General features: G+C 40.7%; 1 protein-coding gene across 1 annotated transcript; it reads right to left on the reverse strand.

Annotated features, from left to right (window-relative positions):
- Positions 1-10030: 10030 nt before the first annotated feature.
- Positions 10031-49444, reverse strand: LOC126356179 (reticulophagy regulator 3-like). Its single transcript, XM_050006944.1, has 6 exons — positions 48873-49444; positions 48628-48789; positions 46933-47038; positions 45016-45205; positions 13360-13521; positions 10031-11656 (listed from the first exon to the last, which is right to left on the reverse strand). The coding sequence occupies exons 1-6, from the start codon at positions 49097-49099 to the stop codon at positions 11064-11066; spliced, it is 1440 nt and encodes a 479-aa protein (XP_049862901.1). The 5' UTR covers positions 49100-49444; the 3' UTR covers positions 10031-11063.
- Between the last annotated feature and the right edge of the window lie 22645 nt (positions 49445-72089).

Consider the following 72089-nt stretch of genomic DNA (forward strand, 5'->3'; position numbering starts at 1 on the left):
CAGGAATGTACAGCAGCACAGTCAATTGCCCACAGCACATGCGCGGAAGGCCTTTGTTCAGCTCCCACTAAGGGGTACTGTTTGTACCACTTCCATAAAACTGTGAACATTTCCCCATGTACATGTAATCTGTGCTCCTGCACCATAAATTTCAATCCTGCAGCAAAATTGTCACCAGTGACATCTTGCACCAGTGACGACAGAAACTACCATCACTTGCTGAAGAGTTGTGTCAATGAAATACACAGGGTGTATACGACATGGGAGATCTGGGAAAAACCCAGTAATTTTTTGATCTGGGGGAAAACTGGCAAAAACCCGGGAACTTTTTAGAATTCCAGGAATTCTTCATTGTTTTAGTTTTCAATTAAATTTTTTAACTTTGACTGATATGAACCAATTCTCTAACAAAGGATATTACTGTATCTCGCTACTGCAGAATAATAATGGAGCAATAAAACATGAACGAGAGAAAAAAAAGAAAATAAAACTTAAGTGGCAAAGGAAATGGACCATATACAACAAAAATACACAGTGCTCTTACAAGCGTCTGCCAACAGCAAAATGTGTCAAAGGCTTTAGGCAGACTATGCAATGCTTCGTAACAACAAATTGCCTTTGATGAATGTGACGTCACAACTGTTTACATTAATCATAGTTTACATGATGACACTAGGTTGCAGGCAACTGTGCGGCCGGCCACTGCGTATGCGCGCCGCACATTTGCACAACTCGTCAGTGAAACCAAAGCCTAGTTTACATGATAATATTGGGTTGCGCCACTCGTTGCGTGGAATGAGCTGCTCGCAAGTGGTTTCATATATGACTGTCGACACGGTGACACCAGCGTACACTTCAGTTTCGTCAATTTGTGGGTCCCTAAGTCATGTCTGAAATGAAAGTTTTGGCAGCTGCAGGTAGCACGAGTTGTGATGGAGTTAAAGCTTGTTGCATGGAATCGCTGCATACCGAAAAAAATATGAAACATGTTTCGATTCGTGAGTGGATGAAGAAAAGACGTCACCTCGGTTGCTCAGCATCCTCGCTGAAATAATTTATAATGAAAGATCCGAGAAGTTATTTTAGTTATCTTAGAATGTAACCAGAACTGTTCAGGTTTCTTCTAAATAGAGTTAATTATGTGATAAGGAATAAAGGTACTGTAATGCATGAAGCACTATCGCCAGAACTGACATTACATACCATATTATGTGCATTACAATTGAGAACACTAGGCATGCTACAATATACAGTTTAAGTTGATGATGACGCTATTTCATTAACACCAATTGTTATTAACATTAACAGTAAACATTATTAACAGTTGTTGTTGTTGTGATCTTCAGTCCTGAGACTGGTCTGATGCAGCTCTCCATGCTACTCTATCCTGTGCAAGCTTCTTCATCTCCCAATACCTACTGCAACCTACATCCTTCTGAATCTGCTTGGTGTATTCATCTCTTGGTCTCCCTCTACAATTTTTACCCTCAACACTGCCCTCCAATGCTAACTTTGTGATCCCTTGATGCCTCAGAACATGTCCTATCAACCGATCCCTTCTTCTGACCAAGTTGTGCCACAAACTTCTCTTTTCCCCATTCCTATTCAATACTGCCTCATTAGTTATGTGATCTACCCATCTAATCTTCGGCATTCTTCTGTAGCACCACATTTCGAAAGCTTCTATTCTCTTCTTGTCCAAACTATTTATCGTCCATGTTTCACTTCCATACATGGCTACACTCCATACAAATACTTTTAGAAAAGACTTCCTGACACTTAAATCTTTACTCGATGTTAACAAATTTCTCTTCTTCAGAAAGACTTTCCTTGCCATTGCCAGTCTACATTTTATATCCTCTCTACTTCGACCATCATCAGTTATTTTGCTCCCCAAATAGCAAAACTCCTTTAAGTGTCTCATTTCCTAATCTAATTCCCTCAGCATTACCCGACTTAATTCTGCTACATTCCATTATCCTCGTTTTGCTTTTGTTGATGTTCATCTTATATTCTCCTCTCAAGACACTGTCCATTCCATTCAACTGCTCTTCCAAGTCCTTTGCTGTCTCTGACAGAATTACAATGTCATCAGCGAACCTCAGAGTTTTTATTTCTTCTCCGTGGATTTTAATACCTATTCCGAATTTTTCTTTTGTTTCCTTTACTGCTTGCTCAAATAGACTGAATAACATCGGTGAGAGGCTACAACCCTGTCTTATTCCCTTCCCGACCACTGCTTCCCTTTCATACCCTCGACTCTTATAACTGCCATCTGGTTTCTGTACAAATTGTAAATAGCCTTTTGCTCCCTGTATTTTACCCCTGCCACCTTTAGAATTTGAAAGAGAGTATTCCAGTCAACATTGTCAAAAGCTTTCTCTAAGTCTACAAATGCTAGAAACGTAGGTTTGCCTTTCCTTAATCTTTCTTCTAAGATAAGTCGTAGGGCCAGTATTGCCTCACGTGTTCCAGTATTTCTACAGAATCCAAACTGATCATCCCCGAGGTGGGCTTCTACTAGTTTTTCCATTCGTCTGTAAAGAATTCGTGTTAGTATTTTGCAGCTGTGGCTTATTAAACTGATAGTTCGGTAATTTTCACACGTGTCAATACCTGCTTTCTTTGGGATTGGAATTATTATATTCTTCTTGAAGTCTGAGGGTCTTTCGCATGTTTCATACATCTTGCTCACCAGATGGTAGAGTTTTGTCAGGACTGGCTGTCCCAAGGCCGTCAGTAGTTCCAATGGAATGTTGTCTACTCCGGGGGCCTTGTTTGACTCAGGTGTTTCAGTGCTCTGTCAAACTCTTCACGCAGTATCATATCTCCCATTTCATCTTCATCTACATCCTCTTCCATAATATTGTCGTCAAGTACATCGCCCTTGTATAGACCCTCTATATACTCCTTTCACCTCTCTGCTTACCCTTCTTTGCTTAGAACTGGGTTCCCATCTGAGCTCTTGATGTTCATACAAGTGGCTCTCTTTTCCCCAAAGGTCTCTTTAAGTTCCCTGTACGTAGTATCTATCTTACCCCTAGTGAGATAAGCTGCTACATCCTTATATTTGTCCTCTAGCCATCCCTGCTTAGCCATTATGCATTTCCTGTCGATCTTGTTTTTGAGACGTTTGTATTCCTTTTTGCCTGCTTCATTTATTGCATTTTTATATTTTCTCCTTTCATCAATTAAATTCAACATTTCTTCTGTTACCCAAGGATATCTATTAGCCCTCGTCTTTTTACCTACTTTATCCTCTGCTGCCTTCACTACTTCATCCCTCAAAGCTACCCATTCTTCTTCTACTGTATTTCTTTCCCCCATTCCTCTCAATTGTTCCCTTATGCTCTCCCTGAAACTCTGTACAATGTCTGGTTCTTTCAGTTTATCCAGGTCCCATCTCCTTAAATTCCCACCTTTTTGCAGTTTCTACAGGTCATAACCAATAGATTGTGGTCAGAGTCTACACATGCCCCTGGAAATGTCTTACAATTTAAAACCTGGTTCCTAAATCTCTGTCTTACCATTATATAATCTATCTGATACCTTTTAGTATTTCCAGGGTTCTTCCATGTATACAACCTTCTTTCAAGATTCTTAAACCAAGTGTTAGCTATGATTAAGTTGTGCTCTGTGCAAAATTCTACAAAGCGGCTTTATCTTTAATTTCTTAGCCCCAATCCATATCCACCTACTATGTTTCCTTCTCTCCCTTTTCCTACACTCTAATTCGAGTCACCCATGACTATTAAATTTTCATCTCCCTTCACTGTCTGAATAATTTCTTTTTGTTTCATCATACATTTCTTCAATTTCTTCGTCATCTGCAGAGCTAGTTGGCATATAAACTTGTACTACTGTAATAGGTATGGACTTCGTATCTATCTTGGCCACAATAATGCGTTCACTATGCTGTTTGTAGTAGCTTACCCGCAGTCCTATTTTCCTACTCCTGCATTACCCCTATTTGATTTTGTGTTTATAACCCTGTAGTCACCTGAGCAAAAGTCTTGTTCCTCCTGCCACTGAACTTCACTAATTCCCACTATATCTAACTTTAACATATCCATTTCCCTTTTTAAATTTTCTAACCTACCTGGCCGATTAAGGGATCTGACATTCCACGCTCCGATTCGTAGAACTCCAGTTTTCTTTCTCCTGATAACGACATCCTCTTGAGTAGTCTCCGCCCGGAGATCCGAATGGCGGACTATTTTACCTCCGGAATATTTTACCCAAGAGGATGCCATCATCATTTAATCATACAGTAAAGCTGCATGCCCTCGGAAAAAATTACGGCCATAGTTTCCCCTTGCTTTCAGCCGTTGGCAGTACCAGCACAGCAAGGCCATTTTGGTTATTGTTACAAGGCCAGATCAGTCAGTCATCCAGACTGTTGCCCTTGCAACTACTGAAAAGGCTGCTGCCCCTTTTCAGGAACCACACGTTTGTCTGGCCTCTCAACAGATACCCCTCCGTTGTGGTTGTACCTACGGTACGGCTATCTGTATCGCTCAGGCACGTAAGCCTCCCCACCAACGGCAACGTCCATGGTCCATGGGTTCAGGGAGGGGGGTGGGGTGGGGGGGGGGGCACAGTAGCAACAATAATTATTCAAAGCAGGCCGCATTAAGAAGAGAGTGGTCTGCAAACTACTCTCTTGAAGATAGATCTGTACCGCGGCAATATTTCAAAATTTTAACATACATGAATGGGGAGCACTGCAGCGACATTTTAAATAGATGCATACTGGATAAAGAACGTAGCTTCTTGAATTGGTATAGTCTTCTCTCCTGTCAACAATATTACTTAACAAAGAGATAGCCAACTTGCCATCTTGTAGACGAGAGCATTGCCACAGCTAGAAATACACTTGTTTGTATTTTTCTTAATTCAGTTGTTCATGTGCTGCTAACTCAAAAAAATGTTCCCTGCACAGCAGATATTGTCAAAGCATCTATATTATGATCACACATGACGGTCTCGGCGGCACGTGCTATTTTTGTAATCGGCATCACTGAAATACTACAAAGGCCCATGTAAAGCTTAAATATCCAAAAAGCAAACATTTTTCTCTGTTCCCCACTGCATATTTCAATAACTATGGTACCTTCACACAAATACAAAACAGAGAAACTTCTGGTACAAATTGATATTGCATAGTAAATTTAGCCAATTACAGACTCACTCATATATAGAAGCATATAAAAACTGATCACAAAGTGTAGTCATACCTTATTCTTTGCCTCCCTTAAAAATTCATCAGTTTCATAAATGCTGAACACTAGATCGCGTGTTTTTACTTTTTTTTTTTTAATTGTTGAATTGGAAGATCCCTGACATGTTGGGGTATGGTATTAAAATTTTTAATGGACTTTTATAAGAAGCACTTTCCATAAAATGTAGGTGTTTGTAGGATTTCAGTGAGGCTGATTACAAAAATAAGTAATATATTGTTGCTCATGAGTCCTCCAAGTGCAATCAAAACATTTCTGAGCTGCAGGGCCAAATTTATTGAATTAGAAGCACATATACAACTAAATTGTGAAAAATACAAGCAAATGTAATGTGGAAATGGTCTTGTCTACAAGACTTAAAATCCCATCGTTAGAGTTGGCCGAATCTTCTTCTTCTCCTCTTTTAAGGAATATTGTTGACAAGAGGGAAGGCTACACAAATCAAGAAGCTACATTCTTTATTCAATACTCAACTATTTGAAACGTCACAGCAGTGCTCCCCATTCACATATGTTTGAATTTTGCAATATCACTGCTGTACAGATCTATCTTCAAGAGAGTAGTTTGCAAACCATTCTCTTCTTAATGCAGCCTGTTTGAATAATTACTGCTGTTAATGTTAATAATTATTACTCTTAATGTTAATAATTATTGGTATTAATGGAAAAAAGTCATCGCCAACTACATCCGCATCTTATAGAATGTCGAGCGTTCTCGATTGTAATGCATGCAATTTGATATGTGATTTCAGTTCTGACAAATTGCTTCATGCATCTTTATTCCTTATCGCAAAATTAACTCTATTTAGCAGAAACCTGAACAGTTCTGATGACATTCTAAGATAATTAAAAGAACTTCTTGGGTCTTCCATTACAAATTATTTCATTCTTACGCAGCGATTCCACGCAACAAGTTTTAACTCCATCCCAACGTTTCATTTCAGACATGACTCAGGAACCCACAAAACTAGTAAACTGAAGTGTATACTGGTTTTGCCGTGTCAACATCAAACATGAAACCATTTGCATGCAACTCATTCCACGCAATGAGTGGCGCAATCCAATGTTGCTGTGTAAACTAGGCTTTAAAAATTCGTTTGAGCAATTCCGAGCGAGCTCATGCGCAGTAGAGTCGCATATGAGTTCCTTCTCCCATTTCTAGCTACAGAAATATGGCAGTAGAAGCAATAGCAGCAAGCAGCCAGATGCTATACACAAAAATTTTACTGGTGCGCCTAAGCTGTGAGATTCACGTATGCGCAACAGGCCCGGAACTAGGGAACAGGGATAAACGATGGTATCTGTCTGGGCAGCTATTTCAGGGAGGAAAAAGACCGTGTTTCAGAAAGCACCTAGTATCCAGTGCACGCTGGTCTATCGATTACTCATATAATTTTGAAACGCATCCCTGTTGGTTTTTGAACAAATTCTAAGTTGATTTCTGAATGAATCATCATAAGTTGATTCTTGAAAACACGCATACCGGTAGTGTACGTCATGTCTCTGCCAGGGGAATCCTTATCACATCTAGAAATAAACTTTCCGGCAGACAAAAGGGAATTGGGCTATACGAGCTGAGCGGAATAATACCGGACGGGTGAATGCCAATCGCTGTTTATGTGGTTGACTGGGTTTGCAAATTATCACCGTTGTTATAATTACTAGCGAAATCCACAGATTTAGACTACCAGAGTGGAAATAAACGACTAACAGGAATAACAGGTAACGAAGATTACGTATTATCTTCTCCGTATATCCAAGAAGATGAAATTTTGATAGAAAATTTTTAATCATACTGTTACAATAGTAAGGGTCAGTTATATGGTCCCCGGCTAGCAGCTGCGAAAGTTCTGTTCTGGGAGCAGTGCGCAAAACGCGTCCTACGAACACACAGAATAAATGTGGGATAACTAAAATGCTGAATATGGCAGGGCTAGTGAAGCTAACTGGAGAATATTCCTGCCAGTATCAAAAACTTAGTTACAAATGGTTCAAATGGGTCTGAGCACTATGGGACTTAACATCTGAGGTCATCATTCCCCTAGAACTTAGAACTACTTAAACCTAACTAACCTAAGGACATCACATACATAAATGCCAGAGGCAGGATTCGAACCTGCGACCGTAGTGGCCGCGCAGTTCCCGACTGTAGAATAGTTAGAGAATTATTTATGACAAGATGGTTTGTTGGAATGAGGAAGAAGAAGAAATGGGGACTCTCACAAATTATGGAAGAATGTGATGATTCCAAATTTATATAAAAATTCCGTACCACCACTTTTCTATCTCATGCTCCAGAAGCTAGAGCGTATGAATGAAATGTGAAACTGTTTCCTAACATAAAACTTTTTGTTTGTAGTAGGCCCAATAGGCATTTGATATTGGTACTTTGTGAATTATATTCTGTCACACTATAAAAATGGCCATCTGTCTCAAAATAGTCTCATTTATTTGGTGTGTGTAACAATTGCTGCAATATCAGGCAGGCATGTTCCATTTTATCTAGCAGACGATGACAAAATATACGTAATTAGATCGATAAACCACACCAGTCTTGGATACTAATTGTATTAACAGCTTTTCTAGTATTACATAACATTTCGTTTTTCATGCAGCAAAACGTTGACGAACTTTGATGAGGTAATAATTCTTTCCCAGAACGCAAAGTACGCCATATAAGTTAGTGGCAAGATAAGAGAGAAAAAAATGATTGGGCTTAAGGATTGAAGAAATATGTACTGTCTTGCTTGTCTTTACTGATTTTATGTATCCTATATTTAATTTTATGTCACACAAAACAGCAAGTTATTAGCTAATAGGCAATAAAGGCTGCAAATTTTCTGAAGAGTTCCTGTTCTGCTGGTTACAAATAACCCCATACACTATTAATTGCGAGTTTTTTTTTTTTATGTCAAAACGGCCGACTGGGGGTGGGAGAGGCACTACAGGACATTTTAATTTCCTTTGGCCTGAATATAGTTTGATGGCACCTATTACAAAATATTACACGTTTGAATTCCACAGACCGAAATACAGAGACGTGCGACTGAAGAATGCTGTGTGAAGAGGCCTGGCACTGCACTTTGGCACACTTACGACCAAATAACATGTCTTATGTTCCCTCGAACATATAGGTGTTATGTATCAGACTCTTAAGAAAAATGTGCACTACAAAATGAAGATATTTTTGAAAAGTCGATTTTTTTTTACATATTTGGTGTCTTTGCCTCAAACGCATGAGGGAGGGGGAGCGCCACTATGTAATATTGCCCCGGGTCGGGAATATTGTAGATCCGGATCCAATGCACAGAGCAGTCCGAGCTGTAGTGGGGAGGTGGCAGTCTGCAAGTGATCCATGTTCACGTTAAGTGATTTTGCTTTTTCCTCTTCGTTCATTGCTCTCAAGCCAAATGAAAACAAAACCGATTTCTGTGGCCAGTAGCTATCAAAGGAATTTAAATACATTCGTATAATTATGAAGGCTAAACTATGTTACTACTTCCAGATTTTATTTCCACCTTCCTGACAGTCAAGCATTAATCGCCTTGCAGAACAATGAAGTTATTTTTGTCAGTTTGTTAAAGAAATTTGACTTTTATTAATCTTTTTTGCTGAGGCAGAGTATTTAATTTCACACTATTGGCAAGTTTCAGCTGTTTGGTGCATTTCAAGTGCATGTTTTCATCTTCTAGCACGTATGGCATTATGCCATAATAAAAATCAAACATGAGATAACACATTAGGGGTACTCCAAGAAAATTTACATCTGAATCTGGACCTACGAATGTGAACTTTAAGTCGAATTATGCATTTTAGTGTGGTTCACCAAACTCCCATGCTCTTGGAGTATCCTCCAAGGTCTTGTTTCTTTTGTGACAATATAAGATCTTTTAATGATTTACATGTACGAATGTATGGGCTGCATCATTGTAGCTGTGCAAGCGCGGTGACGTGTGTCATCTGGTGCTCTCTGGCAACTGCTGAAGCGAACCTATTGCTAACAGGTCGCAGAAAAATATTCCAAATGGTTGTTTGAAAAGTGTTACTTTTAAAGTAAATTTCCTTTTACACAAGATTAACTCTGTGCTCGAATCTACGTTGAATTTCTTAAATCACAGCGAGTTTGACTCATTCAAAAATCAAGACTTTGAGGATGACCATTTAGAATAATTTCGAAGCCAGAAGACCAGAGATTTACGTCGTCATTGAAAATTTTACCACATTTGTGTGATGTATCTTAAACACATGCAAAAAATACCAACATTGATTTTCGAAAGCTTAGCTTCGCTGTCGTCAGCTGGCGAGATCGCTTCACACGAGCTAAGACTGGTTTTCACCCTAGTTCATGTTGATGCACATAACATCTTTCTAAAGTGCTGGGAAATTTTACGCCGGTGTATAAAACAGCAACCACTGAAAGGATTGATAAGTTTTACAGTTCCGAGGAAAAGTATACTGTTACTATACAGAAAAAATTATTTTCGTCTGGGAGAAAGTGTATTTTTAACTGGGATTTTTTTTTTCCTCTTCCAATTATACAACCTGAATACAGTAACATTTTCACAATGTTATACAGCTGCCAACTCGAAGTATATTTGCACCTTGGATATTATCTTTATGTATTTTTTTCTGTTTCGGATTAAAATAATGAGTGTACCACCTTGTTTGTTTAGTGCACTACATTTTTCAACAGAAATTGGGTGGAAGATGGGCAGGGGTGTGCGGAAGAGAACGATAGTTACAGGGTGTGTGTGAACAAAGTGGCAACTTAACTGATTATATATGTATATATACAATTCAATAAATTAGCTTTTATTTTCTTACAAATATTTCAATCACAGCAAATACTTACTCTGTATTACAACAAAATTACAGGTAACATTTTCACTTCACACTTATAATAAAAATACACAAATTACACTTTTTTAAAAATAAGTTACACACTGCTGGATATGGAGCCTGTACTTCAAATTCCAGAGAGAGTGATTCATTTTATTTTCTATGCCGGAACACTAATAAAATTCTCTGCAATGTATAAAGATTTTCTTCCAGTTTAGCAAGACTGATATACAATAGGACCAGTCATTTACTCTGTAACTATTCATAAAAAAGTGGAAACAACAATACTGCAGCTACACGTACACTCAACAGATCTAAAAGTTTTAAAAAAATAACAGAAATACTGCTACCCAAAACAGACTGTCATAATATAAATTACAGACAGACTTTTGGAGTGCTGCTGTATAAATTCATCTGATAAAAAGATATCACAATGACAGAAGCAATTCAGGAAAATACCTCACATTCATAAGGAACACTCAAAAATCATAACACTAAGTGCAGCAGCAATAACTATCAAGTATTTTTTCCACGAGTATTTACATATTTACAATATTTTTAAATATTCAATCTACTAAAACATTCAATCTTATACAAATTGGAAAAATACTAATTTCTATCTTTTTTTTTGCAACATCACATTCAGTTTATTATTAATATTGTCCAAATTTCACTGAAAGGGAAAAAGGTTTCTTCCTTATTTAAGCACAATTTGTTGCAGCATATAGGGCACAACAAATTTTTAAGTACTTTATTGGGTGCTAGGTTACAACTGCTGCAAGTTACAAAAATCATCATGTAATACAATTTGTATTCAGAATACTGAATTTTGTCAAAGTCCTGAAATAAAAAATAATTATTTTGGTATAAATATTTCTAGTTTTGTAAATTAATGGTCCCCACTTATACAATTAGTGGGCAAATATTACAAAATAAAGATCAGGTATTAAAAGGACACAACATACATATGAAAGAGCAGTAAGTGTTACGAGAGATCATCCTGTGAAATCATCTCGAAGTCATCACTGTCTGAAGATGAGGAGGAACACTGATCAGAGGGTTTCACAGAAGAAACATTAGACTGCTGCCGAGGAGTTTGGGCACTGGCTTCTTGAACTGAAGCTGCACCTGTGCCTATCACAGTAGAAATTAAGCTCTGTCCCATTGCAGTAATATCTGCAATGTTTCTCGCTACAGCCTGCACAGCAGTTGATGTCAAGATATCACTCAGGCCTCCACTCACAGTGGCCTTGCTTGGAGGACCTGCAGTCTTGTCTGCTTCGGCAGCATCAAAGCTAAGACCCTGCACGAAGTCCTTCTCTTCTTCTTCAGAGCTGTCACCATTGAAGTGTGAACTCTGAAAATGAATTTCTCCAATGTCATCCTCATCTGTGTCTGAATGTTCAATTTCTAGTTCTTGTTTTGTGCGCAGATCACCATCATTATTTCCATGCTGTGATGGCGGTGCTGACAAATCAAAGTCACTGATGTCAAGACCATCTGTACTGCCCTCCTCGTGAGATGGCATTGCATTCATTCCAGTTACAAAAGAAGTCTGTGTCACCAACGAATCTGGGGCTGCATAAATGAACAGTCAATTAAACACGATGAAAAAGTACTCAGTTTACATATAAATTACTAATTACACAGATAATATGCATACAACTTTAAAAGCACCTACTGTTAAAATAAGTATACAGAAATATATTTGCATAGTATGTCTGTAGAACTTTGCTTCCCATATAATTATTTTCCACCACAGATAATGTCATACTGTAAAATGACATGAGTGCCTATCAAGATAGTAAAGCAGCATTCCAATGTTGAAGCTGATGATGGCTACAAGACACCATTGTCTTGGCTGGAAACGGTAAAGCATATGGAACACATTGAGGTCACAAGGCTGTCCCACCATGTTCATCTATAAACACTTCCATTGAAGGAACATCTACTGACCTGTCCTAACTGGCACCGAATGTATTGAGAAACTTACTGCTTCACATAAAGCAGTTCCCTCCAGGTTCTTTGATGTGAGCCATTAAAATTAAATCTTAAATTACTATCAATGAAGAGCCTCAGCTCTCTTCCACTCAACTCTTGATATTCAATTATATGGAGAATGTTACATACATACATACATTTTAAGGAATTATATGGGCAGGTGTAAAGACAGTAAATTTGAGCTACAGTTACCTGCCCCAGTGGTAATAAGTAATCTTATGGTTGCTACCTACAATACTGACCAAAACATTGCTAAAATAAATAATAACTGACAAACATTTGTTTATCATTTTCCAATGTGATATGATCTACAAACTAGAAGAAATTTATGGGAGAAATTGCAGAGATTTCACACTGCACTGCATTTGAAAATGGTCTTTGCACAAACACAATGTCTTGAGAGAGAGAGAGAGAGAGAGAGAGAGAGAGAGAGAGGGGGGGGGGGGGGGGGAAGACATCAGGAGATGTTGGATATAAGAAATTACTTTAAGTGTAAATGAGTTTTGCATATCAACATAGTGGCTAGCACAAAATTCTGAGCATGGACAGAATCAATGGTACATGATGGAAAGCAGGGTGTATTTTGCGAGCAGAGGGACCAGAAAAGTCAAGTACAAGTATATCAAGATTATGAAAGTACTTGATAAGAATTCTATGATCAGTAGAACTAAAGGGCACTTCACACACTTCACCTGCATTCTTTGTTTCTGCTGTATAATGAAGTTTAAATGTCGGCTTAGTACCGAGCTATCATTTAGCAGACTGCTGTAAACATAAACATAGTAACCTACCATTTCTGTGATATTTTTACTGTATGCTCTGTTAATACTGGTCTTAACTGATAATGATTCGCAAGTATTATCATTCTGTAATTCAGGGCAGCATAGTGAATGTGTGCTATTTTATAAATTTGGATATGTTGCTTATGTGGTGCACAATGCTAGAAAGTCCTCCGACATTAACAGTAGCAATGTGTGTAAATTTTGTTTGGGATATGATGTAACTGACAGATGAAATACACACTACTGATATAAATAAGTGATTAAGACTTTGTCAATAAATCTTTTTTCACAGGTCTGTTACATTTCAGGTCAATCCCAGGAATAAGGTGAGGTAGTAAGCAGAAAGGAGGAGTGCACATTTTGTTATAATCAGCCAGTAACAGATGTTTTTCTTGAAACTATAATTTGATCCTGTTGTCCATGAGAAACACAGAGAGTAAGGGGGGCAATGTAAATGAAATAGTTCAACATTTCCTCAGAGAATATAATCATGCTGACCTGTTGGATCATTACCACTCATCTCTAGTTCAAGTCCAAACTCCTCTGGAATAACAGAATCATCCTGCTGTTCATCTTCAACTGGTTCTCCTGCTTGCTGTAGCAGTGCCAAATTTTCCCCCGTCTGCTCCGGCAAGTAATCTTCTACTTCACTGTCTGTATCTAAAAGTAGTAACATTTCACTTAAGTAGTAACATTTCACTTAAGTACAAATTTGATGAGTGCCAACATGATTCTGCCAGCACCGGTAATAATACAAATACAAGTATTCACATCTCTCTCTCGCACACACACACACACACACACACACACACACACACACACACACACACACACACACACACACACGCGCGCGCGCGCGCGCGCACGTACGTACGCCAAGTGAATAGTTATGTTTTATCAACATGCACGTCTATTCCCATATGCCTCAACTATGCAGTGTGCACACCTGTTCAGTGAAAATAATTCCCAGAAATTTAATGGAGGTAGGCATTCCTGTAGGAAACATGAGTTAAGTAAGAGAGAAACATTCACCTTGTGTGTGTGTGTGTGTGTGTGTGTGTGGACATGGGAGGGGGGAGGGGGGAGAAAACTAGTGGAAAAGTTCTCCTATCAGAGCACAAAAAAGGCAAACATGCCTCTTTATAACCTCCTCTGCATCTTTAAAAATTTCCCCAAATATTATGGCATGCAAACACATTGACATTCTCTTTAACATACAACTCACCTCTCATTCCCACAAGCTCCCGTAACTACAAGTTGTTTACAGCCACTAGATCATCCGTATAAGTCGCTCATACCCATCCACTCCCACTTGGCCTCTCTCTCACTCATTCATCCCAACTCACTGTCATTATATATATGTGTGTCACTCACTGTCACTGTCTCTTGCTCTCTTTTATTGCTACTATCATCTCATTCATTCCTTCCCATTGCTGCTGTCACTTCTCATGCCACTATCTCTCTCTTCCCCCTGTCATTGTCATGGACTCTGCCTCTCATTACTACTTGCTCTCACACACTTCCACTTCCTCCTCCTCTCCCATTAGCACTGTCTCCTTCACTCTCTTCCCAACACTGTTCCGTCTCTTATCAACTATGTTCCACTGCCACTGTGTCCCTTGCCATAGCCTCCTTCACTCTTTATATAACACAACTACTGTCCACTATTTTCCAGTATTTATTACTTTTCCATCTCATTCCCACTGCCACTGGTCCTCCTCTCTCAGCATACAAAATGTGTGATTTTTTGCACACCATAATTTAAAAATTTTTCCATAAAAGTGCTGGGAAGGTAGAACGAGGAAGCTGGTACTGCATTTTTCAGTCAGAGTCGTACCAGGAGTATATTCGCCCTTTTGTGCTCTGATAGGAGCATTTTTCCACTGGTTCTCTTCTTTTCCCTACTACAGTAGGGAAAGTCATTCATCTGTGAACAACTTTATGGCTTACTTATGTGAAACTGAAATAGCACACAACTAATTTTACACCTCTGCCTGGGCTTAACTGCACAAAAAGTTTGCATGTGCTTCAGTACTAGAAATGGGGTTCCCACGAGCCTTCAGTATTATCGAGACAGTTTACAGCTTATTTTTCTGTGCTATGTCACTGCATAAACTATGTTTCCACCCCAGACTGGATTCTACATGCACAAGTATGGTAATTCTAAAATCAGTAAAATTTTCAAGAAATCTGTGGTGGCAGAACACAGACACATAAAAGCTGTTGTGACTGACAAGCTTTCGGAGCCAGTGGCTCCTGCTTCAGGCAGAAGGGTTGAAGGGCAGGGAAGAGAAAGGTAAAGGAAAAGAACTGGAGAGGTAATAGTAAGTCTCCCCTGACCCACGGTTCTGGGTGACTTTCCCAAAATCTACCTCTTTTCCTACACCTCTCCAGTCATTTTCCTTTACCCTTCTTCTTTCCCCTTCAACCCTTCTGCCTGAAGAAGGAGCCAGTGGCTCCGAGAGCTTGCCAATCACAGCGGTCTTTTATGTGTGTGTGTTCTGTCACCACTTGGTGAAATGAGTGTTCAATAGTGTTCTCAGTGCTCTGCTGCGAATGTTGTAGCCAATGTGAGCATTAAACGGGATCGTAACAAGTTATTCTATGAATTTTTACTCTCTTTGTTGCGAACGTCACGGCTGCTGGTGGTGGTAAGTGACTTGGAACAGACAGAAGACGACAGAACTCAGTAGCCAAGTACCATGCTCTTCTGGTAAAGGATGTCAAAATCAGAGAGGAATTATTGAAGTGGCACCAGCAAATTTATGAAATGCAACAGAAAAGAGTTGGAAGAAAGAGGTATGACTGACTGCCGAATGTGGGCAATGTGACAGTTGAAAAAGACCATGATGAGCTTGCCTCTCTCAGACATCAGGTAGTTAAGGGGGGGGGGAGGAGAGAGAGAGAGAGAGAGAGAGAGAGAGAGAGAGAGAGAGAGAGAGAGAAGTGTTTGATGACGTCAACCACACAACAGTTCTATTCCGGCCAGTCAACTGCACACGTTTATAGTCTACCTGTAGCCCGTCACTGAATCTTGGACGAGGTTGCTCCTCAACACACTGTAGCTGAATTCAAGAAAGCTAAGCCAGGCGACCATCTACAGAAGTGAGACTGCCGCACATGAAAATCTTCCGTAGGCAAGTCACCAGGATGTCACAAAATCTCACCGACATCATCATCAATTGCCATCTTGTATGGGCACTAGTCATTTGAGAGGCTCCTTTCTCTGTAACTTCGGATGCTTATTGTCGTCAGCTAAGAAAACTGTTCTGCAATACAAAAGCAATCTTTCTGAAGGTTACTGATGGGGAAGGTTACTGATGGGAAATGGTTCAGCCAACAAGAACACGTAATTTAAGAGTAACTATCAAGACAATACAGCCTTTCAAATTTACCATTTTAGTGAAATGTGGTCATATCACTATTCTCGAATTGAACTTCTTGCAGGCATCACAAGCTGTCACACACAGACTGTGGAATGTCAGAGCTACCGGACTGACAAAACTATTCCAACAAGCAAATACCAAAGATCGCTCTGCATGTTGCTGCGGAAGACAACATTATCTAGCCATCATCAATGAGATGAGTTCCAGACTTCAACTGAGATACTCAATTAAAACTCTGAAGCTCATACAAGAAATGCCAGCGAATGATCATGGCCACTGTAGGAGGTCAAGAAGAACTCTGTCACTGTCATGAACATCCACAACTCCTCCCTAAAGGTATGTGCTTAAGACAGGAAGGGCAACTTAGTGCCTTTGACAAAGGATTAGGCTCTGCTATGACCAAAGACAACGAAGGAGGGAAGCTACTGTCGAAATGGCAATAGGATCTGGCCTGACTGAGAAACAACATCGGAGAGTGACAGCCGCCATTCTGCATCAACCTTTGGATGTTTTCAAATCTGGAGTTAAGAAAAGACAGACCAAACAGCCAATAATAAACCTTCATATCAACATTGGGGATCATGCACCAATTAGCAAGCGATCATATAGAATGTTACTGAGTGAGCAACAGAAAATCCAAGAGGAAGTAGAGAAGATACTGCAAAATGACATCGCCAAGCCTGCAGAGAATCCCTGGTTCTCTCCTTTGGTCCCCATGTGGAAGGACACCACCTGGCTTTTCCGTGTGTACTACTGACGACTGAACGAAATCGCAACCAAGTATTTCACAAATATAGACAAGCAGATAGGCTACTGGTACATCAAAATTCATGAGGCTGACTGGGTACGACTGCCAAATGGACGATGTCTTTGCTATATGGATGACACTGACATTTTTCAAAGACATTTGAACAGCATCTAAGCCAACTGACAACAATGTTGATGTGTGTTCAGACAGCAGATCTCCACCTAAATCCGAATCAGTGCCTCTTCATTGTCCAAGAAAGGAAAATCATGGGGCACCTAGTGAATAGCAGTGGAATCCATCCTGACTCTGAGAAAATGACAGCAGATTTTTCTGACTCCTTGACATATGTGTGATGTCCTTTGCCGAAACTACTGCTGACAGATGCCACATTTTCCAGGAATGAGATGCAAGTAGTATCTTACCTTGTTCTCAAGAAGACGCCAATATCTTCTCCAGTGCTAGCATCATATGACAAGAATGCCAAGACAGAACTTCATTCTTATGCTACTAATTTAGGAACATGGGCAGTTCTAGTAAAAATTCAGGAAGGTGCTAAAGAGGTGCTAGCTTATGCTTCCAGAGTATTTTCCAAACCAGAGATGAACACCTATAAAAAAGAGAGAGAGAGAGAGAGAGAGAGAGAGAGAGAGAGAGAGAGAGAGAGAGTCTTGCAGTTGTTTGGACCATCAACAAGTTCTAGCCACATTTATTTGGCAAACCACTCAGTTTTTTATGACAGACCACCATTCTCTCTGGGGAGTTCACTACCCTAAAGGATCCATCAGGTCATTTGAGGGTGATGGACATTGACCCTTCAGGTGTACACTGTCACAGTGGTATATAAAAGAGGTTGCAAACACAATGGTGGTGACAGTCTTTCAACGAATCCTTTGGTGGAACACAGCAGTGTGGATGAAATCAGACATCACTGCATTAAATGATTCTGCTGCTGAACAGAGGAAAGATCCAGCATTCCTGGAAACCAAAGAAGTCTTGCAGGAGAAGGGACAGACAAAAAGATAATAATGGAGCAATGCATAAGAAGAGCTATGATTAAAAGCAGCAGAAATCATTGGTCATCATCCCAGCTCATCTATGGTCAGCTACCCTGAAGTTTTTCCATCACACTCCAACATCTAGCCACCTGGGGTTCGTGAATACCCTATACAGAATCAGGTGCAGGTATTTATTGATCTGTAAACACTATGTGAGCCACTGTAAGGAATTCCACTGACGGAAGCACGTGCCATAGCTACCTATGGGGTATCTAGTACCAGTCACACCTGAAGCAACACCATTCCTGCAAATTTGAATTGACCTTTTGAGGAGGTTTCCGAAGTCAGCAAATGGGAAACTGTAGATAATAATGTGCAGTGAATATCTTATCTGCTATGCTGTCACTGAAGCTGTGCCAACTGACCACGATCCAGAAATTCCAAAGTTCATTCTAGAAGACATCATTTTGAAGTATAGAGCATCATGTCTGATTATCTCTGATTGTGATCAGATTTTCCTGACAAAACTAGTATCAGAGCTAATTCCATATTGTGACATTATCACATAGTGGCAACTACCTACCATGCACAGACGAATGGCATCACAGAACATTTTAATAACATGCTGGCAAATATGGACCCGACGTACAGTGATGGTGAACAGACAGATTGAGATACAATACTACCTGTCATTACATTCACATACAACACTGCAAAGCAAGACGCTACAGGCCTCCACACCATTTTTTTATGGTCCAAGACCGAAAGAACAATAGATGTACTGTTTTCGTTTTAGCTGGATGCTAGTCAGGAAGACTATGGAAACACTTCAACACCTAGCCTGAAGAAACAAGATAGCTGGCTTGCAGGACCCAGGATGGTGAAGGGCTAAGAGTGCTACAATGCAAAGCATTGGCCAGTGAGATACAGTCCAGGTCACTTCGTTTGGATTTTTAGGCTGTGCAGAGAATGGGTCTATTGCAAAAGTAAGTAAAGCACTACTTTGGGCTACATTATATCCTTTGCCACTCAAATGTTGCATATGAAGTCAAGGATTAAGACCCTTCATCAAGGGAGGGGGAGAAAAACCCACAGAGAAGTCATCCACAATCTCCATGACAACCTAAAATAGTCTAGAGGTGCATAATTAGTCAAGAGGTGTAAACTGATGATGGGAGGCTGAATGAAACTGAAGATCTACTTGACAATTGCCAAGGTTCAATGGGAAAAGCTACCTTCAGTTCTCACCACAGTTAAGAGGATAAAAAAATACAACTAGATTAAGGATCTGGGCAGCACCGCCATACAGAGGGCCACTGACATGGTCGAGATCCAGGCAGCTGTAGTCAGCTCCAAAGAGAACTTCTGAAACATCAGATGGCTGTTTCTCCAGGATTGGGAGCAATGCTGCAAACTGTGGTGTAGGTCACAAGTTCAAATGTGTTGTCGCCCCTTCCAGTATTTGTTATCATTTCTGGGATGTTCTTGAAATATATTTTGTTTTTATATTCTGGAATATTCAATGTCTGTATAAACATCTGCACTTTCTGTACAGGAGTTCAGTTCTGTTCTGGCTGTATGGTTGTGTGAGTAATAAACTTGCTTGTGGTACTAAGAATTGTACTTCACTGATGCCTTCAGATTTGGATCTGATTGTGGTTTCAATATGAGAATATTGAAAAGTAAGTATTATAAGTTAACCATGAAGTGACAGAGCTGCGTGGGATTAGCCGAGTGGTCTAAGGCGCTGCAGTCATGGACTGTGCGGCTGATCCCGGCGGAGGTTTGAGTCCTCCTTCGGGCATGGGTGTGTGTGTGTGTGTGTGTGTGTGTGTGTGTGTGTGTGTTTGTTCTTAGGATAATTTAGGTTAAGCAGTGTGTAAGCTTAGGGACTGATGACCTTATCAGTTAAGTCTCATAAGATTTCACATACATTTGAACATTTTCTTGAAGTGACAGAACCAGTGGTTGAGTGATTTGACTATAATATAATAATTTGGAATATGTTACCTACTTTAAAATAAAAGTTGTTCAAGAAATACTATAAAAAGGTCCTTAGCCACAGTATACAAATGTGTGTAATATGACAAATCTCCGTCAATTGCAATTATTCTAGTCTAGTAAGAAACTATTTGTGTTTTTCAATTATTCATGCATGATCTCCTCCCCCTTGCTCTGAATTACTGGGAGAATGCTTTATTATTAAGAAAACTCCCACATGTTGCAAGAAACTACCCTATCCACAATTTCACCACTGACATTACATAAAAAATTTGTGGGCCTATGAGAACCAGTGGAAATGCTTGCAGCCAGATTTGGAGCTGCCAGGAGATAATTTACAATTATTATTGTAATAACATTATATTCATTGCAAAATAACAAAGGCCTTTGGTTTGTAAAATGAACAGAATAATGCTTGAAAGTCTCTTCGGGTTTGCTGCCGGATCCTAAAATCAACTTGACCCGATATTTCAGCGATCCAACTGTTCGCCATCTTCAGGAAAAGCTATTTCTGCTGATGAGTCCCACTGAGAACTGACGCAAGATTGCAATTCAACGTCCTATATAGGCTACTGTGCAGTACACGGCGCATGCGCAGCCCATCACAGTTTCTGCCTTACGAAACAGGGAGGTGGCGCAACCCTTAGTGAAACACTGTTGGCAACGATATATCGCAATCAAGGCTGCACCGAATAACGTTCAGTTTGGATGCGAGATAATACAGAATTCCACGTTTTGCTAAGAGGAAACCCATTGTCTCTGTTGATTAAATTATCAGCCAACCTAATTTCAATCACTTCTAGACACTATTCCAAAAACCGGAAATGTTGGCAATCACAACAGTTTCCTCAAATTTCATTTTGTGTCCCTCATTTAGGCAGTGTTCCGCTACGGCCGATTTTTCCGGCTGTTGTAGCCTCGTGTGACGGCAATGTTCCACACACCTGTCATGCACTGTGCGAATAGAACGGCCAACGTAAGCTTTCCCACATTGACACAGGATTTTGTACACCCCGGGTTTCCTAAGTCCCAAATCATCCTTCACAGAGCCGAGAAGAGCCCTAACCTTAGAAGGTGGACGGAACACACTCTTAATGTTAAAATTCCTTAAAATTCGTCCAATCTTAAATGATAAGCCTCCAGCATAAGGAAGAAAGGCCACAGACCTATGTTCCGGAGGCGTACTAAGAGGGACTCATCAGCAGAAGTAGCATTTCCTGAAGATGGCGAACAGTTGGATCGCCAAAATATCGAGTCAAGTTGATTTTAGGATCCGGCAGCAAACCCGAAGAGACTTTCAAGACTTATTACGCCAGGAAAGCCTACGTAATCACATGAACAGAATAATGTATGTCACCAATAAATATTTGCTGCTGCACATCATAATCTATATTTGTTTATCATGTGCTCAACATTTTCTGTAAAAAGCTTGCACCATCTTATCTTAAATGTAACAATTGCCTTCTCTGAGCTACAGCATCTTACTGATACCTTCACTGTAAACCAAACTAGTGTAAATTACTGTAATACAAACCAGTGTAAATTCATTGTTAGTCATGTTATTTGTCCTAGAATACTAGGAAATGTGAAAGTAAACTGTACTTGCGGGTACTTTTCAAGAGCATTATTTACTTTTGCTTGATAGAAAGAAAAGTATTAACAAACAATCACAGGAAATGAGCATAGAAATTTACCTATCAGTGAAGTGACGAAGAACAACTACTTTACTACTTATTTCTTCAGATCAATCCTACGATTGTTTTTAAGGATATTAAGAAATACCTGAATGATTTTATTAATTCACTTTCGAGTCATTCGTTGAGTACTTTCGTGATCATATCTTTTCGTGTGAAGTTATTCTAGGAGCGCTCTCAACATACAACCTTGAGCAATTGGCTAGAAAACCAACTCAAGATGGGAACATATTAGGTATCTTGGCGACAAACAGACCTGATCGTTTTGAGGAAGTTAATCTAGAAGAAGGTATTACCAGCCATAATGTCGTTGTGGCTTCTATGTCAGTGGAAGTTGCAAAACAAACCAAAGAAACAGCATAGAGTTTTCTTGTTTGGGAAAGCAAATAAAAGTGTCATTAATGAATATCTTCATAGTCAGCTCCAAGCATTCACCACGGGACACAAAGATATTGAGCATCTTTGGTCAGAATTTAAAGGTATTGTCCACCATGTGCTAGAGAAGTATGAGCCTTGCAAAAATATAGGGGAGGGGAAAGGATCCACCTTGGTACAACAAACATATTAGGAAGTTGCTGAGAAAGCAGAGAAATTTGCACACTTGTTTTAAACGTAGTCACTGATCTGCTGACAAACAGAAATTATCCAAAATGAAAGCAACTGTCGGAAGGACAATGAGAGATTCTTTTAACAAATTTGAAAGCAATATCTTATCTAATCTGCCAGGAAGTTTCGTATCAGCGCACACTCCCTGCAGAGTGAAAATGTCTTTCTGGGAATATCTCATCTGCAGATTCTAAAAATAATCCCAAAAAATTTTGGTCGCACGTAAAACCTACGAACATTACAAATAATTCAATACCTTATCTTGCTGACAGTACGGGTAATGTAACTGAAGATGATGAACAGAAGGCCGAAATTCTAAGCCTAGCTTTCAAAAACTCGTTTACAGTAGACAGTATTCTTCATCAGTATGGGACCCTTACCAGTAGAGCTCATACTGAGGCATTGAGACAGAGAGGGGGGGGGGGGGGGGGAGGGGCAATATGACAATATGACTTTGGCGCGAATTGTGCCCTCCGCCACAAACCGCTTGGTGGATATTGGAGTATATATGTAGATGTATGCCAGTAGATTAGGCTTCCCATTCTTCCAACAAATCCTTTATACAGAATTCTTAATTGGCACAGTAATTCATAATTTTGTTCTACATAGAGAACTATATTTTCATTGCATGTTTCGAAGAGGTTTGCAGTTATTGTGGTTACTGAAAATTTCTGGAATGCTTGTTACTGAGACAACTTTTACCCTTTATGATGCTTGGTTCTTTTATTTTTATTTATTTTGTACAATGCAGAGTAACTCATGAAAAATGGGGAAGCTGTTGGTTGTTGCAATCTTTTGCAGATTTTTTCCTCTTCAGGTGCATTTTGATTCCTCCATTAACACAGCAACAAAACAAAATAATCTGACTTCTTATGAATGCCCCCCAACCTCAAGACAATACTGTGTGGGCACACACACACACACACACACACACACACACACACACACACACACAAAATTAATGTAAATGCAATATTAATAGAAGCTTAACAGAATGAGGAAGATGAGGAATCTTTAAAAGAAAAAGTTCCTGCATGACCATCACTGATTTTGCTGAAATTTTGTATGAACATTTGGACATGTTCCCAATGAACATTGATTTACGTTCGCCAATTTAATCCTTGCAGAGGTGTAGTCAGTTGTTTGACTTCACACTGCAGCTAACAACAGTGCACCCGTGAGTTTTCTGGAACTTTGAGAATAATATATTTAGCAATATTTTGTTGAAAGAAACAAAAAGGCCATCTTGTAGAACTTTTTGCGCTTTCTTAAGCAAAATATAAAATAGAAAGAAACTTCCACATGGGAAAAATGTCTGCTTGTGTCTGTGTGTGTGTGTGTGTGTGTGTGTGTGTGTGTGTGTGTGTGTGTGTGTGTGCGTGTGCGTGTGCGCGCGAGTGTACACCTGTCTTTTTTTTCCCCTAAGGGAAGTCTTTCCGCTCCCGGGATTGGAAAGACTCCTTACCCTCTCCCTTAAAACCCACATCCTTTCGTCTTTCCCTCTCCTTCCTGAAGAAGCAACCATCGGTTGCAAAAGCTAGTAATTCTGTTTGTGTGTTTTGTTCATTGTGCCTGTCTGCCGGCGCTTTCCCGCTTGGTAAGTCTTGGAATCTTTGTTTATATATATATATATATATATAAAATAGAAAGAAACTTCCACATGGGAAAAATATATTAAAAAGAAAGATTCCAAGACTTACCAAGCGGGAAAGCGCCGGTAGAATTCTGTGTGTGTGTTTGTGCGTTTTATTTATTGTGCCTATCTACCGGCGCTTTCCCGCTTGGAATCTTTGTTTTTATATATATACACCCTCTGGCTCCTACCCTTGCAACCGCTCCTGGTGTAAAACCTGTCCTATGCACCCTCCCACCACCACCTACTCCAGTCCTGTAACCCGGAAGGTGTACACGATCAAGAGCAGAGCCACGTGTGAGAGCACCCACGTGATTTAACAACTGACTGCCTACACTGTGACGCTTTCTATGTGGGAATGACCAGCAACAAACTGTCCATTCCCATGAATGGACACAGGCAGACAGTGTTTGTTGGTAATGAGGATCACCCTGTGGCTAAACATGCCTTGGTGCACAGCCAGCACATCTTGGCACAGTGTTACACCGTCCGAGTTATCTGGATACTTCCCACCAACACCAACCTATCCGAACTCCGGAGATGGGAACTCGCCCTTCAATATATCCTCTCTTCTCGTTATCCACCAGGCCTCAATCTCCGCTAGCTTCAAGTTGCCGCCACTCATACCTCACCTGTCATTCAACATCATCATTGCCTCCACACTTCCGCCTTGACTTATATCTCTGCCCATACTCTTTGCCTTTAAATATGTCTGTGTGTGTGTGTGTGTGTGTGTGTGTGTGTGTGTGTGTGTGTGTGTGTGTGTGTGTGTACGCGCGCGCGCGAGCAGATACGTATCCTTTTTCCCCCTAAGGTAAGTCTTTCCACTCCCGGGATTGGAATGACTCCTTACCATCTCCCTTAAAACCCACATCTTTCCTTTTCCTTCCCTCTTTCCTGACGAAGCAGCTGCCGGTTGCGAAAGCTCAAATTCTGTGTGTGTGTGTGTGTGTGTGTGTGTGTGTGTGTGTGTGTGTGTGTGTGTGTGTGTGTGTGTGTTTTATTCATTGTGCCTATCTACCGGCACTTTCCCGCTTGGTAAGTCTTGGAATCTAGAATGAGATTTTCACTCTGCAGCGGAGTGTGCACTGATATGAAACTTCCTGGCAGATTAAAACTGTGTGCCCGACCGAGACTCGAACTCGGGACCTTTGCCTTTCGCGGGCAAGTGCCCTACCAACTGAGCTACCGAAGCACGACTCACGCCCGGTACTCACAGCTTTACTTCTGCCAGCGAAAGGCAAAGGTCCCGAGTTCGAGTCTCGGTCGGGCACACAGTTTTAATCTGCCAGGAAGTTTCTTGGAATCTAATTTGACACTGAAGAAAAATGTGAAGTTTAATGTTTTATATCCCTGGACTAATTGCAGGATACACACGAAACTTTTCAGTTAGTAATTTACCAATACAAGGACTTAGAATATAAAATTTTATTTTATTACTTCCTTCCAATAGTTTACAAATTGAAGTCAAAGTTAACAACTTTTCTAAAAATGATAAAAATGGCTATTTTTTGGACCACTTTTACAAGACAGAGTCTTCTGTAAACTCTTTACACCATTTTCATTAGAAATACCACGTACTAAGCCAACCAAAAAACTATATTTGGTTTTGTCTTGTGAGCATATAAACCCTTACAAAACAGTGACTTTGGATGTGCATTGAAAATAGGCCCATTTTCTGGTGGTACTCAAATTAAATCTAATATATTTTATTATGTTCTACAATAAGTAGCATTTTTGTTTTTTTTTTTTTTTAGTTTTTGACATCTCTACAGCATTCAGCTCTTTAAAAATATGTTTATAAAAAATGAAATTGAACAAGGAATCCAATAAAAAGAATAGTTCTCTCCTTTTTGTGGCTCTAATAATTTTCAGTAATCACATTTGAAAAGGATAGTTTCTTGGATTCTGTTTTACCAAAACTTCCGCCCAAATAACCCTATCTGTGACATCATCTGGTCAGCAATATACACTCCTGGAAATGGAAAAAAGAACACATTGACACCGGTGTGTAAGACCCACCATACTTGCTCCGGACACTGCGAGAGGGCTGTACAAGCAATGATCACACGCACGGCACAGCGGACACACCAGGAACCGCGGTGTTGGCCGTCGAATGGCGCTAGCTGCGCAGCATTTGTGCACTGCCGCCGTCAGTGTCAGCCACTTTGCTGTGGCATACGGAGCTCCATAGCAGTCTTTAACACTGGTAGCATGCCGCGACAGCGTGAACGGACTTTGAGCGAGGGCGTATAGTGGGCATGCGGGAGGCTGGGTGGACGTACCGCCGAATTGCTCAACACGTGGGGCGTGAGGTCTCCACAGTACATCGATGTTGTCGCCAGTGGTCGGCAGAAGGTGCACGTGCCCGTCGACCTGGGACTGGACCGCAGCGACGCACGGATGCACGCCAAGACCGTAGGATCCTACGCAGTGCCGTAGGGGACCACACCGCCACTTCCCAGCAAATTAGGGACACTGTTGCTCCTGGGGTATCGGCGAGGACCATTCGCAACCGTCTCCATGAAGCTGGGCTACGGTCCCGCACACAGTTAGGCCGTCTTCCGCTCACGCCCCAACATCGTGCGGCCCGCCTGCAGTGGTGTCGCGACAGGCGTGAATGGAGGGACGAATGGAGACGTGTCGTCTTCAGCGATGAGAGTCGCTTCTGCCTTGGTGCCAATGATGGTCGTATGCGTATTTGGCGCCGTGCAGGTGAGCGCCACAATCAGGACTGCATACAACCGAGGCACACAGGGCCAACACCCGGCATCATGGTGTGGGGAGCGATCTCCTACACTGGCCGTACACCTCTGGTGATCGTCGAGGGGACACTGAATAGTGCACGGTACATCGAAACCGTCATCGAACCCATCGTTCTGCCATTCCTAGACCGGCAAGGAAACTTGCTGTTCCCACAGGACAATGCACGTCCGCATGTATCCCGTGCCACCCAACGTGCTCTAGAAGGTGTAAGTCAACTACCCTGGCCAGCAAGATTTCCGGATCTGTCCCCCATGGAGCATGTTTGGGACTGGATGAAGCGTCGTCTCACGCGGTCTGCACGTCCAGCACGAACGGTGGTCCAACTGAGGCGCCAGGTGGAAATGGCATGGCAAGCCGTTCCACAGGACTACATCCAGCATCTCTACGATCGTCTCCATGGGAGAATAGCAGCCTGCATTGCTGCGAAAGGTGGATATACACTGTACTAGTGCCGACATTGTGCATGCTCTGTTGCCTGTGTCTATGTGCCTGTGGTTCTGTCAGTGTGATCATGTGATGTATCTGACCCCAGGAATGTGTCAATAAAGTTTCCCCTTCCTGGGATAATGAATTCACGGTGTTCTTATTTCAATTTCCAGGAGTGTAGTTTTACTCATGACATGCTACACCAAATTAATGGAACATAAAAAACTTTCAATGGCCTCTGACATATATAGAATTGTATCATCAGCTTGGGTTCCTGTGGAAAGAAATCCTTATCAGGCTTGAGAACCTGTGGTAACAAAACCCAGCTATGGCTACTATCGCACAGGTATTGTGCGTGGCCACAATGACGGTGGCAATAGTAGTTTTCCCACTTTAAAAGGAACCAGCAGTGGTTGAGTCACCAAGGACCACAGCAAAACAGGTAAACAATCTTTCATCAGCACACTAATGTTCCAAATAAATTGCAAACTACGCTAAGACAAAGTACACTATGCCTTAAACCGAAATTAAACTAGCAACATCAATAACATCACACCATGAAAGAAATGCTAGTAATTCTCTGTAACATGAACACATTCCAAAAAATGTCAGGAAGATTGCTATGAACTTCAAAATTTTCACAATGCTGTAAAACCTGAATGGTATTTATACAATTGGGCTGCTATTATGCAACAATTTTACTACCACAACCTTCATGGTACTATACAATTAAACTGTGAAGTTTATAACCAATTTGATTCTTTAGTTATAGCAGAAAGACAAGACTGCAACATGTCGTGATGACTCATGACAAGAAGACAGCCCTTTTTTTTAAGTCATCAAGCCTTTCGATATTGCCTTCCCAAGCGAGTATAAACAATTGTAGAACACAATAAAAAATTGTTAGAAGGGGAAGGGGATGAGACAGGGTTGTATCGTGTCCCCAATGTTATTCAATCTGTATATTGAGCAAACAGTAAAGGACACAAAAGAAAAATTCGGATTAGGATTGAAAACCCACGAAGAAAAAATAAAAACTTTGAGGTTCGCTGATGACATTGTAATTCTGTCAGAGACAGCAAAGGACCTGGGAGAGCAGTTTAACAGAATGGACAGTGTCTTGAAAGGAGGATATAAGATTAACATCAACAAAAGCAAAACGAGGATAATGGAATGTAGACGAATTAAGTTGGGTGATGCTGAGGGTATTAGATTATGAAATGAGACACTTAAAGTAGTGAAGGAGTTTTGCAATTTGGGGAACAAAAAAAAACTGATGATGGTCGAAGTAGAGAGGATATAATATGTGGAATGGCAATGGCAAGGAAAGCATTTCTGAAGAAGAGAAATCTGTTAACATCGAGTATAGATTTAAGGGTCAAGAAGTTGTTTCTGAAAGTATTTGTATGGAGTGTAGCCATGTATGGAAGTGAAACATGGAGGATAAATAGTTTAGACAAGAAGAGAATAGAAGCTTTTGAAATGTGGTGCTACAGAAGAATGCTAAAGATTAGATGGGTAGATCACATAACTGATGAGGTATTGAATAGGATTGGGGAGATGAGAAGTTTGTGGCACATCTTGACTATAAGAAGGGGTCAGTGGTAGGGCTTATTCTGAGGCATCAAGGAATCACCAACTTAGTACTGGAGTGCAGCGTGTAGGGTAAAAATTGTAGAGGGAGACCAAGAGATGAATACACTAAGCAGATTCAGAAGGATGTAGGTTGCATTAGGTACTGGGAGATTAAGAATCTTGCACAGGATGGAGTAGCATGGAGAACTGCATCAAGCTAGTCTTTGGACTGACGACCACAACAACAACAACAACAACAACAACAACAACAACGATAGGTTTGGACCTGTTCCAGTTTGCCTTGCAACGGAACTGTCACTCCTATTAAAAGCACAATTTTAAAGCAGCACTAAGAAACAACTCATCAGCAGTTCCACAAAAAGTTTCCACCGAGTCGTGAAGTTCACTAAGAAAAATTCCAGACATATTCAGCATCTTAAAAATAGGGCCTTCCTAATTCGCTTGATAAGCAAGCAACGAAAATCTGCAGATGCAGCAATGGGTGCGTGTTGGACACTTAATAAACACCAGAAGCCATTTTCACTGTCTGAGATAGTAAAAAAGTGTTAGAAATGGCCATGGCACTTTTCGAAGAGAAGAAGGATGTTGTTGCCACAATTCAAGATATTCCATTGCTGGAAATAAGTAATACAAGAAGAACCAAAATATTGGCTGCTGACAATAAAAGTAGTTTGCTCGAACTTCTGCAGAAGGCACCTTGCTATGCCATAGCACTAGATGAATCATGCCACATTGTTGATTAAGAACACATATCCATTTTGTGCGATTTTTATACACTGAAAGTAAAGAATTTAGGGAAGAGTGGCTAACAATATTGCCACTGAAAAGTAAGACTTGCAGAGAAGATTTATTCAAGACTTTTGTTGACTTCATGACAAATGCCAACACTGATTATGGTAAAATGCTCTCTCTTTCAACGGACAGGGCCCCAGCAATGATTGGCAGAGAAAAACGGCTAGTAAATAGAATCAAAGATGAGATTGCCGGACTTCTATCTTGCCTGTGCATATTTCACCAGGTAGCCCTTGTGGACAACTTACTGTGGCTGAAAGAAGTACCGTATTTACTCGAATCTAAACCGCACCTGAAAAATGAGACTCAGATTCGGGAATTTTTTTCCCCTTGATTTTAAGCCACACATGAAATATGAGACTCGAAATTCAAGGGGAGAGGGAAGTTTTAGACCACACCACCAAATCGAAACAAAGTTGGTCCATTGTAACATGAGACACAATTTAGGTCGAATGGCTGAAGATACAGCTACAGTAGTTTGGTTTGAGTCATAAGCTTAGCAGTTAAAGCTTTACCAGGCAGCCATTGCTATGCATCAGGCGCTCCATCTGTATTTATACGGGTACCCTTCTTTTCTCACGTGCTTCATCTGGTTTGAATTGATTGCTTATTTTGCTTTGATCTAATAAGGGCCGTTCTCTTTGTTGTAGGTGTTTACATCACTCTAAGCTGAAAATGCATTACTGTACTGTGCCATGCATTGTTTGTCGCAGTCTGATAATGAGTGTTTACGACCTGTCACGGCTCGTGGAATGGCATGCTTTTGTGCACGGTACCGCTGCTTACAATAAAAAAAGAGAGGAATTGTCTCATTAGTGAAACAATGGCAAGAGAATGCTATTTGTTGTTACTTACACTATTGTTTTCTTTGATAATGATCAGCAAGAACCAAATAATAGACTGCGTATGATGGTAGATGTTCTGAATGAGAGTTTAGCGAAAAATTTTCTCCGTTTGAAAATCTTTGCAGACGCCTCTTTAGTTCATTTCATTTTGCACGGAAATTAGAGTCATCTTAGATTTAAAAATCTAGTCAGTTGCCGTGCTTCATTTCTGACTGTATCACTACTCAGCATAAGAATAATATGAATATAAACATGACATAATATGTATATTATTCTGCGTTTGCTGTTGTCTCATTCTAGTTTCGTAATTTATTAGGAAGACAGGATTTAAAAGAGATAGCAGCAAACACAAAAGAATACATGGCATAATGTTTACATTCATGTTATTTTTATGGTGAACAGAATACTGCATGTGATTCACGATTCATAAAAGTTTCTGTTAATAACCATCTCTTGTCACAGGTAGGAAAAAATTCCGAACAGAGAGTTGGCCGTATTGATATACATCCCAAACAGTCTTGCCAGTCAGATTTTCGTAGTAGATTTTTAGCGATGAGTTCAAATGCAGAGTGTGTTGTTGTTGTCTTCAGTTCATAGACTGGTTTGATGCAGCTCTTCACACTTTTCTATCCTGTGCAACACTTACAAAATAAGAATGAAAATAACTTAGAAATTAAACGCTGAAATTTAAAACAAAATTTTATTAGGTTTATAATACATTTTATATGAAATGTTTAAAATCTCAGTCACGATTCTGAATCACTACCACTTGATTCTTTGTTGCTCATTTCTTCATACAGAGCATCGTCCTCCGTACCATCTAGTGTATTGGATATCTAACATTTTTTAAATGCTTGTTGCACAGTCTCATTTGGAACACAATTGAATGCATCATAAATCCACTGACACACTTGCAAGTTTTACACATCCTGTTGGTGTCAGTCGTCGCTTTTCGAAAGCCAGTCTGTGTACAAGCGTATAAGCTTGTCCTTAAATGCTTTATTCAGACAGATATCAAGTGGTTGCAGAACTGAAGTCATCCTGCCTGGAATCACTGCCAAGTCCGTTTTGCTTTCCTCTAATTTTTGTTTTACTGCAGGTGTTGTATGGCCTGCATACGCATCTAATACCAACAGATTGCGTAAGCAAAGCATTCCGAGAACCACACAGTTTCGTTTGCTTGTACAATTACTGTTTTTAGAAACACTTCCGATTTCAGTAAAGTCTTTTGCTTGAAATCTATGAATGGAGGTAATTTATGTCCATCTGCTGTGCAAGCAAGCATGATGCACATCCGCCGTTTTTCACCCCCTGATATAAGAACACTTATGTCTTTATTTCCTTTGGCGTCAACTGTATAATTTGACGGTATGTCAAAATATACGAGAGTTTGGTCAGCATTTCCTATCTGACCAAGGAAGTATTGTTTTTCTGTGCACCGTGTAATTATGGAGCACTGAAATTCCAAAAGTTTTTCCTTTACAATTTTTCAGCAGCTTCTGTGCAACTGAAGTTCGTCTCTAGTGTAAACCCCAGCACGGATCAATCCAGCTGCAACTAGCCTTAAAATTTTCGATTTTTTACTCTCTAGCAGTTTCATGTGCCCTGATTTTTAAAATTTCGGTGTTCACAGCCAGGAGTTCTGACGCTGTTCCTTAACAAATTCATTTAAAATCACTTCTAGTGCATGAAATTGGCCAAACTTTGACCCACTAAAAGCTTTCCTGCTACATGAACATTCGAATAATTTATCTCTCTGCAGTCACCATCGCCTGATGTTGCTCTCATCAGTCCCGTATCGCAAACCTGCAGCACGATTAGAACTTTGTTCCACAAAAGAGATAACTCCCCTCTTGAATTTGGCACTATAATGAAAGTTTTTTCACAACATTCCACGAAGCAACGTGAAATCTTAATGAGCCCCAGCACATCAACTCGTGCAACAATCCTAAAGCCTTGTGCATTGTTGGTATTTTTGTGTAAAGAAATTTATTTTTGTTGCTCTGAATATTTGAAAGGCTGCTACACTCGACGAGGTAGAATACGGAATTTCTATTTACTTTGTTTGATAATGAATGAAAATGCAGTAGTCAAAACTCAGGGCGGTGAAGGAAAGCTCGTCTTCTAGCCTTTTTTCTTTCATTTTCTTTATTAATTATACTACCATAAAAGAAGGTTGTATACATGGAAGAAGCCTGGAGATACTGACAGGTTTCAGATAGATTATATAATGGTAAGACAGAGATTTAGGAACCAGGTTTTAAATTGTAAGACATTTCCAGGGGCAGATGTGGACTCTGACCACAATCTATTGGTTATGACCTGTAGATTAAAACTAAAGAAACTGCAAAAAGGTGGAAATTTAAGGAGATGGGACCTGGATAAACTAAAAGAACCAGAGGTTGTACAGAGTTTCAGGGAGAGCATAAGGGAACAATTGAGAGGAACAGGGGGAAGAAATACAGTAGAAGAAGAATGGGTAGCTTTGAGGGATGAAGTAGTGAAGGCAGCAGAGGATCAAGTAGGTAAAAAGACGAGGGCTAGTAGAAATCCTTGGGTAACAGAAGAAATATTGAATTTAATTGATGAAAGGAGAAAATATAAAAATGTAGTAAATGAAGCAGGCAAAAAAGAATACAAACGTCTCACAAATGAGATCGACAGGAAGTGCAAAATGGCTCAGCAAGGATGGCTAGAGGATAAATGTAAGGATGTAGAGGCTTATCTCACTAGGGATAAGATAGATACTGCCTACAGGAAAATTAAAGAGACATTTGGAGAAAAGAGAACCACTTTATGAATATCAAGAACTCAGATGGAAACCCAGTTCTAAGCAAAGAAGGGAAAGCAGAAAGGTGGAAGGAGTATATAGAGGGTCTATACAAGGGCGACGTACTTGAGGACAATATTATGGAAATGGAAAAAGATGTAGATGAAGACGAAATAGGAGATATGATTCTGGATGAAGAGTTTGACAGAGTACTGAAAGACATACGTTGAAACAAGGCCCTGGGAGTAAATAACATTCCATTAGAACTACTGACAGCCTTTGGAGAGCAGTCCTGACAAAACTCTACCGTCTTGTGGGCAAGATGTATGAGACAGGCGAAATACCTACAGACTTCAAGAAGAATATATTAATTCCAATCCCAAAGTAAGCAGGTGTTGACAGATGTGAAAATTACCGAACTATCAGTTTAATAAGTCACAGCTACAAAATACTAACGCGAATTCTTTACAGACGAATGGAAAAACTAGTAGAAGCCGACCTCGGGGAAGATCAGTTTGGATTCTGTAGAAATACTGGAACACGTGAGGCAATACTGACCCTACGACGTATCTTAGAAGCTAGGTTACGGAAAGGCAAACCTATGTTTCTAGCATTTGTAGACTTACAGAAAGCTTTTGACAATGTTGACTGGAATACTCTCTTTCAAATTCTGAAGGTGGCAGGGGTAAAATACAGGGAGCGAAAGGCTATTTACAATTTGTATAGAAACCAAATGGCAGTTATAAGAGTCAAGGGACATGAAAGGGAAGCAGTGGTTGGGAATGGAGTGAGACAGGGTTATAGCCTCTTCCCGATATTATTCAATCTCTATATTGAGCAAGCAGTGAAGGAAACAAAAGAAAAAGGAGGATATAAGGTGAACAACAACAAAAGCAAAACGAGGATAATGGAATGTAGACGAATTAAGTTGGGTGATGCTGAGAGTAGTAGATTAGGAAATGAGACACTTAAAGTAGTGAAGGAGTTTTGCAATTTGGGGAACAAAAAAAAACTGATGATGGTCAAAGTAGAGAGGATATAATATGTGGAATGGCAATGGCAAGGAAAGCATTTCTAAAGAAGAGAAATTTGTTAACACCGAGTATAGATTTAAGTGTCAAGAAGTTGTTTCTGAAAGTATTTGTATGGAGTGTAGCCATGTATGGAAGTGAAACATGGACAATAAATAGTTTGGACAAGAAGAGAATAGAAGCTTTCGAAATGTGGTGCTACAGTATAATGCTGGAGATTAAATGGGTAGATCACATAACTGATGAGGAGTTATTGAATAGAATTGGAGATAAGAGAAATTTGTTGCACAACTTGAGTAGAAGATGGGATCAGTTGGTAGGGCTTATTCTGAGGCATCACCAATTTAGTACCGGAGTGCAGCGTGAAGGGTAAAAATTGTAGAGGGAGACCAAGAGATGAATACACTAAACAGATTCAGAGGGATGTAGATTGCATAAGGTACTGGGAGATTTAGAAGCTTGCACAGGATGGAGTAGCACGGAGAACTGCATCAAACTAGTCTTTTGACTGCGACCACAACAACAACAACAACAACAACAACAACAACAAACAAAGAGGTTTTGGCGCCACTATTTATCTTTGTGCCTGCAAAGCATGCCTTTGTAGCACTACATATATTCGACGGCAGGAGTTAGTTGTCGCAGCAACATTTTACAGAACTTCCGCTTACTTTGCACTTGATTCTAAGCCGCAGCCGGTTTTTTGGATAGCAAAAAATCAGAAAAAGAAGTGTGGCTCAGATTCGAGTAAATACAGTAATGGGCAGGTTGATCAATTTGATTAACTCTATGAGATCTTATTATTCTCTTCAGCACAGACAGTTAAAGAGTTTCTTTCCGAGTGTGATTCAGCACATTCTGACTTATTACAGCGCAGCAATGTTTGCTGGCTAAGTAAAGGTCAAGTATTGAACATTATCAGCAAATAAGAGAAGTAATTTCCTTCTTAGAAAACTTGGATTCACAAGAAGCAAGAAACCATTTGGAGTTTCTAGCAAATCAATGCAGTATGCTAACTGTGGTTTTCTTGAAAGACATTCTGAAACATTTAAATGCACTCAATAGCCAGCTATGAGGAAATGGGAAATTACTATGTGATCTGATACAAAGTGTGTCTCCTTTCTGTCACAAGCAGGATATCTTTGAAAAAGGCATTGCAAGTCAAGAACTACTTCACTTTCCAACAAATTTTAAATATAAAAGTAATTCTGAAAGAGACATTTCAATATCACCAAATTTTATGTCAGATGTTAAGAATGGATTTTCAGTAATATTGAAGACTTTTGAGAGACAGAGAAGCTGTCAAGGGTCTTAAAATTGCCGTTTGAAGTTTCTCCGGCAGCAAAATGGGCAGAGCTGGCTGCACAGTTGTTCTGCCTTTCAAAGCCTTCACTCCACATGGAGTTAACAGACTTGCAGAAAGACGTTTTCTTGCAAATACATAAAACTGCATCTACTAAAGAATTTTAGAATAAACATCTCCCAGAAAAACATGAAAACTGCAAAAAATTAGCCAGATACATGGTTACTGTGTTTGGCTCCATATATATTTGTGAAATTTTATTTTAAAAAATGAATTTTTTGAATATAAAGTATTGCTCAGTATTAATGGCCGCCCACTTTGAAGATATTATTCGCATAAGCTGTGCATCACGTGAACCTATCTTTAAGAAAATGGTTCAAGACTGCAAATACACTGAAGAGCCAAAGAATCTGGTACATCTGCCTAATATCATGCAGGAGCCCCGCGAGCACACAGAAATGCTATAACACGACATGGCATGGACTCGATTAATGTCTGAAGTAGTGCAGGTGGGAACTGACAAAATGAATCTTGCAGTGCTGTCCATGAAAGTCCATAAGAGTAGAAGAGGCTCGATACCTCTTCTGAACACGTGGAGATCTCTTCTGAACAGCATGTTTCAAAGCATCCCAGATACCAGGTGTGCCGGTATGAAACGAGTGTTTTTTTGTGAAAATGAAACACAAATTCTGAATTGAAAATTAAAAACATTTTATTCAAAGTACTGGCCATTGCTTTCTATACATTTTGACCACCTTTCTGGCAATTTGTGGACATCATGCCAATAGAAATGTTCATCTTTTGAAGCAAACCAATCAGACACCCAATTTTCGACTTCTTCGTAGAAATTGAGGTGTTCCTCAGCCATTGCGTGTCCAATTGATGAAAGCAAGTGGTAGTCGGAAGGGACCAAGTCTGGTGTATACGGCAGGTGGGGTAGCAGCTCCCAGCCAGGTGTTTTGATTGTATCCTGAACCAGCTTTGCTTTTTGTGCAGGTGCATTGTCGTATAAAAAATTACTTTGCCATGTCTTCTGGCCCGTTATGGTCTTTTTTCTATCAATGCATAGTTCAAATTGATCATTTGTTGTCTGTAGCGATTATTATTCACAGTTTCACTGGGTTTTAGAAGCTCATGATACACCACACCTTTCTGATCCCACCAAACACAGAGCATTGTCTTCTTGCCGAATCAATCCGGTTTTGCAGTCGATGTTGATGGTTGTCCCGGATTAACTCACGAGTTTTCCCATTTAGGATTCTTAAAATAAATTCATTTTTCATCGCCAGTAACAATTCGGTGCAAAAATGATTTTCTTTCGTGTCTTTATGTCTTTGAAGCAAAATTTGACATGTGGTTTTTTGGTTTTCCACTTTTCTTTCATTCAATTCATGTGGCACCCATTTTCCACACTTCTGGATCTTTCCCATAGCTTTCAAATGGTCAGAAATTGTTTGTTGTGCAACATTTAGCATTGCTGCCATTTGCTTCTGACTCAAAGTATCATCTTCATCCAATATTGCTTACAATTCAGCGTCTTTGAACTTTTTTGGTGGTATTCCACGTTCTTCATTTCTTACATCAAAATCATTATTTCTGAACCATTGAAACCATCTTTTACATGTTACTTCTGATAGAGCATGATCACCATATGCCTCGACAAGCATTCAATGTGAATCCGCAGCACTTTTTTTCAAATGAAAATAAAAAATTGATGCTTTCCGCAAATCATCACTTTCCGGTACAAAATTCGACATTGTTAACACGATGAAAACATATGATGATGTTTGTTCCATGACTTTATGTATACTAAATATCTTTGACAGATGTCGTATCAACCAAACAAAAAACAAAATTAAGGCTCGTTCACAACAAATGTTCCCTATCGACACATGTATCTCAACGCTCGTTTTATACTGGTACACCTGGTATGTTCAATAATGTTCTTGTCTCGGGAGTTTGATGGCCAAGAGGTGTTTAAACTCAGAAGTGTGTTCCTGGAGCCATTCTGTAGTAATTCGGGACATGGTGAGTGTTGTATTGTCCCGCTGGAATTGCTCAAGTCAGCCAGGATGCACAATAGACATGAATGGATACAGGTGATCTGACAGGATGTTTTAAGTACGTGTCACCTGTCAGAGTAGTATCTAGACGTATCAGGGGCCCCATGTCACTCCAACTGCACATGCTCCACACCATTATGTTAAACGAGACTTGTCCGACCAGGCAACATGTTTCCACTCACCAACAGTCCAATTTTGGTGTTGACTGGCCCAGGCGAGGCATAAAGCTTTGTGTCGTGAAGTCATCGAGGGTACATGTGTAGGCCTTTGGCTCCAAAAGCCCATACCCATGACGTTTCATTGAATGGTTCGCATGCTGACACTTGTTGATGGCCCAGCAATGAAATCGGCAGCAATTTGCGGAAGGATTGCACGTCTGTCACACTGAACAATTCTCTTCAGTCCACATTGATCCCGTTCTTGCAGGATCTTTTTCCTGCATCAGCGATGCAAGAGATTAGATGTTTTACTGGATTCCTGGTATTTATGGTACACTCATGAAATGGTCGTACGAGTAAATCCTCACTTCATCACTACCTCAGAGATGCTGTGCCCCATGGCACTTGAGTGCCGACTAAAACACCACATTGACACTCACTTAAATTTTGGCAGCTTGCCACTGTAGCAACCGATCTAACTACGCCAGACACTTGTTTTCTTATACAGGCATTGCTGACCGCAGGACCGCATTCTGTCTGTTTACATACATCTATATTTGAATACGCATGCCTATACCAGTTTCTTTGGCGCTTCAGCTTATAATTTCTCCCACTGACTTTTCAATACAAATATGCCTATCTATTGTAATTCATATTTTTATGAGTAAAAATTAAATTAAAAAATTAGTAAGGAATATGATGATTTTTTTTATGGGCCTTGATAAAAGTTTCCGAAAGTATCCTTACCCTATCTAAAATTACTTCCTGACCCCTGCTCTACACCATTTGGCATGGAATGAGCCTAGAGGTAGTTTCTATGTTCATATAAGGATGTGAGACCTGGAAGGGCATAAGACAGACACCTTCAAATTGTTATGTCGGAGGAAACTCCTTAAGAGTTCTACAGAGTGCAAACAGAACAAACAGATTAGTATTACAGCAAATAAAATCAGATTGCTCCTTGGACGATCTGATACTGAAGCAATAACTGATCTACTTTGAGCACATTATGAGAAGACTTACGTTAACGCTGGGGGATAATCAAACATGCAAGAAGAGGGTGGGAGAGGATGTGATGTATTATGGCATCACAGAAGTAATGGACTCCAAACTGGAATGCCTGCAGGAGAAAGAGCAAGACAAAAGAAATTGGTATGTTTTAGTTCATACGATCACAAAGAGTTGGAACAAATGACACAATCTTTGCATCATTATAATAAGCACAATAAGAGAGATAGGAGTATCCAGCGATACTGAACATCTACAATACATACTACATTAAACAAAACACAGATAAATTTAAAATTATGCAATCAATTTAAATTTTTTTTCCTTACTCTGAAGCATAAATCTGATTTGGAATAACTATGTATCATTTGAAAATGGACATTATCACATTTTCAAATGGCACAACTTGTGTTCTGATTGAGTTTCAATTAGTAGAAACACATTTAGTGCACAACAGCTTCAACTGTGATAAAGATGGCAATATAAGCATAAGATCTTATGATATTCATGGGTTGAATAACATGAAATTGGCAAATATAGTGAAGAACACATTTTGTCGTCAATTCAAAATGTCACCTCAACTGTGAAAGAGTGTTTGAGATTGAACAAACAATACAATAAGATGATCTGTGCAACAGTGAAAGCACAAGTTGACTATGTTTACTGGCAGAGAATACCACACAAATTAAGGAGTCATTTGAGCCAAAAGAAAACAACCTGGAGACAAACAGAGAACTTCAACATAAAGAACGAAGTATGGTGTGTGCTGAGGGATTGCTTTTCCAATCACACCGACTACAACTGGAGCAGACTCTTAGCACGACTATGAAGACAGTAACAATTTCCTGCCAAGTGCAAATTTGAGTTATGAGGGAACTTCAATCATAATAGGAAAGTTTCTTTTAAGGCCTGCATGATCCCTAGCCAACTGTCGAGCACAAAAATAACTCCTTGAAAATGGACGAATTTTGTAAAAAAAACATCCACAAATGATAACATGGTTATGAATGCTGCATAGCTCACACTGGTGCAAGAATGGCTCCTTCCTCAAATTGATCAAGATTTACACAACACAATTTTCTAACATGAAATTAGACAGGATGTGCTAAGCAATTTCGTAATGAATGTCTGTCTGTGCGACCAATAGCACAGGTTACATACAGAGTACATTCCATACGTAATGGATCCATACATAATGGGACCAATTTTTTTCTGACACAACGGTACACCACAGTGTGTTGTAACCAGATGGGCTAAGTGGAGGGGGGGGGGGGTGTTAGCTTCAAAACGCTCTTTGTCTCATTTGACTGCGAGCTGCCAGAGAGTCAGGATGTGTGTTTCCGTCAACCCTGTTTTGAGTTTATGTAACATGGTTCATTCTGTAGAGCAATGGTACGCTATCAAATTTTGCTTTAAACTTGGGAAGTCTGCCACCGAAACGTTTCCATTACTTCAGCATGCCTTTGGGACTGACTGCTTGTCCAAATCACAAGTTTTCCGATAGCACAAGTTGTTCATGGAGGGCCAAGAGGAGATCACCGAAGAACCTCGCAGTGGATGGCCATCAGCTGCAAGAGTCGATGAATATGTGACATGTGTGCAAAATTGTTTGAACTCTGACAGACGACTGAGCCGTCAATTGGTAGGAAAAACTCCAAAGATGTCAAAAAAAAAAAACGTTTTTCCGCATTGTGACAGAAGATTTGAACATGAGAAAGGTGTGCGCCAAACTTGTCCCAAAAGTGTAGATCGACAAACACAAGAACACGTGAATGCTGCGATGCCGGGAAATGTTGGAAATGTGTGAAAATGATCCTCATTTTTTAAACTCATTTATCACTGGTGATGAGTCGTGGATTTCTGAGTACGACCCCGAGACAAAAAGGCAGAGTTCACCCCATCCCAAGAAGGCATGAATGAGCAAGTCCAGGATCAAAACCAGGCTCATTGTCTTCTTTGACGTCAGAGGCATAGTCCACCACGAATTCATAGCTACTGGGACTAAGTGAACTCGGCTTTCTACATGGAAGTGCTCAAAAGACTGAAAAGGAGGGTCTCGCACTGATGAAGCGACATCCAGGACACGTGGAAAGTTCACCACGACAACGCGCCGAGTCACAGCACCTTCATTGTCAATGACTTCCTGGCCAGAGTCAAGACCCCATTGGTTCCCCAGCCTCCCCACAGTTCTGACCTGGCTCCCGCTGACTTTCTTGTTTCCTCGTTTAAAAGGAGTCATGAAAAGAAAACATTGGGACAAGATTGAAAGCATCCAGGCACATGTTACATCAGCTCTAAAGAACATTCCGGAAAAGGCATTCCAGGATGCCTTCCAGGCATGGAAGTGTATTGATGCAAGAGGGTGCTATTTTGAAAATTTTTGATTATTTGTACGAATATATTCAATAAATGAGTTTTTTATGAATTTGGTCGCATTACTTATGGAACCTACCTTGTATGAAACACAGACACTGCACTTATGTTCTGGCTGAAAACATCATGATGTGTCTACAGATTTATTTCCTGTGCACATTCATAGAAGAAGTTGTTTCAGTATGACATGAACTAAGCTGTTAAATGAAAATCTATGAAGACGTTCATCAGCAGCTCATTTTGTATTATCGTGAAATAGGGGAGATTGTGACACTGACATGGTACGTGAATTGGAGTGGCAATCATTAAAACAAAGGCGTTTTTCATGTGACGTAATCTCATGACATTTCGATCACCAGTTTTCTCCTCTGATTGTGAAAACATTCTGTTGGCACCCACCTACATAGGGAGAAATGATCATCACGATAAAATAAGAGAAATCAAGGCTCACACAGAAAAATTTAAGTGCTTGTTTTTCCCGTGGGCCGTTCGAGAATGGAACGATAGAGAGACAGCTTGAAGGTAGTTCATTGAACCCTCTGCTAGGCACTTCATTGTGAATAACGGAGTAATCACATAGTATACTTACATTTAAGTTACATTATCCTGTACTGAGAATGTTGTCAAATGTGTGATATATTTACCGCAACATTTCAGAACAACATTACCCATTATCAAATGCTATAAAAGAGTCACACAAATCAATACATTGCAATACTACAAATACTGACAAAGTTTCTATGCCATTAGGAACTGTCAGGAGCAAAAAGCTGGCAGCAAATATGCACTGTCAAACAGAGAAGTCCCTTAAATATCTCATGTTGCCACATTATACTCTCATAAGGCTCAGAGGTAAATTGCTGGCAGCTACCTTCACGTACCAAAGATTCTACTACCCTGAAATGCAGATGTCACATATTCTTTATCAAGTTTACTAGAAAACACAACCTAAACCTCACTGCCTGACTAACATAAATACTCCCTTTCAATCTTGTAATTTATATCATTATTGAATATTTTAACATTTTATTAATCTTCTATTACAACACGTCGAAGACATTTCAATGAGGCATTAGGGGCAAACATATTTTTCCTAGCATTTGTGGATTTAGAGAAAGCTTTGACAAAGTTGACCGAAATGCACTCTATGAAATGCTGAAGGAAGCCGGGATAAAACACAGAACACAAAATGTTATTTATTACTTGTGCAGAAACTAGACTGCAGTTGAGTCAAAGGACTAAGGACACAATAGGGAAAATTTGATAAAGGAATGAGACTGGGTTGTGCTCTACAGATTAATGTTATTCTAACTGTACATTGAGAAAGCAGCAGAGGAAATCAAGGAGAAATTCTGAAAGGGAATTAAAGTTTGTCAATGACACTGTAATTCTGTCAGAGATGGCAAAGTGCTATTGAACGGAATTGATAGTGTCTTGAAAATACGTGATAAGAAGAAGATCTAACAAAAGTAAAACAAAGTTATGTCATTTTGTCAAATTATATTTGGTGATGCTGAAGAAATCAGATTAGGGAATAAGGCCTGTAAGTAGTAGACGAGTTTTGTGATTTGAGCAGGACAATAATGGATGATGCCAGAAATAGAGGGGACGTAACGTGCAGACTGAAAACACCAGGAAAAGTATTTCTGCAAAAGAGAAATCTGTTAACATCTAGTACAAAATTAAGTGTTAGGAAGTCTTTAGTGAAGCTATTTATCTGGAATGTATGCAAGCAAAACATGGACTATAAACAGTTTACACCAGAAGAGAACAGAAGCTTTTGAAATGCAATGCTACGGATGAATGTCAAAGATTAGATGGGTCGATCGTGTAACTAAAGAAAAAGCACTGAACCAGGGGAAAAAAGAACTCTACGAAAAGATGGTATCAACTGATAAAATACATCCTGATGCATCAAGAAATTGTCAATTTGGTAAAAATTAGAAGGAAAGCAGATTCAGACAAATATAGGTTGCAGTAACTATTCATAGATGAAGAGGCTTGCAGGGGATAGGTGGCATAGTGAGCTGCACCAACCAGCCTTCACACTCACCACCGCCACCGCCACCGCCACCACCACCACCACCACCACATGGTTAATAGTATAACAAAGTGATCAAGAAAGTACTGTGAGTGAGAATGAGCAAGTGACTTCTCAAAACAGAGGCTAGGAGGAAGGGGAGATTAATATGTACAATTTGTTTTCACTGTTCTCTCTCTCTGACACTGACAATAAACTTATACATGTTCGCAAACAATGCAGTAACAAAACTTCTACAACAGCTAACAGGAAACATCACTTCTACATCATTGATGTGGTACAAACATACTTGACACTAGACATTATTACTCACAAGAGGACACAACTAAATGAATATCGTTAGCAGCAGCAACAGATGGATTTAGATTTTAAAATTGAAACTACTGTAATATTATTTCAAGATAGTGCTGTACTAGAAATTAGCAAATGTGAAGCTAATTTTTTAAATACACTCTAGCTGTTGATGTACTGAATATTACTGTGATGTTGTAGAATTAACTTTCAAGTGCAAGTTACAACTTCCTTTTGTCAAAAGTAGGTCTGTCAAAGTAACTTAAGCATTATGTACACCAACTTCTTACTGAATTCTGCAAATGTAGGTTGCACCCTTTAAATACACTGATTTAATATTTTAGATAAGTGTATGGTTTAGTTTCCTTCACTACTCACAACTAAAGCAGCAATGTTTGATAATGACTCAGCCTATTAAAGACATATTTTTTTTATGAGCACATGTAGAACACACTCCAGCCCAAGATGCTGGAGTTGGCAGTCATATGTGCGCAAAATGTGCTTGCCTTTTTTTGTGTTGATGTGTCTTCTTTACAGTAAGTAGCAATCTATCTTTTCCAACATCGTTGATATCCTTTCCTGGAATTTCTACTAAAAAATAACTTCAGTCAGAGAATGACGTTACATTATAATAAACATATTTACAACAAGTTGTCCCAAGACATTAAGTCTCCCAATGCTTTAACATGCTTTACAGTCAGTTTGAAGAGATATTTAACTGACCACTGTTTCTACAGATTAGACAAATTCTTCAGGAAGCAATTCAAACCAACACTTAATGATTCTTACAAAATGTCCACAATTTCACAGTTAATTTTAAGAATTCACTTTGTGTAATCTGTACACTTTCTGGTGATTGTGTGGATATATCAACTTCAAGGAAATAGACTTTTATTTACTGCAATATAATTCTAAATAGTTTCATGTTAGTTAACTGTAAAATACGTACCCAAAATCATAAAAAAACATTTACCCTTCATACCATGTCTCAACTGGCTTGTCTTGTCTTTCATTTTATGTTGTACAATAAATTACAAAAAACCGAAATGTGCAAAACACTACAGGGGACAAAAAATAAACAACATTGACCAAATAGGGATCAAACCACACAACTTTGGATTTGTAGTATGGCAATTACAGACACTTATGACATACAATCTCAGTACTTCCCAAATATGTTGTGTGTATGGCAAGATGGCTTGAGCTTTCACTTTTAGATTTTCAGTAATACTTATCAGCTAAATTATAAGCAAGACTTGTAGCTGTGTGCAAAAACAATGTCACAAATTGTTTCATTACCCTGTTACTTTTAACTCAAGGTATCTAAACTTGATCTGGAAAATAGAGGAGAGCTATTACAAATTTCCTGAATAGCCAAACTAGTGTGTATGCATCACTTTCTCAAACAACTGTGTTGAGTTGCTAATTATACCAAAACTTTTTACTCTTGCAGGAAACTATGTGTTCTAAAGGTACACCATGATCATCTCAGTATGAACAGTGTTTGTGTCAATACGGTACAAGTCTTGCAGACTCTCCCTATATTTGCTGACAAAGTATCTCAAATTTCTACGTTCTTTGAAACAGATGTAACTTAAATCACTTAATACAGGATAATATCAACTCACCTCTTCCTTTCTCCTTAAATGATACACAAAAATTTTTCAGCTTCTGTACTGCAGTTGGAGGTAAAACATGAATGCAGACACCAGGACCAACCATAACAGTCATTATCAGTATATAGCCAATAACACATCCCGGAACAGTACGGCCGATAACTGTGAGAACCAAGAAACTTGCACACATCAAGCAACAAAACTGTAAAGAAGAAAGTACAAAAAAATAAGTATAATCAAGAATGAAGAAATAATACAATGGGCAACAAATTCAGCTGTCATCTAATGGTAGATCTATTAAGAAAAAGTGATACTCAGGAAGAAAATAGTGTTTACCATGTACACAAACTAAAAAGTTGGGAAGACCAAGAAGAACAAATCCCTCTCCCCCCCCCCCCCCCCCCTTCTTCTTCTTCTTCTTGCAGGTACAAATTATTCAACTTCTATGTTCAGAATAACCTTGTTCAGGTAGTTTTCAGGCACTTTATGCTAATCATTCATTGTCTGGTGATAACAGATTTCAACAAAATGATCCTTCTAATAACTGCAGCAACTCTTATGTTTCTGCTCATTCAATCTTTTCTTAAATAGTCTGTATAAACTGAAGGAAGGTAAATTTGGGGACAACATAAATCCAGATGGCTGGATGTGAATTTGTTCCATCATCTTCCTGAATGATGAGTCCTTCAGTATGTTAATTACTGCACCACCTCGCTTGGTGCAAGATTTGTACCCTATAGGCAGAAGCAATGGTCTTACTGGTATTATCACACTTAATTATGAAGAAATTGTCCACCCTGATAGCAGAGTGGTTAGCATGACAGATTGCTGTCCTATGGGCCCGGACTCGTTTCCCAGTTGGGTCGGAGACTTTCTCTGCTCAGGGACTGGGTATTGTGTTGTCTTTATCAACATTTCATCCCCATCCCGTGAGCAGGTCGCCCAATGTGGTATCGAATGAAATAAGACCTGCACCAAGGCGGCCGGACCTGCCCCACAAGGGGCCTCCCGGCCAATGACGCCAAATGCTGATTTCCATTATGAAGAAACTGCCACACAAAATCTGCAGCCTTATTCAGCTATACTGAAGTTAATGTCTGTGAGAGTCAAGCCTGAAAGACCATGAGGGCTAAGTTTGCATAGTAAAGAAAATTTCTGGAACCACCTGAACAATGTAGCACAAGCTACAGCAGCATTACCACACATTTACAACAGCTTTCTGAAGTATCTTATGTTTGTTATATTAAATGAGAACGCCATTTAATGCTGCTCCCCTTATGTCACCATCATTTAAGAAACAAAAATGTAAGTTGTTTTATAACACATTAATATAATTCCTCTACTTGAAACATGTGTCCCCTACATTTAAAAAGCAATCTTTTATGTGGAGACCTGTTCTTTTCAAGAAATCATCTATCAGATTAACGTTCTCTTAGTCTTAAGTAAAAGTATAGTTACATAGCCTGTAAAGAAGAAGAAGAAGAAGAAGAAGAAATATCTGTCATCAAGATGCAAAGCTAGCTGGATGTCGCACCCAAGAAATAGCAGTAATACAAACAGCAATACATTACTTGATATATTTTATCATTCAATGAATTCCTGTTATTTTATAAGTATTCTACATTAAAATATGCTGTACACAGCTAATAATTTAAATGTCAAATTGAACATAAAACTAACTGAATTATTAGTAAAATGAGAAATCTGTTGAAATTAAAGTATGCAGCAACATTGCTACAGAAGGAACCAAGTAAAAAAAAAAAAAAAAAAAAAAAAAAAAAAAAAAAAAAAAAAATGGACATATACAGAAGTGCAAGAAAAACAGGAAGGAAGGAAGGAAAGATGGTGGGTTATCAGTCATCAACTAAAACCAATGAAAGCTAGAGAACAGCTCCAGTTAAAGATGTAGTACAAAATATTTTATCTTACCATGCCTGGCTGGTCATCTCTCATATTTTTTAACCAGATGTAGTAGTCTCGCAACATAGACTGAGCTTGGCTCAGATAGTGACTTATCTCTGGAACAGTTAATGCTCTGAAAAAATTAACATACAGAATAAATAAAAAGATGGATGTGTTATCACCAATTATTTATTTGTGTACCATTACCTGAAAGATTTTATCTCCTAATAGGCCTAGGCAAAACCACAGACACGAGCAAACCCAGGATATGAGCTTGGGGAGGAGCGATTCACAGCAATTTTGCTATGAATGATAATTTGCGATCTCACGACAAATTGCTCTCGAGTGCACTTTCTACTAGTCAGTATCCATTACATCCCCTGGTTTTCTAAAAACTGATAAATCTGTCTGCCTGGCAGGGCAGGATATTAGTATAGTTCATGAAAATTCTCCTCACTCTTTTATAGTAGGGAGGCGTAGCTGCCCCCCCTTGCCCCTAGCTGAGTATGCTCTAACTACATGAACTACACACGTAAATGTAAACTGTCTGTCACCTTCAACGTGTTTACAGACCTACCAACTAGCAGCTGCAAAGTCATTTGTAAATTCTGTAAGCCCTAAATAAGATAGTGCACCACTTTTAAAGTTTACAATTGTTGAATAAAATATGACAAAGCTGAGATGAAGACAAAATCACAAACACCCCCCCCCCCAAAAAAAAAAGAAACACACACACACACACACAAAATAAAATAGGAAAACATCAACCTGAGGAACACTACAACGTTTCTGAACTGATTACATCAGACAATATCACAGTTGAATATTATCCTTAAAACAATAGGCAAAAATCACTTTGCTAATTTTTAAATGTATCATATAACACAAGTTGTATAACATTTTAGATACAATTGTCTGAAGTGACCTTATAAACAAAACTATCCTCTTCCAGTAAAAATGCAAACATCACTATCACTTACATTCTTGCCCACTATTCTTTTATTGTGCCATTCACATCTGTCAGACATCACTTTACAATAAATATTTTCTCAATGCCACTACCTTATTTTCATATAAACACTGTTTATTCCATTTACATTCCTACTGTTGAATTCCTTAATAACTATTTCTAAAATATTCATAATGCATCCACTCTGGGAATGAAACTAACATTAACCATTATTATAATTATTCTCTACTCAAATTTGTAAGGCAAAAGCTAGTATCCTGATTATATTTAGCTGCGACGGTCTTTGTAGCTTGTAGCTTTACGAATCCAGAAATTTCAGATACATGACACCGCTACAGCGGCCTTTGTTCTGTGGGGAACAGAATGTAGCGGCGGAATGTAACTGTTACATAAATTAAGAAATAAACAATGGGGATTTGAGAATCTTTTAAAAGATTTAATCGGTGTTAAATATTCATCATTAGAAGGGCATAGGGGACCAAAAAATTATGATTCTGGTCGGTGAACATTATGTTTATGCACTTACACTTGTGAGATACTGAAAGGAAAGGGAGTGGTTGTTATTTAATGACGTCCGAAAATAAATAAATAAGAGCGTTTCGATCTCCTGAAATTTCATTCGAAATATACAGCGCAACGTTCTATCAAAACATTATAATATCCACAGTGAGCAACGTATCTACCAAGAAAAACACAAATATTTCGTAAATACTTAGTCACACAAGCAGTCAGCACAATTTTCAAAACTTTACCTTGTTTGCGTGGGTGGAACTTGCAAAGTGCGCCTCGTCTTTTCCGACAAGGATTCTGATATTTCTGGCCAACATTTTTGTGCCCACACGTCGTAAAGAATTGCTGTAAGGGCAAGAGTGAACAAAAGGCCATAAAAACGCCACTGGAAATTGACAACCAACCTGTGTACAACAACCACAACAATAAAAATACACACTTTTGTTTTAAGCTCACGATTGACTCAAAGTTACTGACATCACCTTACCAAAATAAAATGTTGACTACTACGACAAAAAACACACTGATCACTGGATTTTCCCAAATTAAAACGCTCTGAACTTTCATGACGTACGGTTCAAAGCGCCAAAGCGTTCTTTCCAAATCTGGATCATCGTCAACAACAGCAACAGATGCCTCAGCTTGAGTTCCAGTTCCTGTTTTCCAGCTTCTCATTCGCGAAAACCAATCTGTAACTCTTTTCCGAAGATCCATTTTGTTCCTCGTTCACGAATTGCAAGTGAAAACAGGCCGTACTTCTCCTCGATACACTATCTCCTGACGTACTCCTGTCACAGAACAGATGCGGAGGAACATGTAACAAAACGTATTTTCGCCAATCACATTTTACGCACTATTTTCATCGATAAATGGACAAATGAACTCGGGTGTGCGAAGCGCAGGTTGGCCAATAGCTGAGAACGAATGGGATCCGCCACGCAGATGCACAAGTGAACGTCCAGCACACGTTTTTAACAGCAAGTAATTTAACCCTAATGTCAATCAACCTTTTAGATTTTCTGAAAGGAATTCCTTACACTGAACAGGTGAGGTTAGTGTAATGTGAGAACGTTTAGAACGGAATGGGTAGAGAGATAGCTCGTCGCACGCTGCAAGGTTGGCTACGCTCGCTCCCCACTGTCAGGCCTTACGACGAAACGCGAAAGACTACTTTTAATAGGAACAGCAGACCCTAAGACAATTACACACCAGTCAATAGCAACAAATAATACGTATTAATCTCTTGTCAACAACATAAAATATAAGTCTCATTATAGGTCTTTGTATAACTTGATATCGCTGTGTAACATGCACCTCCCCGCTCACAAATTAAATTTGCCGCCTCTTGTGTAATGTGGCACTGAATTCAGATAAGCTAACTTACTTCATGGCTCTCCTTGCAAGAACAGCTAGGGTCAGGCTCGGATTAAAGGGTGGGGGGATGTCATGACTCCCGACCCCCCCCCCCCCCTCCCCAAATACCATTTTACTAAGAGAGTTTACATTCTTACAAATATCAGTTTCAAAGTTGCTCACTCAGCTTTTGGAAAGTTGCCATGAAAACTGAGAAGCGTTAAAGAAAACTCCAATTGTGTTTAACCCATGATACTATTCAGTTACACCGCTGAAACTCTTGCTTCTGGCTGTCTGCAGAGAATATTCCAGCCAAGAAAAGGCTCCGATTTTGACCGTTCCTGCCGACAACAACAAACACGTCTACGTTAGAACCGGCAAAGCATATGAATTTGGTTAAGGAAAGAACTGAAAGGGAAAAATAGAAAAAAAAATCAGTGTACCCAGTTCAGATCCACGCAGTAGATTGTTTACGAAAATCTAGGGATACAATCAAAACAAGTGTTGCGTATAAATACGTAATTTAATTATGAATCTCTTTCATGAAACGTTTACACAGAGTAGTATAATGGCTACACAATACATAAATCACAAGCCCGGATTTTCGCTGGCTGCTGCGTGCCCGATGGACCACTCTCGTAATTTCGCTCGGTATTGCAGTTTTTAGGATTCTAAGATTCTTTTCACCACTAATTTTTCTCTGACTTGCTTTTCCTACAATTCAAAGAATATTTACCAGTCATACGAAACATCATCTTTCATTAATTTATTTTTTTTCAATTTAATGCCGATTTTCAGTTATATCCTGGGAATATTTTTTTTATTGTCTCAGTTTGGATCTCAGCAGTTCCCCGTTAGCTCTTCACAATGACTTCAGCATCAACGTCCTAACTAAACGCCTTTACGCACTATACCAGTTTCTAGCTTTGCTGTACACAAAGCTGATTCATAGCAATCAGGCGTATACGCTTGCCGTGGGGCCGTGATGTAATAGCAAAAACAAATACTGCGCGACAAACACAAACTGATACGATCGATCAGCTGTGGACTCAACCATTTCTTACGCATTATTAATCTGGAAGTTATTGGCGAGTCAAATCTCACTGAACGTCGTGACACAAGATTGTTCCACAAGCGTATAATCGTCTTCACGTCAAAAACCGATTTTCACGAACAGTGGTGGAAATAGGAGAAGTAAACAGCATTCCTCCCCCCCCCCCCCCCCCCACCCTTCCACTCCGCCCGTTTACGCACTGACACAGCCATAGTCGGGAAAACCTGTGTTCACAACAGCGGTGCTAAAAATTCGATTACATACTTCAGGATTCTACCTCCCTCCCCCCCACCCCCCTCCTCCTTACCCATGACCCATGGACCTTGCCGCTGGTGGGAAGGTTTTCGTGCCTCAGCGATACAGATAGCCGGTACCGTAAGTGCAACCACAACGGAGGGATATCTGTTGAGAGACCAGACAAACGTCTTGTTCCTGAAGAGGGGCAGCAGCCTTTTCAGTAGTTGCAGGGGCAACAGTCTGGATGATTGACTGATCTGGCCTTGTAACATAAACCGAAACGGCCTGGCTGTACTGTTAGTGTGAACAGCTCACAGCAAGGGGAAACTACAGCCGTAACTTCTGCCGAGGGCATGCAGCCTTACTGTATGGTTAAATGATGACGGCGTCCTCTTGGGTAAAATATTCTGGAGGTAATACAGCCCCCATTCGGATCTACTCAGTAAAATGTCGCAATCAGGAGAAACAAAACTGACGTTCTACAGATCGGAGTGTGGAATGTCAGATCCCTTAATCGAACAGGTAAATTACAAAATTTTAAAAATGGAAATAGATAGTTTAAAGTTAGATGTAGTAGGAATTAGTGAAGTTCGGTTGCACGAGGAACAAGATTTCTGGTCAGGTGAATACAGGGTTATAAATACAAAATCAAATATGGTTAATGCAGGAGTAGGTTTAATATCATCATTCTCATCATCAACATTTTAAGACTGATTGTGCCTTTCAGCGTTCAGTCTGGAGCATAGCCCCATTATAAATTTCCTCCATGATCCCCTATTCAGTGCTAACATTGGTGCCTCTTCTGATGTTAAACCTATTACTTCAAAATCATTCTTAACCGAATCCAGGTACCTTCTGCTTGGTCTGCCCCGACTCCTCCTTCCCTCTGCTGCTGAACCCATGCGTCTCTTGGGTAACCTTGCTTCTCCCATGCGTGTAATATGACCCCACCATTTAAGCCTGTTCTCCCTGACTGCTACATCTATAGAGTTCATTCCCAGTTTTTCTTTAATTTCCTCATTGTGGACACCCTCCTGCCAATGTTCCCATCCACTGGTACCTGCAATCATCCTAGCTACTTTCATATCCGTAACCTCAGCCTTGTTGATAAGGTAATCTGAATCCACCCGGCTTTCGCTCCCATACAACAAAGTTGGTCGAAAGATTGAACGGTGCACAGATAACATAGTCTTGGTACTGACTTCCTTTTTGCAGAAGAGAGTAGATCGTAGCTGAACGCTCACTGCATTAGCTTTGCTACACCTCGCTTCCAGTTCTTTCACTATGTTGCCATCCTGCGAGAATATGCATCCTAAGTACTTGAAACCGTTCACTTGTTCTAACTTTGTTCCTCCTATTTGGCACTCAATCCGTTTATAATTCTTTCCGACTAACATTACTTTCATTTTGGAGATGCTAATCTTCATACCATAGTCCTTACATTTCTGATCTAGCTCTGAAATATTACTTTGCAAACTTTCAATCGAATCTGCCATCACAACTAAGTCATCCGCATATGCAAGACTGCTTATATTGTGTTCACATATCTTAATCTCACCCAGCCAGTCTATTGTTTTCAACATATGATCCATAAATAATGTGAACAACAGTGGAGACAAGTTGCAGCCTTGTCTAACCCCTGAAACTACTCTGAACCATGAACTCAATTTATCGTCAACTCTAACTGCTGCCTGACTATCCATGTAAAGACCTTTAATTGCTTGCAAAAGTTTGCCTCCTATTCCATAATCTCGTAGAACAGACAATAACTTCCTCCTAGGAACCCGGTCATATGCCTTTTCTAGATCTACACGCCTGGAAATTGAAATAAGAACACCGTGAATTCATTGTCCCAGGAAGGGGAAACTTTATTGACACATTCCTGGGGTCAGATGCATCACATGATCACACTGACAGAACCACAGGCACATAGACACAGGCAACAAAGCATGCACAATGTCGGCACTAGTACAGTGTATATCCACCTTTCGCAGCAATGCAGGCTGCTATTCTCCCATGGAGACGATCGTAGAGATGCTGGATGTAGTCCTGTGGAACGGCTTGCCATGCCATTTCCACCTGGCGCCTCAGTTGGACCAGCGTTCGTGCTGGACGTGCAGACCGCGTGAGACGACGCTTCATCCAGTCCCAAACATGCTCAATGGGGGACAGATCCGGAGATCTTGCTGGCCAGGGTAGTTGACTTACACCTTCTAGAGCACGTTGGGTGGCACGGGATACATATGGAAGTGCATTGTCCTGTTGGAACAGCAAGTTCCCTTGCCGGTCTAGGAATGGTAGAATGATGGGTTCGATGACGGTTTGGATGTACCGTGCACTATTCAGTGTCCCCTCGACGATCTCCAGAGGTGTACGGCCAGTGTAGGAGATCACTCCCCACACCATGATGCCGGGTGTTGGCCCTGTGTGCCTCGGTCGTATGCAGTCCTGATTGTGGCACTCACCTGCACGGTGCCAGACACGCATACGACCATCATTGGCACCAAGGCAGAAGCGACTCTCATCGCTGAAGACGACACGTCTCCATTCGTCCCTCCATTCACGCCTGTCGCGTCACCACTGGAGGCGGGCTGCACGATGTTGGGGCGTGAGCGGAAGATGGCCTAACGGTGTGCGGGACCGTAGCCCAGCTTCATGGAGACGGTTGCGAATGGTCCTCGCCGATACCCCAGGAGCAACAGTGTCCCTAATTTGCTGGGAAGCGGCGGTGCGGTCTCCTATGGCAGTGCGTAGGATCCTACGGTCTTGGCGTGCATCAGTGCGTCGCTGCGGTCCGGTCCCAGGTCGACGGGCACGTGCACCTTCCGCCGACCACTGGCGACAACATCGATGTACTGTGGAGACCTCACGCCCCACGTGTTGAGCAATTCGGCGGTACGTCCACCTGGCCTCCCGCATGCCCACTATACGCCCTCGCTCAAAGTCCGTCAACTGCACATACGGTTCACGTCCTCGTTGTCGCGGCATGCTACCAGTGTTAAAGACTGCGATGGAGCTCCGTATGCCACGGCAAACTGGCTGACACTGACGGCGGCGGTGCACAAATGCTGCGCAGCTAGCGGCATTCGACGGCCAACACCGCGGTTCCTGGTGTGTCCGCTGTGCCGTGCGTGTGATCATTGCTTGTACAGCCCTCTCGCAGTGTCCGGAGCAAGTATGGTGGGTCTGACACACCGGTGTCAATGTGTTCTTTTTTCCATTTCCATGAGTGTATAAAGCATAGATACAATTCCCTGTTCCACTCATAACACTTCTCCATTATTTGCCGTAAGCTAAAAATCTGGTTCTGACAACCTCAAAGTGGCTTTAAACCCACACTGATTTTCATCCAATTGGTTCTCAACTAACACTCGCACTTTCCTTTCAACAATACCTGAAAATATTTTACCCACAACGCTGATTAAAGAGATACCTCTGTAGTTGTTACAATCTTTTCTGTTTCAATGTTTAAAGATTGGTGTGGTTACTGCTTTTGTCCAGTCTGATGGAACTTGTCCCGACTCCCAGGCAAATTCGATTATCCTGTGTAGCCATTTAAAACCTGACATTCCACTGTATTTGATGAGTTCCGACTTAATTTCATCCACCCCAGCTGCTTTATTTCACTGCAATCTATTGACCATTTTTTCAACTTCCTCAAATGTGATCCTATTTCCGTCCTCATTCCTATCCCATTCTACCTCGAAATCTGAAACATTACTGATCGTATTTTCACCTACGAGGGTCGGTCAAAAAGTAATGCCTCCCATTTTTTTCTACTTAAAAAAATTAAGTTAAGTGAAAAATTTGAATTTGGCGCCATTCCTCAAACCTTCTTCTGCAATCCACTGCAGTAGTAACTTTCTGTGTCAACAGGTGGCAGCACAGCAGAAGTTTGTAAGATGGCCGACATCGATGTTCGTTTGAGACAGCGTTGTGTGATTGAATTCTTGAATGCAGAAGGTGAAACGCCCATACGCATTCATGAAAGACTGAAGAAGGTGTATGGTGTTGTGACAGTGGATGTCAGCACTGTTAGACGATGGGTTCGTCGTTGTAAGGAAGCTGAAGGGCAAACACCGTTGACTGACGAAAAGCGGAGCAGCAGGCCGGTGAGTGCAGTGACTCCACACAACATTCAGCAAGTTGATGACATCATTCGTGGTGACCGTCGGGTGACTGCAGATGAAGTGTGTCGCATTATTTCTCTTAGTAAAGGCAGTGTGATCACGATTATTAAACAATTAGGGTACTCAAAAGTTTGTGCACAGTGGGTTCCAAGAATTTTAACCGATCAGAATAAAGAGGCAAGGAAAACAATAGCCTCCCAACACTTGCAGCGCTTCCGTTTGGAGGGAGATGAGTTTGTGAAAAAAATTGTGACCGGGGATGAAACATGGGTGCATTTTTTTGAACCCGAATCAAAGAGGTAGTCAATGGAGTGGCGTCACACAAGCTCGCCGAGGAAGAAAAAATTCAAAACTGTGTGATCGGCAGGGAAAGTTATGGCAACAGTTTTCTGGGATACAGAGGGTGTGATTCTGGTTGATTTTTTGGAGCAGGGATGCACAATAAATTCTGTTCAATACGTCACAACCCTCAAAAAACTTAAAGCACGTCTTCAGCGAGTTCGCCCAACAAAATCAATGGCAGATGTTCTTCTTTTGCATGACAATGCAAGACCACACACCAGTCGTCACACCTCTGACGAGATTGTCAAAATTGGATGGGAAGTTTTGCCTCATCCCCCATACAGCCCTGACCTGGCACCATCAGACTTCCATCTGTTCGGGCCACTAAAAGAAGCTCATCGTGGGATTCATTTTGAAGATGAGGAGGCCGTCAAAACATCCGTGCGTCAATGGCTTAGGAAGCAGAGCTGTGATTTTTACCGTGCTGGGATACATGCCCTTGTTCAAAGATGGACCAAAACTGTAGAGATGGGCGGAGATTACATTGAAAAATGACAAAATGATCCTCAATGTTGTGGTTTTCAACCTATGTAATTGCATTTAAATTTCCTGACAATTAAACGTAGAAAAAAAAAATAGGAGGCATTACTTTTTGACTGACCCTCGTACATTGAGCAACTCTTCGAAATATTCTCTCCATCTGCCCAAGGTATCGACAGGATTCACCAGCAGTTTTCCTGACCTGTCCAAAATTCTTGTCATTTCCTTCTTATCTTCCTTTCGAAGACTGCTAATTACACTCCAGAATGGTTTTCCAGCAGCTTGACCCACAGTCTCCAACCTGTTTCCAAAGTCTTCCCAAGATTTCTTCTTGGATGCTGCAATTACCTGTTTGGCTTTGTTTCTTTCTTCAACATAACTTTCTCTGTCTACCTGAGTTCTAGTATGTAGCCATTTTTGATACGCCTTCTTTTTCCTTTTACAGGCTGCCTTGACTGTGTCATTCCACCAAGCTGTTTGCTTCATTCTACCTTTACACGTTACTGTTTCAAGACATTCTTTGGCCACTTCTAGTACTGTGTCCCTGTACCTTGTCCATTCCTTTTCCAGTGACTGCAATTGACTATATTCAACTAAGTGGTACCTTTCTGAGATCACTGCTATGTACTTGTGTCTGATTTCCTTATCCTGAACTTTTTCCACTCTTATTCTCCTACATATGGACCTGACCTCCTGCGCTTTCGGCCTACAATCCCAATTTCACTGCAGATTAAATAGTGATCGGCGTCATCAAAGAATCCCCTGAATACACGAGTGTCAACAGCCTTCCTGAATTCCTGATCTGTTATTATATAGTCAATGACAGATCTGGTTCCACTGCCTTCCCAAGTATACTGGAGAATGTTCTTATGTTTAAAAAAGGAGTTTGTGATTACTAAGCCCATACTGGCACAGAAATCCAAGAGTTGTTTCCCGTTACTGTTGGCCTCCATATCCTCTCCAAATTTACCCATAACCTTTTCATACCCTTCTGTTCGATTTCCAATCCTGGCGTTAAAACCACCCATGAGCAGAACACTGTCCTTGTCCTTAACTCTAACAGCTACATCACTGAGTGCCTCATAAAAACTATCCAGCTTATCTTGATCTGTCCCTTCACAATGGGAATATACTGACACAATCCTAATTTTCTTGCTAGACACTGTCAAATCTATCCACATCAGTCATTCGTTTACATACTTTATTGCAACTACGCTGGGTTCCATTTCTTTCCTGATGTAAAGCCCTACACCCCATTGTGCTATTCCTGCTTTGACTCCTGACAGGTAGACCTTGTATTCTCCCACTTCCTCTTCTTTCTCACCCCTTACCCGAATGTTACTAACAGCTAAAACGTCCAGCCCCATCTTACTTGCAGCCTCTGCCAGCTCTACCTTCTTCCCAGAGTAGCCCCCATTGATATTAATAGCTCCCCATCTCATTACCATTTGTTTGCCAAGTCGTATCTTAGGAGTCCATGGTTTGTCAGTTAGAGGTGGGACTCTGTCACCGCCAAAGGTCCGAGGCATTTTGCTCTGATTGTTGCCAGCATCATATTTAAAGTACCAGGGAAGCAGGTTGCTAGCCTTACTTGCCCCGAGTCCCATTGGGTTTTACCCCTAACGGTTGAGGGACTAACCGGTGGATTTGGTAGTCTTTGCCATATGAGCCCAAAGGTGACCACGACTCAGAATATGTCCGAGATGCCCAGCCTTATCCCAAAGTAACTGGTATCCCGACTGTCGGGAACACTTACTTGGCCACTCATACGTTGCCCGTGGTTCATGAACTAGGACATGACTACAGAAACCCACACCGTAGGTTTAATAATGAATAAAAAAATAGGAACGCAGATAACCTACTACGAACAGCATAGTGAACGCATTATTATAGCCAAGATAGACATGAAGCCCAAGCCTACCACAGTAGTACAAGTGTATATGCCAACTAGCTCCGCATATGATGAAGAGATTCGAGAAGTATATGATGCGATAAAATAAATTCTTCAGATAGTTAAGGGAGACGAACATTTAATAGTCATGGTGGACTGGAATTCGACAACAGGAAAAGTCAGAGAAAGAAAAGTCGTTGGTGAATGTGGACTGGGGGTGAGGCATGAAAGAGGAAACTGGCTGGCGGAATTTTGCACAGAGCATAGCTTAATCATAGCTACCCCTTGGTTTAAGAGTCATGAGAGAAGATTATATATGTGGAACAGGCCTGGAGACACTGGTAGGTTTCACATTGATTACGCAATGGTAAGACAGAGATTTAGGAATCAGATTTTAAATTGTAAGATATTTCCAGGGGCAGATGTGGACTCTTACCACAATTTATTGGTTATGAACTGTAGATTGAAACTGAAGAAACTGAAAACATGTAGAATTTTAAGAAGATGGGACCTGGATAAACTGAAAGAACCAGAGGTTGTAGAGAGCTTCAGAGAGAGCGTTAGGAACCATTAACAAGAACAGTGGAAAGAAATACAGTAGAAGAAGAATGAGTAGCTTTGAGAGATGAAATAACGAAGGCAACACAGAATCAAATAGATAAAAAGACGAGGGCTATTAGAAACCCTTGGGTGACGTAAGAGACACTGAATATAATTGATGAAAAATAAAGCAGGCGAAAAAATGAGGTCGACAGAAAGTGCAAAATGGCTAAGCATGGATGACTAGAGAACAAATGTAAGGATGTAGAATCATGTACCACTAGGGGTAAGATAGATACTGCCCACAGGAAATTAAACAGACCTTAGGAGAAAAAAGAACCACCTTTACGAATATCAAGAGCTCAGATGGAAAACCAGTAATCAGCATAGAAGAGGAAGCAGAAAGGTGGAAGAGGTGTGTAGAGAGCCTACACTAGAGCGTTGTACTTGAGGGCAATATTATGGAAATGGAAGAGAACATAGATGAAAATGATAAGGGAGATATGATACTGCGCGAAGAATTGGACAGAGCACTGAAAGACGTACACTATGTGATCAAAAGTATCCGGACACCCCCAAAACAGACGTTTTTCATATTAGGTGCATTGTACTGCCACCTACTACCAGGTACTCCATATCAGCGACCTCAGTAGTCATTAGACATCGTGAGAGAGCAGAATGGGGCGCTCCACAGAACTCAACGGACTTCGGACGTGGTCAGGTGATTGGGTGTCGCTTGTGTCATACGTCGGTACACGTGATTTCCACACTCCTAAACATCCGTAGGTCCACTGTTTCCGATGTGATGGTGAAGTGGAAACGTGACGGGACACGTACAGCACAAAAGCGTACTCTCCGACCTCGTCTGGTTACTGACAGAGACCGCCGACAGTGTAAGAGGGTCGTAATGTGTAATAGGCAGACAACTATCCAGACCATCACACAGGAATTCCAAACTGCATCAGGATCCACTGCAAGTACTATGACAGTTAGGCGGGAGGTGAGAAAACTTGGATTTCATGGTCGAGAGGCTGCTCATAAGCCACACATCAAGCCAGTATATGCCAAACGACGCCTCATTTGGTGTAAGGAGTGTAAACATTGGACGATTGAACAGTGGAAAAACGTTGTGTGGAGTGACGAATGACGGTACACAATGTGGTGATCCGATGGCAGGATGTGGGCATGACGAATGCCTGATGAACATCATTTGCCAGATTGTGTAGTGCCAATAGCAAAATTTGGAGGCGGTGGTGTTATGGTGTGGTCGTGTTTTTCATTGAAGGGGCTTGCACGCCTTGTTATTTTGTGTGGCACTATCACAGCACAGTCCTACATTGATGTTTTAAGCACCGTCTTACTTTCCATTGTTGAAGAGCAGCTCAGGGATGGCGATTGCATCTTTCAACACGATCGAGCACCTGTTCATAAAGCACGGCCGGTGGTGGAGTGCTTACACGACAATGATATCCCTGTAATGGACTGGGCTGCACAGAGTACTGACCTGAAACCTATAGAACACCTCTGGGATGTTTTGGAACGCCAACTTCCTGCCAGGCCTCACCGACCGACAGCAATCCGCGAAGAATTGGCAGCCATTCCCCAAGAAACATTGTAGGTGTGCCTGCGCGAGTGGAAACTGTCATCAAGGCTAAGGGTAGGCCAACACCATACTGAATTTCAACGTTACCGACGGAAGGCGCCACGATCTTGTAAGTCATTTTCAGCCAGGCGTCCGGATAGTTTTGATGACGTAGTGTAAGTCGAAACAAGGTCCCAGGAGTAGATAATATTCCATTAGAACTACTGATAGCCATGGGAGAACCTGCCACGACAAAACTCTTCCATCTGGTGAACAAATTGTGTGAGACAGGCGAAATACCCTCAGATTTCAAGAAGAGTGTAACAATTCCAATTCCAAAGAAAGCAGGAGTTGACAGGTGTGAAAATTACCGAACTATCAGTTTAGTAAGTCACGGCTGCAAAATACTATCACGAATTCTTTACAGACAGAATGGAAAAAACTGGTAGAAGCCGACCTCATGGAAGATCAGTTTGAATTCCTCCAAAAGGTTGGAGTACACGAGGCAATACTGAGCCTGTGACTTATCTTAGAAGATAAGTATAGGAAAGGCAAACCTACGTTTCTAGCATTTGTAGAGTTAGAGAAAGCTTTTTATAATGTTGACTGGAATACTCTCTCTCAAATTCTGAAGGTGGCAAGGGTAAAGAACAGGTAGCGAAAGACTATTTACATTTTGTACAGAAACAAGATGGGATTATAAGAGTCGAGGGGCACAAAGGGGAAGCAGTGATTGAGAAGGGAGTGAGATAGGGTTGTAGCCCATGCCTGATGTTATTCAATCTGTATATTGAGCATGCAGTAAAGAAAACAAAAGAAAAATTTGGAGTAGGAATTAAAAGCCACGGAGAAAAAAAACTTTGAGGTTTGCCGACAACATTGCAATTCTGTCAGAGACAGCAAAGGACCTGAAAGAGTAGTTGAATGAAGTGGGCAATGTCTTGAATGGAAGATATAAGATGAACATAACAAAATCAAAACGACAATAATGAAATGATGCTGAGGCTATGGGACACTTAAAGTAGTAGAAGAGTTTTGCTATTTGGGAAGCAAAACATCTGATGACGATCGACGTAGAGAGGATGTACAAGGTAGACTGGCTATGGTAAGGAAAACGTTTCTGAAGAAGAGATATTTGTTTAACATTGAGTATAGATTTAAGTGTAAGGAAGTCCTTTCTGAAAGTATTTGTATGGAGTGGAGCCATGTATGGAAGTGAAATATGGGTGATAAATAGTTTAGACAAGACGACAATAGAAGCTTTTGGAATATGGAGCTACCGAAGAATGTTGAAGATTAAATGGGTAGATCACGTAAATAACGAGGACGTATTGAACAGAATGGGAGAGAAGAGGAATTTGTGGCACAACTTGGTTAGAAGAAGGGATCGGTCCGTAGGACACGTTCTGAGGCATCAAGGGATCACCAATTTAGTACTGGAGGGAAGCGTGGAGGGTAAAAATCGTAGAGGGAGACCAAGAGATGAATACACTAAGCAGATTAAGAAGGATGTAGGTTGCAGCAGTTACTCAGAGATGAAGAGGCTTGCACAGGATAGAGTAGCATGGAGAGCTGCATCAAACCAGTCTCAGGACTGAAGACCACAACAACAACAACAGAATGTTGTGAGGGAATTGGACCAAAAAATGCGATTTATTGGCACAAAACATACAAAATGCAACCCGTCTTCTAAAGAGACTGCTTATTGTACTCTTTTCTGTCCTCTTCTTGGGGATTGTTGCGTGGTGTGACATCCGCAGAAGATAGGATTGATGGAGGACACCGAAAACCTTGAAAGAAGGGCAGTTTGTATTCTAGTATCGCGAAATAGGGGAAAGAGTGCCAAGGGTATGGTACATGAATTGCGGTAGCAGTTACTAAAGAAAGTCGATCTTTGTTGCGGCAGGACCTTCTGATGGAATTTCGATCACCAACTTTCTCGTGCGAAAATGAAAATATTTTATTGGCGCCCACCTACATAGGGTGAAAAGATCATCATAATAAAATAACTGAAATCACGGTTCGGAAAGATTTAAGTGTTCATTTTCCCCGCCCGCTTTTCTATAACGGAACGGCCGGGAAATAGCTTGAAGGTGATTCGATGAAGCCTCTGCCTGGCACTTAACTGTGAACTGTAGAGGAATCAAGATGAAAACAATATTGATAATCATGGGGCACCCTGATTTTAAGTTGTGTGAATTATGACACTGTTAGAGTTGTGAGGTTTTGTTGTTCTTAAATTAATAACGTGACACACGAACTTCCAAAATTTTCGGAATAGTGTTTTTAAAGTGTTGTATGTTTTGGAATCACAATTTCTTGAAAATTATGGTAAAGCAATAAACCAAGCACCACTGTAAACAAATTCTTTTTGTTATTATTTCTCCATGTATTACGGATTTACCTGTTACACACTGTTGGTTAAAATTATTGATCCTTCCACCTCTTCCTCGGTCTTTTTAAAGATCTTTCCACTGGATAATATTTCATAATTAATTCCTTTATCCCGTCGTCTTCTGTTCTTATGACACAGTTGTTTCAAACATGATTTTTTTTTCTATACGACGTAAAATTTTCTTTCTGCTGTAATGATTTTAGGTGATTTGTAATGGTTATGACGCAAGATTTATGCAAAAAATGCATTTTACGCAAGACTTCCTTTTATGACAATTTATAACTAATTTAAAAATATTCACTGCTGTAGTGAGTGAATTGATGATTCGCTATCACACAAAATAACAATAATAATATTCACTTATACAGAGCCCAATAACTAACAAAAAATTTACATGTATCTGTAGGTAACGAGCTGCTGCATGTTTCTACCCCCACCCCCTCCCCCATGAACCATGGACCTTGCCGCTGGTGGGAGGCTTGCGTGCCTCAGCGATACAGATAGCCGTACCGTAGGTGCAACCACAACGGAGGAGTATCTGTTGAGAGGCCAGACAAACGTGTGGTTCCTGAAGAGGGGCAGCAGCCTTTTCAGTAGTTGCAGGGGCAACAGTCTGGATGATTGACTGATCTGGCCTTGTAACAATAACCAAAACAGCCTTGCTGTGCTGGTACTGCGAACGGCTGAAAGCAAGGGGAAACTACAGCCGTAATTTTTCCCGAGGGCATGCAGCTTTACTGTATGATAAAATGATGATGGCATCCTCTTGGGTAAAATATTCCGGAGGTAAAATAGTCCCCCATTCGGATCTCCAGGCGGGGACTACTCAAGAGGATGTCGTTATCAGGAGAAAGAAAACTGGCGTTCTACGGGTTGGAGCGTGGAATGTCAGATCCCTTAATCGGGCAGGTAGGTTAGAAAATTTAAAAAGGGAAATGGATAGGTTAAAGTTAGATATAGTGGGAATTAGTGAAGTTCGGTGGCAGGAGGAACAAGACTTCTGGTCAGGTGACTACAGGGTTATAAACACAAAATCAAATAGGGGTAATGCAGGAGTAGGTTTAATAATGAATAGGAAAATAGGAATGCCGGTAAGCTACTACAAACAACATAGTGAACGCATTATTGTGGCCAAGATAGATACGAAGCCCACACCTACTACAGTAGTACAAGTTTATATGCCAACTAGGTCTGCAGATGACGAAGAAATTGAAGAAATGTATGATCAAATAAAAGAAATTATTCAGATAGTGAAGGGTGACGAAAATTTAATAGTCATGGGTGATTGGAATTCGGTAGTAGGAAAAGGGAGAGAAGGAAACGTAGTAGGTGAATATGGACTGGGGCAAAGAAATGAAAGAGGAAGCCACCTGGTAGAATTTTGCACAGAGCACAACTTAATCATAGGTAACACTTGGTTCAAGAATCATAAAAGAAGGCTGTATACATGGAAGAACCCTGGAGATACTAAAAGGTATCAGATAGATTATATAATGGTAAGACAGAGATTTAGGCACCAGGTTTTAAATTGTAAGACATTTCCAGGGGCAGATCTGGACTCTGACCACAATCTGTTGGTTATGACCTGTAGATTAAAACTGAAGAAACTGCAAAAAGGTGGAAATTTAAGGAGATGGGACCTGGATAAACTAAAAGAACCAGAGGTAGTACGGAGTTTCAAGGAGAGCATAAGGGAGCAATTGACAGGAATGGGGGAAAGAAATACAATAGAAGAAGAATGGGTAGCTTTGAGGGATGAAGTAGTGAAGGCAGCAGAGGATCAAGTAGGTAAAAAGACGAGGGCTAGTAGAAATCCTTGGGTAACAGAAGAAATATTGAATTTAATAGATGAAAGGAGAAAATATAAAAATGCAGCAAATGAAGCAGGCAAAAAGGAATACAAACGTCTCAAAAATGACATCGACAGGAAGTGCAAAATGGCTAAGCAGGGATGGCTAGAGGATGTAGAGGCTTATCTCACTAGGGGTAAGATAGAACAGCCTACAGGAAAATTAAAGAGACCTTTGGGGAAAAGAGGACCACTTGTATGAATATTTAGAGCTCAGATGGAAACCCAGTTCTAAGCAAAGAAGGGAAAGCAGAAAGGTGGAAGGAGTATATAGAGGGTCTATACAAGGGCCATGTACTTGAGGACAATATTACGGAAATGGAAGAGAATGTAGATGACGATGAAATGGGAGATACGATACTGCGTGAAGAGTTTGACAGGACTGAAAGACCTGAGTCGAAACAAGGCCCCTGGAGTAGACAACATTCCATTGGAACTACTGACGGCCTTGGGAGAGCCAGTCCTGACAAAACTCTACCATCTGGTGAGCAAGATGTATGAGACAGGCGAAATACCCTCAGACTTCAAGAAGAATATAATAATTCCAATCCCAAAGAAAGCAGGTGTTGACAGATGTGAAAATTACCGAACTATCAGTTTAATAAGTCACAGCTGCAAAATACTAACGCGAGTTCTTTACAGACGAATGGAAAAACTAGTAGAAGCCGACCTCGGGGAAGATCAGTTTGGATTCCGTAGAAATGTTGGAACACGTGAGGCAATACTGACCCTACGACTTATCTTAGAAGCTAGATTAAGGAAGGGCAAACCTACGTTTCTAGCATTTGTAGATTTAGAGAAATCTTTTGACAATGTTGAGTGGAATACTCTCTTTAAAATTCTGCAGGTGGCAGGGGTAAAATACAGGGAGCGAAAGGCTATTTACAATTTGAACAGAAACCAGATGGTAGTTATAAGAGTCGTGGGACATGAAAGGGAAGCAGTGGTGGGGAAGGGAGTGAGACAGGGCTGTACTCTATCCCCGATGTTATTCAATCTGTATATTGAGCAAGCAGTGAAGGAAACAAAAGAAAAATTCGGAGTGGGTATTAAAGTCCATGGGGAAGAAATAAAAACTTTGAGGTTCGCCGATGACATCGTATTTCTGTCAGAGACAGCAAAGGACTTGGAAGAGCAGTTGAACGGAATGGATAGTGTCTTGAAAGGAGGATATAAGATGACCATCAACAAAAGCAAAACGAGGATAATGGAATGCAGTCGAATTAAGTTGGGTGAGGCTGAGGGAATTAGATTAGGAAGTGAGACACTTAAAGTAGTAAAGGAGTTTTGCTATTTGGGGAGCAAAATAACTGATGATGGTCGAAGTAGAGAGGATATAAAATGTAGACTGGCAATGGCAATAAAAGCGTTTCTGAAGAAGAGAAGTTTGTTAACATCGAGTATAGATTTAAGTGTCAGGAAGTCATTTCTGAAAGTATTTGTATGGAGTGTAGCCATGTATGGAAGTGAATCATGGACGATAAATAGTTTGGACAAGAAGAGAGTAGAAGCTTTCGAAATGTGGTGCTACAGAAGAATGCTGAAGATTAGATGGGTAGATCACATAACTAATGAGGAAGTATTGAATCGGATTGGGGAGAAGAGAAGTTTGTGGCACAACTTGACCAGAAGAAGGAATCGGTTGGTAGAACATGTTCTGAGGCATCAAGGGATCACCAATTTAGTATTGGAGGGCAGTGTGGAGGGTAAAAATCGTAGAGGGAGACCAAGAGATGACTACACTAAGCAGATTCAGAAGGATGTAGGTTGCAGTAGGTACTGGGAGTTGAAAAGCTTGCACAGGATAGAGTAGCATGGAGAGCTGCATCAAACCAGTTTCAGGACTGAAGACCACAATAACAACAACATGTTTCTACGCTGACTTTTTGATGTTTTTATAGTGATGCCCAAAGTAGTAGGGCAACCTTCGTGTGGCCCAATCTCCACGGTTGCCATATTTATTCAAGATGGCGGACCCAAGACGGCGGCGATAGATGTGGCTACATCACAATGGCGTCATGGCAAGAAGTTCAAATTTTGGTGGTAAAAAGGTCACTTGGGCTTATGCTACACCAGCATAAGGAAATGATGGGAAAAAGGTCACTTTGGCTATCTCCGCTAACCTACGTCATCTGACCATCACCTCTTCCTTGGAATTGATGGGAAAAGGACTCAATCTGTGCTGGGCAGCTGAATAGGATGGATGTAAGGCTTTATTTTGCATGCAGTGCTTATTTAAACAGTTTGTGTTGTTATAGGCAGCAGCTTCATCCAGTGTGTTCACCTTGAGGGCCAGAGTCCTACTGACCTTGTACACAGTACTGCCACCAGAGAGCACTGTCATCCCTCCCATGATGAAATCCAAGATGGCGGTCTGGGAAAATTGGCTGGAATCAATTGCAGCCCTTAATCCAGTTACGTGTCAGACTTCAGCCAGTAGGATGCCAGTACTTGGTAAAGTCATTGGAGTGGGTACAGGGCAGGCTCAGCAGCTCTGGGACCTCAGTCTCGCTCAGTCAGCCATCATCATCATCAGCAGCAGCAGCAGAAGAAGAAGAAGAACCATGAACTGTCACCAGCAGTTGCAATCCAACACAGCCCTGCAGAACAGAAGAAATGGAAAAGTATTTGTCTGTGGTTATTATTATTATTATTATTATTATTATTATTATTATTATTATTATTATTGGTTGTTCTCAAGTCTTGGTCCTTATGTAATGCTTCCTCATCTTCGTTCAGCAGTAGCCTTTGATGCGCCGTGCCGGTAGCCATGCAGTCTGAGGTCCTTATCACGGTCCATGTGGCTCCCTACATCGGAACTTCGATTCATCCCTTGAGCATGGGTGTGTGTTTTGTCCTTAGTGTAAGTTAGTTTTAGTTAGATTCAGTAGTGTGTAAGCTTAGGGACCGATGACCTCAGCAGTTTGGTTCCATAAGACCTTACCACAAATTTCCAAATTTAGCCTTCGACGCGTCCAAGCCTGCAGGGTCGAGCGCCAACATGCCGACCTCTGCGACATCCAGATCTGTAGCAACCCTGGCTGCCATCTTGTCGACACCTGCACTGCTCTCTGGACCTGCTGCAACAACAACCTCCAGCATGTCTGAACCTGTAGCGACCACATGGTATCCTGTAGCCCACATAGCCCATTTGCTGAAGCAGGACAAGGAGCTGTTGTTATATGTCTCACTCATTGATTTGTGTGATGAGGACACGCAGTCTGCTTCCAAAACATCGAGCGATGCTGGTGGTCCTAAACAACAGCAAGATGGAGGACAGTACTGGTCACCAACATATGACCCATGCCATCAGAAAATCCCTGTGCTAGTGCAGGGGCAGTGTGCAAAGCTGTGGATAAGAAGGCATAAAGTATACCCATGCTTTTCAGTTCTAGAAACAATTTAACCCCCAGTGGAATGAAACGTGTGAACACTGGTGCAGAAGCACATCATATCTGGGGCTTGCATTTGAGAATAGAAATTGAAAATGCATCAAAGAGTGTTAAAGTGCCAATTTCTGAGTTCATCTGGGACAAAATATGCCATGCAGAGCCTATATCAATCAGCAGATGACTACAGAGTATTATCCAACTAGTTCCCCCTCAGACATTCGCCTTACTGGTATGACACTATCTATTACAACAGTAGATGATGACTTTGCACTATGTGTGAAATTAAGTGACAAGTGTTTTTCTCTATGGCATGCCTCCAACCCAGTAATATATCACCACATACCGTGTTGATGTAGTAAATATACATTTCATATCCTCCATCATACAGAATCATCCCTTTTACATCAGAGCACCCTCAGTGGACCGAAGTCGCTCTCAGAACTGTTCTACAAATTCACGATCGTTTCCCCTCATCACAAATGCGTTACTGTTTCAGCTCTGAACCTGCTTCCTTGCTTGCTCGCTTTTCTACACACATATGCAGACTTGGGGATTACAAGAACACAAGTATTTTTGCATGGTTCACGATAATATTAGAGCATTTTCACTGTACTTCTCGTTATCAACAGCTAGGCAGCATGCTACCGATCGCTAGCGCAACATAATTCTCAAGATATAGACTGGAAATTATTTCTCTACAAACCCCAAACTTTACGGAGGTGTGGCATGCTGTAAACCACTGAGAAACTAGAAACAAAGAGAGGAAACTGATATTTCCACTCTGGAATACTGATGTTGGTGATGTAACAGATTCCAAATCATCCTTATAATTTACAAGCCAACTAAGGTCTTTCCCGTGTCTAGAGAACAGGCAAACGTGTCACATGGTAGATGCCCATACCACAATCAATCTTCTCTCAACTAAATAAAGGTGCAAAATGTGCAGAAGCAGTCAACCAAACAATTTACATGGGAGGGAATAACGGTCCAGCGCTAACGCACCTCCATACACAATCTTCTCAAATTTCCACTTGATCACAACAGCCACCCAGCACATATTAAGTATTACACGACGAGAAAGTTAACTCAGATACATTCCAGCACTCCAACAGGCCTCTGCATTCAGATGACTGCTGCCGTTAATGGGAAACGTGAATGATTCCCACCACAGGCCATGCATATACGGAATCATTCGAGAAAACCAGTCACATATATATTTTATCATCATACTTATAATTAAATGTTACGATCGTGGTTCCATTTGAATGGCATTTGACAATGAGCGAAGAATTGGAAATACACCATGCTGAAGGCTGTAGCTAAGAAATGGAAATATCTGTACCTTTCTTATGACTGGATATAGTCATCTCCTTTACACATGTCAGAACACAAACAGATACGTTATAAGCCTTATGTATCGGTGCCTAGGTGACTTCTATATCGGATGAAGTTAGTGGGACTTTCGTAGTTTGTAATTTTTCTCTGTTGGAGGTGTAGAGAATAACGGTGATAGCAGGTTGGGCTGATTGACTTGAATGGACATGGGTCTGCTTTGGACTATAGTATCTGTATCTAGTTTGGAGATGTACCACATTGTGCGCATTATTTAGGAGCAGTTTGCAGGTCTGTACTGAAATTATTTTGGTAAATTAGGAGTTGTTTGTGTGCCTGCAGAGCGTTATTTAGGAGTAGTTCACAGGTCAGTTGGCTGTGTGGCGTGACCGCAAACATGTCAGGGCATGTGCTTTGTATCAGTGTAATAAATATACTCCATCCCTAAATAAATTGCTCCAAAATAAATAAAGCACACTCCTTCTTTACTCTATCCAGCAGCCCAGCGCAGGCTGAGTCATTTTTGCACCATTTTGCCCCTCCATACCACCATCTTGGATTACATTACAGGAGGGATGACAGCACCCTCTGGTGGCAGTACTGTGTACTAGGTCAGTTAGAGTCTATATCTCATGGTGGAGACACTGCCTCCAAAATAAAGACTCATCTCCAGCACAGACAGGGACGATTTTCCACCATTTCCTCCCTCCATTTTGGATTACAGCACAGAACGGTCGACAGCACCCTCTTCTGGTGCTACTGTGTATTAGGTCCAGACCTTGTGGTGAACAAACTGTTTGCCGCCGTCTTGGGCAACAGTACTTGCGTCATCAGTTGACATCATGGCCACCAACTTGGATTACATAGTGGGATGGACTACAGTGCCCTCTGGTGGTGGTACTGTGTACTAGGTCAGTTGGAGTCCGAACCTCATGGTGAACGCACTGGATGCCTGTGCTGCATGAAATTGTTTAAATAAAGACTGGTGTGTGCAAAATAAAGACTTATGTCCTGCATTGGTCGAGTCCTTTTCCAACGAATCCTTAGGAGAAGGTGGCAGTCGGGTGACTGGGGTTAGTCCAAGTGCCCTTTCTTTCACACTATTTTCTTGGCTTAGTAGAGATACACGAATTGACCTATCTTTACCGCCAAATTTCAAACTTGGGGCCAGTTCCTAGGAAGATGTGGCAGTCAGGTGACTTAGGTTAGTGGGGATAGCCCAAGTGACCTATCTTCCTGCAATGTTCTTAGGTTAGTAGAGACAACCGTGGTGTGATGCATTATCCTGTTCGAATTTGAACTTCCAGGCATTTTTCTGTGGAGGGGAGAGTGGGAGGGGTTGGGGGTTTACCAGATGAGCAGAGGTTAATTAATTGATAAACATAATTAAGTAGTCAATCAATAGGTTAAGGGTGGTGACATGGAAAACCACTTAATATGACAATAGGTTAAGTATCTGTCAAACAATGGAGAACAATATGTTCGCCCCTGAATGTATACATGCCTCTGATGTAGGCAACCCAAACTAACAAAATGGTCCAGCACCCCATTCCTGAGGGGGTGAGGGGAGTGGGAGGGGGCAGGGGGAACAATAGGTTAAGTGCAGCAATATGGAAAACCACTTAACAGAACTATAGGTTAAGTACCTGTCAATCAAAGGAAAACGATAGGTTCGCCCAGAGTGGATATCTGCCCCTGATGTAGGCAACCCGCTCTACCGAACTGGCCCAGAATGGAGGTAGTCCCTTTACTAGTGGCTACACATACTATTACCGTACCTTCAAGTGTATCTTTCTATACATGCCAACTTCTTGTCAGTACCTGGCGTAGTTAGTATCATGACAGGGTGTGTGAAACACTCTCATCACAAGGACTTTGTTGTTGGTGACTGGTCCTGTGAGGATGTAAAACGAGACCTGAAGAAGAAGAAGAAAAATGGAATACTCCTTCCCGATAATAATAATAATTATTGCAGGTCCATCAAATTGTGGCAAGACTAATGTCCTCATGACACTGCTAACACATGTAGATGGAGTCTGATTTGAACATGTCTGTCTATTCTCAAAAACACTGTTTCAGCCCAACTATCAGTATTACAGGAGATATCCCGCGATATTCAGTGAAAGTGTGGATATCACCCCATCCCCCCCAACTGAAAAAGCAGAGCCAACACTGTTTTCATATTTGAGGTTTTTGCTGTGGAAAACCAAGAGAAAATTCGAAAATATTTCTGTTTCGGTCATCACATGTGTGCTGATGTATTTTATCTAAGCCAAAAATATTCCAGAATCCCGAAACAGCTGGTTATGAATAATGCAATCCTCATCATAGCCTTCAAACAAGACAATCTGAATTTAAAACACATTTATCAGGTACATCTAGGAACTGCCATGTCGTTTAATGATTCTGTAAAGATATGTGCTGATTGCTGGAATCATTTACAGTATGTGTTCCTCATTACTGGTAAAACAAGAAAACTGAATGATGGCAGGTACAGACGAAACTCTCAAGGGTTTCTGTATATGTGGCCCGGTAAGAGAGGTTAGTACATCAGTATACGCTGCACCATGGACAAATTCGCACAAATGTCTAGCTCTCAACCCGAAAGAATGGCTGTACACAAACAGAACATACACCTGTACATGGATACGAAAATTGAGGCTATTGTACATAAAGTTGGAGGTATTAGCAGGGAACTATAGACGTATTACCAGCCTCTTCTAACAATGGTCAATGCGGCAAAAACAAAACCACACAGTAACGATGGTGTTGCCATTGACTAATTCATTATCCATTATGTCCCTGGTCAGATAGACTGAACATTCAGGGGTAGCAGTGGGAGACTGTACATGTTAGGCATGCATCCTATAAATGTAACTGATGACACAATACAGATTGGTGATAGGGGGTTTGAGAGAACAACTGGCTTAATGATTCTAATTTTCCTAAGACCTACCAAAAAAACCTATAAATTATTCAGTTAATGATCGGGAACAGTACCATGAAACACTGCACATAACTGGTATACTCAAGATCACGAAAAGCCTGAGCAACAAGAAATATAAAACCATTATAAAACCAATACTTGAAGGTGAAAACGACACCAGCAGCAGTGGTGATGGTATTA

The sequence above is a fragment of the Schistocerca gregaria genome, chromosome 3 (assembly GCF_023897955.1).
Source record: "Schistocerca gregaria isolate iqSchGreg1 chromosome 3, iqSchGreg1.2, whole genome shotgun sequence".
Lineage (NCBI taxonomy): Eukaryota > Metazoa > Arthropoda > Insecta > Orthoptera > Acrididae > Schistocerca > Schistocerca gregaria.

Excerpts from the sequence above, each read along its gene's own strand:
- LOC126356179 (XM_050006944.1), bottom strand. The coding sequence starts at position 49,099 with ATGGATCTTCGGAAAAGAGTTACAGATTGGTTTTCGCGAATGAGAAGC. Across the intron at positions 13,522-45,015 it reads ATTTAAGGAGAAAGGAAGAG|ATACAGACAGTGAAGTAGAA; the intron begins GTGAGTTGATAT and ends TACTACTTTTAG. Across the intron at positions 11,657-13,359 it reads GAGTGGTAATGATCCAACAG|CCCCAGATTCGTTGGTGACA; the intron begins GTCAGCATGATT and ends TCATTTATGCAG.